Source organism: Lagopus muta, chromosome 8, assembly GCF_023343835.1.
Source record: "Lagopus muta isolate bLagMut1 chromosome 8, bLagMut1 primary, whole genome shotgun sequence".
Taxonomy (NCBI): domain Eukaryota; kingdom Metazoa; phylum Chordata; class Aves; order Galliformes; family Phasianidae; genus Lagopus; species Lagopus muta.
In genome coordinates this window covers 14,026,298-14,097,982 of record NC_064440.1, presented here as the reverse complement: position 1 = coordinate 14,097,982, position 71,685 = coordinate 14,026,298, and the positions used below count along the sequence as shown (strand labels likewise).

At 40.9% G+C, this 71,685-nt stretch overlaps 1 protein-coding gene and 1 long non-coding RNA gene across 9 annotated transcripts; both read left to right on the top strand.

Moving 5' to 3' along the window:
* Positions 1-19,544: 19,544 nt before the first annotated feature.
* Positions 19,545-36,311, top strand: LOC125696985 (torsin-1B-like). 7 transcript variants are annotated; one of them, XM_048953445.1, is made up of 5 exons: positions 19,609-19,626; positions 29,007-29,134; positions 29,221-29,332; positions 33,335-33,366; positions 33,884-36,311. In XM_048953445.1, exons 3-5 carry the CDS (start codon positions 29,280-29,282, stop codon positions 34,408-34,410), a joined length of 612 nt encoding a protein of 203 aa, XP_048809402.1. In that variant the 5' UTR covers positions 19,609-19,626; positions 29,007-29,134; positions 29,221-29,279; the 3' UTR covers positions 34,411-36,311. The 7 variants fall into 7 exon arrangements, with proteins under 7 accessions (XP_048809404.1, XP_048809407.1, XP_048809402.1 ...); XM_048953447.1 differs by lacking the exons at positions 29,007-29,134; positions 29,221-29,332 and having other exon boundaries at positions 19,545-19,626; positions 33,335-33,593; XM_048953450.1 differs by lacking the exons at positions 29,007-29,134; positions 29,221-29,332 and having other exon boundaries at positions 19,574-19,626.
* Positions 36,312-40,796: 4,485 nt separating this feature from the next.
* LOC125696986 (uncharacterized) lies at positions 40,797-70,471 on the top strand. Of its 2 annotated transcripts, none has more exons than XR_007378632.1 (3): positions 40,797-40,836; positions 51,356-51,402; positions 68,526-70,471. It is a non-coding gene; the product is annotated as an uncharacterized LOC125696986 (long non-coding RNA). The 2 variants fall into 2 exon arrangements; XR_007378633.1 differs by lacking the exon at positions 40,797-40,836 and adding an exon at positions 43,739-43,802.
* The last annotated feature ends 1,214 nt before the right edge of the window (positions 70,472-71,685 follow it).

Below are 71,685 nucleotides of genomic sequence, written 5' to 3'. Positions count from 1 at the left end.
TTGGTATCAAAAAGTTCTTAGTTGAAGTGCAGTATTTTTTTATAGGCATCACACTCCAAAAAGAGGACAAAGCCTTTGATGACATCCAGAGGAAAAAGAAAAGACTGATCAATGATCTATACATATAAATTGTTCCTAGGGTCTATGGAGAGCAAGAAGAGAAACTGCAGGCATAGATAGGCAATGTCAACTTTGCACTGGGCAAATAGCAGTGACAGTGAAGAACTTAACTGCCAGTCTGGTAAGCTGAGGTGCTTCTATTGTTGAGGTCTGTGAGGACAAATTTGAACGTGAGGAGTGATACAGGCAAGGAGTGTGCACTGCAACAGTGTTCACACGGGGAGCTGCTGACCACAAGTTACTGCTATGGAATCATTCCCTCCTAGAACCCATTCCTGTAGCTGACACTGTTGTACCATGTAGAGTGGGCTAATGGGCAGTTTTGTTTAAGATGCACTGATACCATTCTTGGTCCTGAAGCCATGAATTTATTAGGAGGTGCCTCCAAGGATTTGTGCAGTGTGGTAACTTGACATCAGGACAAAGAAAGAGCACTGCACACTAGAAGAAAAGCACCATTTTTCTCCCCTCCTTTTGCCAAGTTGGTATTTTCAAACTTAGTAATCTCAGCTTTCTGCCGTGTCAGAGGACTTTTCACAGTATCTGATTAATAAAACACTTTTTCATTTACTTTTTTTCATTTACTCTTGTTTATATGACCTCCCTATTCATGTGATTTGTTGGAGGTGTCAGGGGTGACACATTTAAGCCACCCTCGGTGACAAATGCCTGCATATTTATAGGTCATTTTAAATCAGCTCCTGTCCTTGGGTGCTATATATTCAGCTGCACAACCACTTGCTTTGTGCATTCTGCAACTGTAAATCTCCTGGTGTCTGTGGATAATGTTTTTTTGTTGTTGTTGTTGCTCACATAAGGCCACTAATATCAACAAGTCTAGTTGTAGACACTCTGATGGAAACTACTCAAGGATGGGGACAGGAAGACATGGTAAAGTGTCCAAATTAACTCTCCTCTTCTGCTCAATGCTTACATCTGGAACAAAGTAACTGTAGATGCTCTGTGCATGTACTAGAGAGGTTCTTCCTAAAGGATACAAGGCTAACATAGACCAAACTTCGAAATGCTAATGTCGCTCCACAGTCTAGGACAGGATCCCTATCAGATAACAGTCATAAGGTGGGAAGCAATTAAATGTGATACTTACTTATTCTCTCTGCAAGGAAAGACTTACACATTTCCAATTCTGTTCTTAGTGATAATAGGAATGATCTCTCCAAATTAAAGTCACAGCTTAACTCCAGGATACCCTGTAACAGGCACTGGATGGCTAGATATGACAAAGCACATCTACGTTGTTTTTGAGCGTCCTGGTGTTAAGCTATGACAGTAACGTTCAGTTTGACCACCCAAAAGGAAAGGACATCTCAGGTTCAGAAAGCAAAGCAGTTGTTCAGTCTCCCATCTGCAGGGTTCCTTTAGAGAAAAATGAGTGGTTATATCTTTCAAGAGGCATAATAAAAATGTGTTTTATTTTCTATCCTATGGGATGCCACGGGGAGATAATCATAAAAGTTTGTGGATCATTCAGTTTATGGCTATGATGGAAAACATATTAAAAGTTCCCCTTGAGATGATAACACTCACTGGGGTCTCCAGCCCCCTCTCTTCCCTGCTGTCAGTCTCTGGTGATGAGTTCAGGTGCAGCAGGCATGGCAGAAAAAAATTGTGTGACAGCAGGTTTAATATCAGTTGGGGACTAAGATGGGGCCAAAGCCCCTAGAGGTGATTTAAAGCAGGTGGGGTTGAACCTGTCATGAGTGTTTCATAATGCTGTGTTATTCTTAATGTATGATTACACTAGTCCCTGTGGATCATCCCTGGATTTACAGTGTTTGCATAAATGCTTGGCTGTAAATTAGAAGATGTTTTTGAGTGGTGCTTCACTAGCTGGAAGCCATAGATTTTGAGTCCCTGCTGAGCCATCAACCACCCTAGGGGAGATGAGCCAAGAAGAACTTGACTTCTGGGCTCAGCAGCCGTGGTGAAACATTGCAGGCTTGTCAACATTTCTGTAAGACGTGATGTCTATTTTGCCTGTTAGTTGTGTGCTGTGCTTGGACAGGGAGAAGGAAGGCAGGAGGCATTTAGTTTTCCAGCTACCTGTTTCTGTGGTTAAATGGACAGCCTGACTGAGAGTGGATGGTGTCTGAATTTGTATCTTTGAACCCAGAGTTGAATCTCTTGACAGTTGCAGGAAGCCCATTTCCAGGGAGCACCATTTCAGGTGTGTTGCAGGTCCTGCAGGGTATTGTGGCAGCGGGTACTGGGTGTGATGCTAATTGAATCTGTTTCTCAGGCTACAGAAACTAACACCTATCTGTGCTGCCCTAATCATCTACTGAGCTACAGGCAGACCTTTGAGCTATTTGTTCAGCTGGGGCAAGTTTTCCTTCTTAATCTTTTCAGCTTGGCAGGAGCACTGCTGAGCACACAAGGAAGCTCATCAGCTGCTGGCTGGATGTTTGGACAAGGGGATAACTCCTGCTGAGGCTGGTGAGCTCCAGTCCTGTCTAATTTACATTGTTATTTATTCTGCAAGCATTCCTGTGCTTCCTGAGTACAAGCTGGCTTTTCAGCACGTTTACAGCCACGCTCCCACAGAGAGCTCGGCAGTGACAGACAACTACACACAGAAGCAACAATCCTCTTGCATTCAGGAGGACCAGTGCACGGAGGCCAGCAGGAAAAGGCCACCCCGTTGTCCATTTGCTTCAAGTTCTGGGGCACTACATTTTGTTCAGATTGCAGTAGTTTTCAAAGCCACAGTTTTCCAGCTATGACATGTTTCCCAAACAACCCTGGAGACAAGGAATGGATTTGCTCCTCATCTTCTAGATGCGATTGAGGTGGCTTCGTCAAGGGCCTGTCGATGACAAAAACATGCACAGCATCTGTGTGCAGAGCATGGTGAATTCTCACCAGTTGGCAGGAGGTCATCTGTGGGGACTGACAGCATGGCCCAAGCATATGCTGCTTATAGAGTGGCACGTAGCCAAAGCTTTAGTCTTTGAGCAAGGAAGCCTCATCTTGCTAGAGTTGATCTCACATGTGAGGTTTAATGAAGCTGTAAGGAGCACAAGGATGTTAAACTAACAGCTGCTCCTTGGTGCCAGAGGGAACTATCCCCACCACTGGAAACAGATCTCACAAATATGCAGGAAGAGACAGAAATCCTTCACAGCTTGAGCTGAAGGGACCTGCAGGAATGTTACTTGGGGCTGAAAGAAAGGAGAAAGGAACAGCTGCTCTATTACTCCCAATGGCTCTCCATATATTCTTGGTGCTAGTTTCAGCCAGACCATGCTACTGGGAATTCATACCCATGTGCACTGCAGTTGAGATTGGGCACCTTGGATCAACTCCTAATCTGTATTCCAAATCTCAGTGAGATACCTCTCAGTTTCCCCTGTGCATGGTGAAATGAATATCCTCCACTCAAAGAAGTGTTCTGTACGAAAATCCATTTGCTTTCTCAAAGTACTTGAAACTCTTCAGTGCTGTGTGGTCATCTGAATGCCTCTTTATAGCAAGATATTCTCCTGTAGAAATGAGCAAGAGAAAAACATCACCACAGGTTCCTTCAGCCAGTAAAATACATTCTAGAAAGTGTGGCACTGATTTAAACTTGTGCTTACCTTTACTCACTGCCATTCTCTCCTCTCAGAATGCTGCAAATCAGAGATGTTCCTCAAGGTGATAACAACCCGTTGTCTCTGGGAATAGCAAACAAAACTGTGGGCAGCACAGAATGTCTGCTGGGATAAGGTCAAACCTTAACAGGGGGAAACTACTTTGGTGTCTTCTTTGGCAACCAGCTGGATCTATCTGAAAACATTTCCTGAACCATTAAGAATTGTTAGATGAAATGTCACAGGATGGACACAACCTGCTGTAAAAAAAAAAAGGAAAAGAATGGACCAAAGGCTCTTTCTTGCAACAGCAGCTGCCAGTGTGGGCTTGCTGCTCCATACCGATTGTCTCCTGCACTAGATCTGCTGGACACATAGTGCTCGTGATGGGCTTAAGCCTCAGATCAGGAACTGCTGATCTCCATAGAGTGTCACCTGGGAGGTGATGAGCACAGACAAAGGCACCTCTTTAATTTTTATAGTGCTGCTAAGCCCTCACTTTTGTAGGGTTGGATTTAGCACAGAGCCTATGGCTGCCTGATGACGTGTGAAAGGGATGTCGGAGTCGAACTGACCTTAGAGCTGATGACAAGTTGTACTGGCAAAAGCTGATGTAACTGAGTGAGGGCTGAAGCCTTGTAGCAGAAAAACCAAGGCAGGCTTGGACCAGGGTGCAGAAAGCATGCACAAATATGCAATATGGCGACTACTTACTGATACAAACACATCAGCAAACACCATGACAGAGGGGTGATTAGGGCATGGATGGCTCAGGGAGAGCATCGTCTTAGAAGAAGCAAAACCAAACAAGGTATGGGACTGTGAAAACCAAGCTGAGCTCTCACATGGGCTGTCATTATATTGCACTCCTATTTTAAGATACATTTACAGCAAGAATTGCACTTTTTGCCTTCCTCCCCTTTTTCTTATGGAAGTACTTGTTTTCCTTTACCTGGGAGTAGAGGAACCTACTCCATAAATCTTTATGGCTCTCCTGCTGTTTTATATCACTGTATAACTGCAATGCCCTGATTTGTCCCCGCGTTCCCTAAGGAAAATTCCCCCATTCAGATTTCTTTTCAAAATGACCCAAGCACTTTTGGGAAGCGAGGATAATGATGCTTCTTGTATCATTCTTGTATTCTGGATTTTCATGTCATTTAGAGAATTCATTTGTGTAGTTAGACATACAGCGCATAGGTCCACACAGCCTTTTGCAAGCAGGCAGGACATTCTTTGCCCATACTGCTGTCTGGTCCACCAGCCATGGAAATGCAATCACAAGGTGCTGAGTGACAACTAATATACCCTACTCCTCAAAAGCACTTATTAGCTAGGCTCAGCAATGCACTGAAATGACTGCACTATTTGCCACATGGAGCTGTCTTGTCTGGGGTCAATTCAGAACACAATATTTCATGAGGACAGGCCTGACATTTCATCCCGTAGAGTACTGACTTCTTTTAATGAGGTTTATCAGCTTCAGATATAAAAAACAGAATCACAGGAACAGAAAAATCCCCACAGACCACCAGCCTGGAGATCATAGCTGAAGAACATTTGTGTGAGGACTAGCAAGACCCCAAAATGAAGTGAACGAGACTGATGTTGACAGTTTATTACAGTCTTGGCTGGATTAGTGAACACATATATGCTTTTTTTTAGTTTTTTCTTTTTTTTTTTTTTTTCCTTTGGTAAGGCATTGTATTTTAAGCCAAGATCTGCTGTAATTTATGTATTACTTTAAATCTGAACTAGAGCTCATTGGTGTGTTTTCAAAATAAGGCAGTTTCACAGAAGTGTAGTGTTCTGGAGCCAAAGCATGTCACAGAGACGTGTATGTCTCTGAACTACTACCCTGAGTCAGGGTGAGCTGAGCCAGCATTAGTCTGCAGGGGTAAATCCACCTACCCCATATTTCTCTTATTCCCTCTCCTGCTCTTATAGAAGCTGTGGCATATGTGTGGTCTCATGACGAATGGGGCCAGGAAACTGATCTGGCTGAAAATGAGTGAATGCCTAAAAGCAGTTCAGTTTCATCTGGTTGAGTTTCCCAGTCTTAATTATCCTGCATGCTGGGGCAGGATCAGTAGCACATCTTGCATTGGTTGACTGACATGGAACTAGGCTCAAGTTTTCACTAGGAGTGCTGAATAGATCCATGACGCTGTGGTCACGTGTGGTCACCATGAGAGAGAGATCATGACACAACTCTTTTTGAACCAAAAATAACCTGCTTAATAGCATTTTGTCCCTCAAAGATATTCCAAATTCTCTGTTGTAAATTTTTCCTTGCCATCTCTGAAGGGATATGGTTGGATTTCAAAGGATGGTGAGGGTAAACCATAGCTGATGTGTTTACTGTTGGTTTGGGAAGGAAGCAATCAGCTTTGCTCAACATTCCCATATGAAAAGCCTTTCAACTGTCAGCATTTTTCTCACACATTAGGACATTCTCTCCTGAAACTCCTAAGGTTTCAGAATCAGCATCCTTCTGCCATGACCCAAGCCTTCCATCCAGGCAGACAGGCAGCTGAGCCTTTAGCTGTGTCGCAAGGATTTTGTAGGCCCCGTGAAGCTCCCTAAGACCTTCCTCTGAGTTTCTGGCTGTGCTGAATTGTTCTGCCCTTTCCTAGGGAATCAAAGAATGACTCCTTTAGTAACGGTGAGGCCAAGCCCAAGGTGGCTGTCTGCAGAGCTGGAAGGAGAAAACAGGGCAACTGGAATCTATCTTACCCATTTTCTCAGCGCAGACTGACCTCTTGAATCTCATGATGGAGAGGCTAAGTGCTGCACGGGGGTTCTGCCCTCCTATCCTCACCCCACCTTCATTTTTTCTAATTTTGCCCCCAGCTGCTGCCAAGTCACTCTTTCCTGTGGAAGGGGTTTTATTATTTCTTCTTGTTTGAACAGGATCTGGCTTCATCTCTGAGAAATTCATCAGGGAGTGTAGCTAGCACAAATGCCTGTAGGGCAGCGAATAAGACTAGTGTTCAGAGGTACTGTGGTTTGAGATGTATCTGACACAAGTTGTGCAAGCAAAACTATTTTAAAATAAAGATTCAGAAACCCAATTGATTCAAAGCTTCTGACTTTCCTGAATTCCAATCCTGTCGTATTAGAAGGTGGTAAGGAGAATAAATAGCTCTGAAGTTAAGACACAGTCCATAGGCTTGGGAAACCTCATTATGATTCTTGGTTTTATTAAGAACTTCCTTCCTGGCCTTTTCCAAGTGCTTTCATTCCTCCTGCGGAGCAGTGCTTATTGACAGACTCTCCTCAGTTTTGCTCAGATCCGGGCCTGAAAAGTGGAGAGTGTATGACTTACTTGAGATATCTGTTGGGTAATCTTAGATGACAGTGGTGTTTGGAGTGTGGAAAATGAACAGTAAAAAAGCAATTAATCCCAAAGACATACATCCAGAATGGAAAACCTGAACCCAAACATTCAGCTTTCACAAAATCATCACAACTGAGAGCAGCATGTGTTGTAATAGGACGCACTGGGGAGCCTGGCAAATGGCCAATGAGTAATAAGGTCACTGAATTTTTAGTACATTACCCTGATTTTTGCTGAGGTTTCTCAGTGCTGTTGCTATGCAAATCATCCAAACTACAACACACAATGGACTGAAAAAAGCACACTGGGTGGCTAAAGTAATGTCTTAGTAGTCTCAAGCCACCATATGTGGTCAAATACATACCCAGAACTGCTGCTTGTCTCCCAACACAATTCACATGCAACCTTTTGAAGTTTAGCACCTAATGTAAAATGCTCAAATGGAACATGGACCATCATGCACCCAAGGTGGGCGTTGGAATAGGCTATGCTTCTGGTTCATAGAATCACAAAATGGCTTGGGCTGGAAAGGCCCTCAAAGATCATCCAGTCCCAACCCCCTGCCTGGGCTGGTTGCCACCCACCAGATCAGGCTGCCCTGGACCCCATCCAACCTGGCCTTGAGCACCTCCAGAGATGGGGCATCCATAACTCCTTCCTTTCAGAAAGGAGTTTATTGTGGTGGGCGTCCTGAAGAACAGGTTACACCCACTCTTCACAGAGAAAAGCAAAATATCTCTAAAATAATGCACAGCAGATCTAAGCAATGCCTACCTTCCCCTCCAGAAAAAGAAAAATAACTGAATTTCATCTGAGTGTTCGTACCCACTGTGCTTTGGGGAAACACAGCACCTCTGGCAGCACTGGGATGCTTGCCACACATCCTGTCCAGAATGGCCCTGATCCTGCCACAGGATCCTAACATCATCAGGTCCTATCTGTAACCGTGCACCTTCCCTTCCAGAAGGCTGCTTTGAATAGGCACGCTAGCTTACAGCTGTAAATGTTCCACTGCTTGTTTAGACTGCCGCTGACCAGGAAGCATCTGCAATGATTTTGTATGGAGGAGGCTTGGCAGCAGTAAATTACCATCTGACCCGATGTTGTGGTTGCTTACTTTTTTCCTTCTTTTTTTTTTTTCTTGTTCCTCCAAGGAGATTTGGGATCCAGGACACGTTAAATATTATTTTGCTGACTTTAAATCGTTTTGCAATATTGTAGTCAACTCAAATGCCAGACTTATGCCTGTAAACTCTATTTTTAACCTTGACTTTGTCAGTGATGGATACTGTCATATCAAAGTATTTAAGGGTTTGTGGTAAAACTTCCTCAAACCAATTTTTGCTCAAATGAGAATAGTCTTACTGGAAGCCTATACAGATAGGAGCTATAAAAATTGAGTTTTAAATTGAATCAGGCTGCAGGAAGAAAACAATCCTTTTGTAACGCGGCCGCATAAAAGCAGGCTGTTTTTGGAACAGGAATGGGCTCTGTTAATTGCATGCACATCAAACCAGCTTAACTCTAACCCAATCCCGAAAGGATCCTGTGGTTCAAAGCTCCTGTTCTTCAGTACTTTTGCAAAATGGTGCTTTTTGGCTGTATTACTATAGCATAACAACCAGTTGTCAGCTGAGTTATTTGCCTTCTTAGTCCTTCAGAGAAGGATGCAAACCATGCTTTGAGCACCTTTGTGGCACAGGCCTGGGAATTACAAAAAGGGAGGCTCACTCCAAGCAAGTGGCTGGCTGAGATTGCCTGTGGGCAAAGCCAGCACTGGAGAACCAATGTGGCTCATGTTGCATGGCTGGTCAGCAGCAGGCAGGCTCAGAGCCAGCCACGTGGGACTGCGTGTATAAGCCATGCTGCAGATCCAGGAGCACCTGCTTTTAAATTGAGGCAATTTACTCTTTGTTTCTAGGCATACAGTGTAGTCTGCATGAAGTCATCAAGCTATCATCTTCTGAAACAAGGAAGAAAACTGCCTACCAAGTAAGGAGTCATGGAATGCTCTCATATCTTCAGTATGGCAAGCACTCAGTCCAGTAACTTCTCACAGGAGCTCAGGTCCGCTCTCCAGGAATCAGCTACCAGAAATATGATGCTACATGAAATGCCTGAGCTGTCACTGTAGGAGAGTAAAGATAATAACTGTGGTTTGTGCCGGCTGCAGTTTTAGACACAGGCTAGAAGACTGGAGAGTTGGATGTTATTCACCTCCAGGATATATTGCTGGGAAAGTTGTCTCTAGTGGTTTCTTTTTTTTTTTTGTTTGTTTGCTTGTTGATTTATCTTTTGGCCCTTATAAAATACAAACTGTGGTATTAGAAAGTTGAGGAAGAACAGTTTTTACCTGAGAACCCAAAAGAACAATGTGAAATTTGATGGATACTCTTTGCCTTGCCTGAAAAATAGATCTTTTCAGGGTAGATCTAGATATCTACACAACAACAAAGAATGTAACTGAGTCTCTCATGGTTACTACAAAGCTGGTAGAAGTGTGAGACGTAAAGATGAGAAACTGCATTTGAATGTCACATCAATTTATAACTTACTTAAAGTGCATAAGCCTGCCAGAATATCCTCGCTGGATAAAAGGATACTATGACTAGATCCTTATTGCTGATGCTATAAAATAGAAGGCCAAATAAATAAAAAGGTGCTGAGATCACGAGTAATAGCCTGAAATATCTCTGAAGAGCATGTTCATTTCCTCAGGTTTTCATTCAGATAGGCAGATGATGGGTTGAAGTCTGGTTCAGCTTTTCTTGGTGCTGATGGGACTGCAAATAGTCCATCTTGGTATCATACATAACTTCCCATTCCACATAAGGTGTAGGCAGCTGTCAGTTTTGCATTGCCCTCTCTTCTGTTTTGGTTACATATACACTGCTGCTGAACAGCCAAGGGAGCGACCAGGAAGACAATGTCCTTCATACTTGGCTTACTTATGAGCAGGCTTCATATTGCATCCATTTCTACCTTCCAGCTTTCTAGATTGCTTCATAGACTTAGAAGATTTTCATGTGGAATGATGCACGGTCTAAAATACACTAGGTCTTGTCTTATCTGCTGGAAAGAGGCTCTAGTCCTCCAATGTACACGTTGTTTTAGAATGGGACTCTAGCTGAGAGTTTGTAGGACAGATCTAAAGTCCACTTCCAGAGAAACAAGCCCATTAGAAGAAATAGAGCAATTGAAGGGCTTGCCCTGAAAAATCCCATGTGCTCAAGCAAAGAGTATGCACATCCAACTCAGTATGCCATAGCACACATTTGTGCTTGCAAACTGTGCTTACGCAAGAAAGTGCTTAAAACCTGGCCCAGGTCAAGTCTCAAGTGGAAGGAATTTACTGAAATGATCCATCTGGAGGTGTTCAACCACCAGACTCTACTTCTGGGATATAAGCGTTCTTGGCTTTGGGCACAAATTCCCAGGCAAGCCTAATGGTGCACAGCTGCATCACACCCCCATGAGAAGTCTCATGTCTCACATCTGGATGCCAGTGTGTCAGATATACCACCTTGCAAGCTGGTGGTGGTAGGTACATCTTTCCCGTGTTTTCCCTCACTCTTCAGTGACCTCAGGGCTCTCTCTAATGATGCTATTCTTAAGCTACATATGACACAATAGTGGCATTTTCACATATTTACACAATGACGTGTCCTCTTTCTGACCAACAAGATCCCTTACACCAATCCTTTCTCCTGCTCACACAAGGTCATAGTTTTCTTCATTGGCTTTGGGTTCACCAAGTGCTGCTAAATCAGCTTTTGGGACCATTCACATGTCTGGTTTAGAGTCTGGATTCCCATCAGTAAAACTGGGTCACATCCTGCATGACAGCCATATTTTATTTCTCATACCAGCACCAGATGCCTCATAAACTGGACAGTCTGTGTACATGCTGAACTTCCTCTTTTCTTTAACCTCACCACAATTCCATCAGCACTAAATGGGCTGAAGCATTCCTGTGAAGTGACCAATTAAACCACGTTAATTATTTAAAAATAAAAATAGACAGGGTGTATTTTTTTCCCTTTGTGTCCTCTGAACCAAGTGCCAGAAGGAATCTCCACCCCTCAGATGAAGATTTATTCTTTGAAAAAGCTTAAATTAGAAAAAAAAAAAGTGAATGACAAAAGTAAGCTCTTTTCTTTTTCTTTCCAACTAGTATTGCCTTTGATTACGTTGGAAATCACTCTGTTGTTATAATTTTAGTTGGAGGTGATGATAGTCTGAGAGATAACATTTGTTTGCATGGTCTCTGATTGTAGAATGCAACGGTCTTTATTGTAAATCTCCCTTAGAATCCTGGTTTGAAATACTTTTATTTCTACAGGGATGGGAAAAGCAATCTACAGAGGCACACCTTTAATTGCTCTCACTTAGCAAATAAGGGAGTTTGAGAAGGAGTTCTTTCTTTCTCTTGTTAAACAAATTGCAAAAAATTCTGGTAAGGAAAGGGACCGGTGAACATTGCTGGGGGAACCAGCAATGCACTTGACAGGAATGGATGTTCTCCTCTATAGGACAGTGTACTCATTAGAGCAAATACCTAGGAATACATGGAATCTGGGAATTCAGTCTTTATTCTCTAAATTCAGTGGTGTATTGCGTATCTTGTTACATTCTTTTGGGTCAGTTGAAGAGTGTCAGTAGAATCACATGGATCAATCTGGACGGTGGGTATATTCATTTCTAAACCTCTCAGAGAATGGGATTGTTTAGGCTGTGCAACCAGTGGGACCAAAGAAGCAGACATAAGCAGAGTGCTTGAAATAGCCAATGGAAACATACAAAGATCAAAGAGCAGGAAACTGTTGACTAAATACCCTGTCGTAAGAAAATGTTTCTTTTCCAGTCTTCTTCACCCAAATGGTACCAGTGTCTTTGAGATCTTGAAGTATATGCTATTTATAAGGTATACTCTTCCATGATCTTACATCTCAGCCTTCCTGATATAAATTCACAGAAGTTTGGATCTGATACCGTAAAGCTGTATGCAAAATGCCTTGCGATATAGGCACCCAGGAAGATACATCTGAGCTGTAAGACTTTCAGATGATGAGTTTCAGCTTCCATGGGCCCAGATTGAAGGGAGATAAGATTCATGACTGAGCCTCAAAGGTTGTTCGGAACACCAGGAGTTGGACAGGGAACTGGCAAAACCCATGAGGTATAAACTAAACCTGTGCAATACGTAACACCCAGAAGAAGTCTCATCTGGGCCAGTTAGAAAATTCTAGATGTACTACATTTGTCTTGCAGCTACAAACACTCCTCTTGCTTTCCCTCGCCACCACAATAACTGAATAGAAGGAGGATACATTCTCTTTCCTCCCTGAGCAAGAGCCAATGGAAAACAAAAGAGCTCATTCAGCGCACTTCTCTAGCAGGAAGCATCAAGAGAAAGGAGCAAGTTGCAGACAACAGCAGCCTGTGTCAAACAGAACTGCTCCTGATGAGCAAATGCTGTAAGATTTACTGGAAGACATCAACTGCTTTTATGCACTCGCATTCTCCCTGTACATTTTCTTTCCCTCATCTGGCCACAGAGATCTCATTCCATCATCTTTAATTAATTCCCTTTACTTTTCACCTCTCCCTGAGCTCGGTGCTGGGAATTTGCTACACCAGGCTCATTCTATTAGTCTATTTTTGTTATTCCCAAGCTCTCCCCATGTTAGTGTGGGATGTTCTCTAAGTTATGATGCTTACAGCCAATTGCTACTCTTTTATACAAGTCCCAGAGCTGTCTGCATTCACTCTGAATATGAGTGCTCAAGTTTTATGGGGAAGAGAAGAAAAACTCTGGTTCATTTTTCTTTCTGTCCTTGTTGCAGGACAAATGTTTAGCTGCCTTCCTGTTAGCAGTATTCAGATAACCCTCAGAGAGTAGGTTTTCAGCACAGACAAGGGGGTGAAGATGAGAGTACATATGTAAAGCTCTCCAGATTCCTATTAGCAGAATTGTAAGACTAATTCTCTGTGGTCTTCCCCAAAAGCTTGGTTCTGAATATTTATTTTTCTTAAAAAAAAAAGAAAAAAAAAAAAAAAGGAAAAAAAATCATTATTAATTTGGCTCTTAATTTGCCAGTTCTGTTTCACAAATCTTGACCTGTTCCTTCATGAGTTCTTCAATAGTGTAGGCAGATTGAAATTTTACCCCCCCTGACCTACTTGGGAATTGCAGTCTTGTTTCTATTTGTTTCTATTCCTGCTTCATCATCAAGTTTACCAGAGGTCTTAGAGAATACTGCAAACTGGCCATGGGTACAGAGGAATGCAGTGAATAAGCAATTGCCCCAGCTATCCAAACAAGTTCCCGCATTGTCAACCTGTGCTTGGAGCTTATGGGTATCCCCCAAGTACCGGTGCTCACATGCGCTATTCTAGTTGAGTTGACCTGAAGACTCCTTTTTCAGTGAAAATTCATGGAAAAACACACTTCTGGATGCAGTCATAGGATAATGTAGAAGATGACTGCATGAGGACATGGTGTGATGTGACAAAACGTAAATTGGTTTGCATTCCTGAAGTTACTGGCTGGGTGAACATCTCACCATGGATGTATGTGCTTTTTGGTTAAGCTACATTTGCATAGCTTTCTTGGTCTTCTTTTGAACCAATATTCCTGAAACCTAGGATGCAGAAAAGGCTTTATCCCGAAGTACTAACATATACTATGTGAAGATACACAGTATAGATGTTATTCCTTGGGAAAGCTGCAGCTGGAGTCTGTTAGAGCAACAGCATGGAGGTGCCTCATTAAATCGTTGTTGTTCTGCAAATATTTTATCCTCCTGTAAAAGTTAGAGCTCTGATCAACAGTGTTGGGATGAGTGGGATACATGGTATTTTTACCTTCCTCAAAACAGGCAAAAGTGAGAGCTGATCAAATTTCTGACTGGCTTTCTTTGGCGAGACCGTTTGTATCTCTGTCAATCTAGCCAATCAATCTTCAGATTAACTTTGTTTACTCCATATCAATTAGTCTCTTCTCTTAGGTGTCCTTACTCTTACTACATTCTTCCAGGTCAGTTGAAGAGTGACAGGAGAACCACCAATCCAGATGGTGGGTATATTAATTTCTAAACCTCTCAGAGAGTGGGATTGTTTAGGCTGTGCATCCAAAAGGGACCAAAGAAGCAGATGTAAGTACAGCTCTTGAAATGGCCACATACAAAAGTCACAGAGCAGGAAACTGTTGACTAAATACCTTGTCATAAGAAACCATTGCTCTTCCAACCTTTTTCCTCCACATTTCTTTGAAAGAAAACATCACTGTAAAATACAACAAATCCAGCCATTCAATGACAGCAGATTTCTCAGGTTGATAATGGAATCTCTGATCAAATCTAGATGTTTTCAGTTCACAGAAGCTACTAGTAAAGAGAATATGTGTCTGTAAATGAATGTGACCAGGTCTCAGATTAAGAAAATGAAGTTTTGGGGTCTTACACTTCATTTATAGTTATCAATAGTTGAATCTTCACAGGGGTAATGGCTCCCTCCCCAGCTGATCTCTTTGCTATTTTAGTCAGCTGACTCTTTTCCAAGGAGGAGAGGTTGTTTTTGTTTGTTTGTTCAGGGGAGGGAGGGAAGAGAGAGCAAAAAAACACAAAAATCCGAACTAAATGAACCAAAACCACTACAAAAGGCTTAGTTTATCCTGTGGTGGGACATGCAAAATTTCTGAAGTCTCAGAAAATTTCACAGGATGAGAAAACCATTATCTGCAGAGGTTTATTTGCAAAGAGATGTTCAAGAAGAAAAGGAATCTGAACTAGCTTTTTTTGAACAGATTACTTAACTCAAAATAACTTTGACGAGTCCATTTGTTCCCATGGTTATTAAAATACCGTCTTACAGGCAGTTTTTGTAACATTTAAGTCATCAAGTTCAGTTCCAAAGTGAATTAAGGTAAATCAGATGGAAGCCATATTTATTCCAAATGAGATAGGCTGTCTGATGGTTCAGTGTAGTTTAACAATGAGCTTTAAATTCACTGCCCTGGTAAATTAAGATGAACCAAGCTGCATGTTCCTGTGTAGGCAAAACTGTTCCAGGAGCTTTTGACAGTCTACTAAAGTTCATCCACATGCAATATCATTTCCTGCTTGCTTACACCCTGCAAGGAATGTAGTCTGAAGCCAGCACTAGTAAATTATCAAGTAGTTGGCAAGATCATGTCAGATTCTTGTTTGCAGCCATTGTTCTCCTTTGAGGGTAGATGGTGGCAACCCTTTTTGTATTTATTTCCTTTTTCTGATGATTTCTTGCTGGTTTTCTGGCATGCTGTACAATTTGATGTCAGACTGCATTACCTTTATTCACATTTTCTTAGGGATATAAATAGATAGATAGATAGTGCTGGCTTTATTTAGACTATCTGCAGAACATGAGTCCTTATAGCTCAATAGCATGGAGCCATGGTCGTCAACCAAAGTATTGTGTTCAGGAAGAACTTGAGCATCTGGGATTGAGAAAGGACATTTTGAAAATGAAATACATCCTACAGCTGTGGGATACAAACCATTCTCACTAGTAAAAGTCTCCATAAACTATGGCTTTTGCATTTGAGGCTTCTTGCAATTATCTCAGAGCATCTGCCACTGGTCAGCATGGTCAGACAGACTAGGCCTTAGGATCAAGAGCTTTTTGGTGTGGGTGTGAGTTTCCTTTCAATGCAAGCAGCATAATCAAGTGCATTAACATTCAATGTGTCACATCTTGGAGGTACAGTCCATTCGCAAAAGCACAGTTGAACTTAAATGGTTCCCTACAGGTCTGTATCGCAAATCTTAGATGTAGCTTCCTCCCACTATCAAGTCCAAAGGCAATCAGCTTAGTGCTCTGGCTTGCTAGCATAGAAGAATGTACATCACATTTGTTCTCACAGCCTCTTCTTTAAGTTGTTCCAGCAACATTTCTGCTCCCCACAACTCCTCTCCCCTTCTTGAAAAGCAGATGGCTTTGTCAGATAGTAGCTCTTCTGAACCCACAGTATCAAATCGAAGTTATGTTTAACAGAAATTTGGTACCTGTCTGTATTAGCAGGCTCTGGATAAAGACATGTCTTCCATGTCTTGGTTTCTAATAGTCTTCCAATTCTCATCACATTTCAGTTTTTCCTGGGTACAATGAACTTATTGATGACAGGGTAGAACTCAGGGTCAAAAAATTGGTCTGTTATTGGGATGGTATATGAAATATCCAGGAAAAATGCTGATATCTTTCAGAATTCAGACCTTTGTGTCCTAACCAGACAGTGGTCACAGAATGGACACACAACCTCACCTTCAGCTGTAGAAGGAGAAATATCACATCAGCTGATCCCAGTTGGAGCACTGAGTGCTTTTTTCTTCCTTAAGAATTTTACACTCATGATTTAGGCAGGATTAAACAACAAGGAGATTGCTCTGTAGTAAAGAAGAAAGCTCTTAGATGGAATTGCCTAGCTTGCAAAACTGTATCAGATAATGGAGGAATGGAATTAAAAAAGAGTTCTGTTTCAAAATACAGAACAAAGAGAAGAAATTCTCCTTCTCTGCCTGAGCCTGCAGAGTGTTGCACTGTTTAGACTGTTGATCCCTTGGCTATCAGAGTTAATTCCAGGCATCACAACTACAGCTGAGAAAAAATTCCAAATCTTCATCCTTTGGGAAATTCTGACATTTTAATATTTGCTTTAAGTTCCAAAACAAGTGGTTAAAGAAAAAGGAAAAAAAAAAAAAAAGCTTAATTCCTTTTCTGCATAAAATGGCAAAAGCTTTCTTCTTATTATTATTTGTAAATGTCAAAACACCTTGTTTTGACATTCAAAATGTAAACAGTGAAAGCGATTAATCCCTGAGACAGCCCCCTGATGATCTCTTCCTCTGAGGTAATCACAAGACTCAAATTCACTCTTCAACAATGCTTTCATTGCCTTCTGGGAGTTGTGGTCCAAGCCTTTGCTTTCTTTCTTGGGCCAGTAACCAGACTGACTACACCTCCCATTAAGCTACCCAAACCAGAGTTGCATCATGCTCTGAAACAAAAGAAAAAAAATAGTATTTGCTTGCCTTGTGGAATATGTAGTTTTCTAGGAAATCTGCACCCCTTAAGAGAGAGCATGGGCACCTGATCCTCTGCACTGTACTGTAAAGAAATATATGGTAAAGAAATGTGGATTTCTGTGTTGTTGCACAGATTTAGAGAAAAATCACAATGATATTATGCAAAGGAAGAATATCTACTTGGTCAAGCAAAGGATCATGCATTTGTACTGGAGCTGATTAAACTCAAATCCATTTCAGTGTGATTTCCCCCCTACCTTTAAAATGGCCTTCTTCCACAGGAATTTTTCATGCTTGTGTCGAAGTGGAAAACCCTAGATAAGCTTTCACTGTCTCATTTCAGAGATCATGATGGTAAATACAAGGCTACTGTTTAGCTGCTTCTGGTCATTCACAGCCTAAGTTGGGGAAAAAAAAAAAAAAGAAAAGAAAAAGAAGGAAAAAAAGAAGCAGAAAAGATTTGTTGAGTTCATTCCTTGAGTAAACACTTAAACACTGTGATTTAGATAATACATTTACTCAGTGACTTGAAACACTCCACAAAAAGAAAATGTAGATGTGTCCCTGGGGACATAGTTTGGTGGGGATGCATTGATGGATGAACTTAGTGAATTTGGATGTCTTTTCAAGCCTTGATGATTCTGTGAGTCTGTGAGTGGGTATGGTGATGATGGATTGAAGGTTGGGCTTCATGATCTTGGAGTTCTTTTCCAACCTTAATGACTCTGTGATTCCATGAAATTTCTTTCCATAAATCAGAATCTCTTGAAGTTACATGAAACTTCATTTAAAGAACTTCCCCCTAACATCCAACCAAAAAAAAAAAAAAAAAAAAAAAAAAGTTCTTTACTAGGAGAGTGGTTAGGCCCTGGAACGGGCTGCCCAGGGAGGTTGTGGATGCCCCGTCCTTGGACGTGTTTAAGGCCAGGTTGGACGGGGTCCTGGGCAACCTGATCTAAATGTGTATGTTTGGTGGCCCTGCTAGGCAGGGGGGTTGGAACTACATGATCCTTGGGGTCCCTTCCAACCCGGGTGATTCTGTGATTCTGTGATTCTGTGATTACATGCATATCTATCTGATTGTAGCTTTTGTCGTATTGATAATACTATCTCTTCTGGGTCTTCATTCTCACCCAGGAACCTCAATGCAGTTTATAAAAGGCAGAGAAACCAAGGTCTGAGTGACTTATCCAAGGCTCCATCTCTACCCACAGACAGAAACTTCATCCTCAAAATGTGCCAACATCAAAGTAGCTGAGCACAAAATGTAGTAGGTTGGTGAGGGAAGCAGATCCCTTGAGCAGGGATAGATTCATATGCGCAATCCATCAGTTGTGCCACTAGCAAATGACTTCAGGCAGCCATTAAAAAGGAATGAATTGAACTTGTAACTTGGAGCCGGCCCTTTTCTTAGTCAGGACAGTGCAAATGGGAAGTGGGAGCATCACACTTGTTCACATTGTCTCTCTGGAAGAGGAAGAAGGCTTCCCCTCTTCCCCAAGCAGTGCCTGCAGACTTCTCCAGGCTGACCTGCAGCAGGATGACAGGCCACCAGAGGCCTCAAACACCAATGGCTCTGAGCTGTCTGCCAGCAGAACTAATGGCCCAGGCCTTGCTGGCGAGGGAGCAGAGAGTAGTAAATGTCCCAAAGATGCTGCTGAGTCGCTCCGTTTCCTGCACGCAAGCTGCACATTGTAAAAACTGAGGCTCAGATTCTTTTTCCTGTTTGCACTGGAGCAGACCACAGAAATTGCACAATCCGCCAGACCAGACCCAAGGTGAATCGTGAGACGATGGATTCCAAGGCAATATTTCACACTTGCTGAAAAAGTGATACAGCCCATGGGAGGGGACTGTAATTAAGGAGAGCAGTGGCAGCCCACAAACAAAGTAGTTCCATAAGCAGTGGAAGAAATGAAAGTTCATTTCCAAGGGCTCTCACTTGCATGGATTCTCCAGTGCTCAATAAAAGGTGTGATCCCGAAGCAAGAGAGTCTCTCTCCTTTCTCCACTTGCTTATTTTGATGAAATATGATAGGCACAATATTTTATGCATTCCCCCCCTCCATGATAGGTTACAGAGCTGTTAGCTGGAGATTGTATGGGCTGACACATAAACAACATGATCACATTAAACTCAGTTTCCTGGGGAAACCACTCTAATATTTTGCTTTGGCGGAGGCATCTGCAGGAGTGGTAGGGAGGAGAGTAGCAACTTGCACATAGTAAGGAATCAAAGACAAAATGGTGTTACCTTTTCTGTGATTAGATGCTTTCTAGAAGACCATATATTCAGTGCAGTGGAAATGCTGAGTCATGGCTTGAAGCAGTGATTGAGCACCTGGTGGGAAGGCAGGGCCAACCCAGGGGAGCTCAGGTGCATGAAGTGCATTGAGTGACCAGAAGGGGTTGATCCAGGATCCATCCCTTCCCAGACCTCATTTAAGGGTTGGCTGTGGAGATGAAGGGATCTCACTGGAGATCTCTGGATGTTTGAGGCCTTCTGAAGGTAAGCAGTTTATTTCCTTTGTTTCTGTGTCTATGACTGCTGCATTTGAACACATTCTCACTTGCTGCAGCCTAGGACTTTGCTACCCTGCTAGATAGGAACTAGTTTATAAGCCTCAGAACAGGACATGCGTTGTTGTGGATCATGGTTGTTTGGACATCTTTATTGAAGCATAAAGTGTGCAGCAAGATCAAGTTGGAAATGAACACACATGGGTGGAAACAGGACTGGTCTAGCATTATGCTGGATATTTGTTTTAGGAGTCTTTTGTACCATTCTAGCTCTGAACGGATGGAATTCATAAAACACAGATAGTGGTTGACAGTGGTTTGAATGCAGTTGAAGTTCTAGACAAAAAGTTTTTTGTTGTCATCCTTGCATGCATAAAGAGCAACTAGTGCCATATGTTTCATTCTGAAAAACAATTTTGGCAATAAAAACATCTGAAGTGACTCCTTTCCTCCAGAAAGCAAGAGTAGACTAAAGCAAGGTTTCTTCAAGAAACTGATGGGGGGGGGGAAGAGTCAATCTTATACCAGATTGCTGAAAACTGGGGGATAAAACAACTACCATAGATATCAACAGGTCGACCATTTAAAAATAAAAATGAAAGGATCATGTATGACCAACACAAGAAGCAGTGTTTCCAGTAACAAACTGAAACCTGGAAGGTTCTCTGACAGAGTCAATGAAAACTGTCTCTGTACTTGAAGAGGATGATTGACACTAATACCTTGCACAGCCTCTCCTCTTAAAGGAGAAACCTTTTTGCTAACTAATTCATCACGTATGGCAGATACAATCATAGTCTCTTCCTCACAAAAAAGACAAATTTCTTTGTCTTTAGGTGTCTATGAAGTCTAAATCTTTTTGCACTGAATATTTGCTTTCAAGGGTGCTTTGCTAGAAATAAGTAACAATTTTGTAATAACCAAGCAAATACCCTGGCTCCACATCTCCCTTCCAAGATTCAGTGTGAACGTAAACCAGATGTGATTCCAACAAAGAGGCATCCTCTGATGTACCAGATGGGACTCCTTCATCACTTTCCTATTGACTAAATATAGTTGGAGGGAAACAATAGTGCCAACACAGAGCACTGACATTGAGTGATATGAGGAAGGATTCTTTCCTTCATTCCAGAAGCTAGTAACAGATCTCCACATTGGCAAGAAGTAGGAAAACTAAGAGTGTACTTCCTCTTTTTTGCCCCATGTAATTCTTCCCCCTGGTTGGCAATTATATTGTGCAAAGTATTTCCTAGCTTTGTTTTTTTTTTTGTTTTTTTTTTTTTAAATAGTAATTTTCATCCCTGTTTCAGTGTTAACTGCTATTGTCAGTCATTGCTACTGTTGTGCTATAGACAACAGTAGAAGCAGGAATTTTAAAAATAGAGGAGGAAACTTAACAACTGCAAAAAAATCCTTACCCTAGAGAGCCATTGTTTACCCTTCTTCATGTATGCTAGCAATAATTATACTAAAATCTGGTTAGGAGAAGAGGTCCATTCTACATTAGCAAAGAAAATGTAATTTTTTTTCCCTCCTAAACGGAATACGAAGACTTTTTCATTAAATGTGGCTTTCTGGTTTAAAAAACAAAACAAAAAGCTTACCCATCAAAATTCCTATTTGAAAAAAAATCCTTTTCCATCCAGAAATTCAAGCAGCTGAATACAAACAACGGATGTCTTCCTTAGAAAGGGGGGGAAAAAGTCCGAGATGACCTTAAATTTCTCTCTATTATTATTGAGGGCTGTTGGTTGAGAGACACCCCACAGACATACCGTGTACTGCAACTTCCTGCATGTGTCATCCAAAGCAGGAACACCAGGCTCATCTCTAGTCTACCCTTGCTGATGAAATTACAGGTTTATTGTGTGCATATACCAGCCTTGGTGAGCATGTGCCCAGAAATAACAGCAAAGCAGTGGGAGGTCTGTGGCTGAGGGGAATGATACAGCATTCAAATGGTGACAGCAGCCTCACAGACTCAAATCAGTATTTGCGTACCTCCTCAGGCTAATGCAGATCTTTGCCATTGGGTTGGCCGAACGCTTCTCAGCAGTTCAAACAGAACTTCCAGGCGTGGGTTATTCTCATTTCAGAGGCAAACTTCACCATCTTGTAAGTCACAAGACAGAATTTATCGTTGCTTGAATGCAAGTGAAATCTTTACCCAGCACAACAACCTCTCCTCTAAACTTTAAATGGCTGCCACAGCACCAGAGCAATTAGGTTCTACTTTGGGTAGAATGATTCATGCTTCAATAAATTCAATTTCAACAAGACATAATTATGGTGAGTCACATAATCACAGATTAATCACAGCACCTCCCATTTAGCCATCAAAACAGTGGAGGATTCCGGATGGGATGCATGCAGTGCTGCTTTTGCTTCACTTGATTCCATTTCTGCTACATAGGTTGATCTTGCACAAGTTGAAGAAGGCTTTAGGGGTTGATAGCACAGGTGTCAGATAGCATGGAAAGATAGCTATTGTTTTCCATTTGGTGAATGAACCTGAAAGATAATGAATGTTGCTGTGAGTTCAGCAAGAACACGAGTCTCCTATTTGCTGCTGAGCAACAATGATGCATTGTTAGTAGGGATTGAAGAAACTCAGTGCCTTCTATAATTGAGCACAAATGACTATACAAAGGGGATCTCACTCTGTGAATTCTTCTTTGACTTGGTTCATCAGAGCTGTAGGGGATGGGAAACCTCTTCATATCAACCTCTTAGTATCCAGTTCCTATCTGATTTTACTCAAATCTTGAAAGCATAATATGCTTTCCCTCTAGTAAGTGCTGTCCCTGATCATCTCTGGCTATGCTGGCTTCTGTCTCAGTTGAGATATGGTGCTGTCTCCTTCTCTCTCCATACTCCACTTTTTACTGTCAGTGAATCTGGAGACTGCAGTAGAATAATGTATTTGAGCTTGTGCTCAGCTTGTCTCGTTTGAACATCACTCTTAGCCTCACGTACACTTGCCACAAACCAATGAGGGTGAAATTCCTTCTTTGTGATCAGACAATTTGCGGCTGCCCTTTACCAGACCTCGGGTAGGAATGTATGCAGTGGTTTTTTCCAAATACTGTAACCCAATTTATTCTGTGTGATCAGCTCAGCTTGAATTGCAGTTGGATCATTTTATGGAATTGTTTTGCTTTCAAAGCTTTCATTCTTCAAAGTGGTCAGAAAGGGGTTTATTTTCTTTTCCTTTTTATTGCATTTATTTTTAAGGTGAGAAAGGTGGTGGGGGAGCAGGACAGGGGGGTGTGTTTTTCAACAAGAGTGAGAAGGAAGATTGTTTTTTGACATCTTGTTTTATACTGTCACTGAGTATAAAATTTGACAAGCTGATGTTTACTTCCCTGTACATCTTGAGAGTTTTCCTTAAAATTCAGTTTTGGTTTTAAAAGTTGGCCAAAGAATCTGTGGAGCAAGTGGGGTGTTGATGGAGATGCTGGTAAATGAACATTGTCAGCAAATTAATACGACGTTTTAAAGGAAAAGCTTTCAAGTGCAATTACAAGGTTTCTTTAATCTTCCCTCTCTCATCCTCCTCTTCTCTTTCTTTCCCTTAAAACAAATCTTTTTTTTTTTTCTTCCCTAGAGAAGGTTAGCTTTTTTTTTTCTCTGGACACCAAAGGAAGATAAACACTAGAGCATACAAATTCTGGAGAATTAATATTCTGACAATCAGCAGGTGAAGATGAATTGACAGAGGTTGTGTGCAGAGGAGTAGTGAAGGAACACCAGGTGATGCATATATACAACATTAGTAAGTGCATCTCTGAAAGTTGGTGGTGAATAAAATGGCACAGCCATGTGAAGGGAACAAGATGTGAATGGGGGTCTGCGTAGGCATGGTCAGCCCATTGACCATTCAGCAGGTAGAGCCCCATCTCAGCATATATAATCTGCATCTTTCAGCAGTTTGCCCAGACTCCCTGGTGGGAGTCTCAGTGGTCTGTGGGGTGGTAACAATCGGAGGTAATGTTGAGTACATCCATGCTGGGAATTTCTGAACTGGATGGGAAGAAACCAGAGGAAGTTTCCAACTGACTGTTTATATGATCTAGCCAGGAAGCACAGGGTGGGGTTTTGAGTGGAGGATGTTGCTCAGGACAACTGTAAGCCCAAAAAGCCACATTTATTCCATGGCTAAAGCCTGTATCCACAGTCCCAGGAGATTATATTACTCACAGAAAAGCTTATTAAAATCTCCCATGCATCGTAAGATATGCCACCCAATGGGAAGTGGTGATTCTGTCTCAGTGGCATCTAAGTTGTAGAGATGTCCAGATATGATTGCGTGCTCCTAGCAGGGCCTTCTAATTTCCTAGCTTTTAGATGCTACACCAACAGACGTGGAGGGAGAAGTTGACTTTACAGATGTGGCCTCAGTAACTCCATGATCAGTCTTTTCTCCAAGTTAAGCCTGACCCCATATTAATGCTAAGGTAGTTTTGGAAGCACTGTGCAGCTAAGAGGTCTGATGGCCCTCGAAAGACAGGATGTTTATTTTAAACTAGAGTCGAGATGTCATCCCAGCTAAGCTGCATGAATTCATTGTAAATGATACCATGTGCTTCTTGAGCCCTCTATTGCATTCATTTTATAGATAATTCCCCATGATTTCTTCCCAAGTAATTCCCTGGAATTGCTGCACTCTACAAACCCATTGCATTCTATCTTCAAGACAGCTACTACCTAGCAGGGATAAAGGCAGTGACACAAAGAACCCACTCCTCAATCTGTCTATGGTGTCAGTTCTCCCATTGTTTTGGTTCAGTTTTGTCGGATGGGACTTTTAGCCCGTAAAACATTTTGGGCCTACTTCCAAGTCATGGGTCCTTAAGAAAAGAAACAATTCTCAAAACCCTTGGAAGTTTGAGGAGGGTGGTATACAATCACTGAGCCAACTCCATGGTCCAGTATCAAAAACAAGAGCAGACCTGGAAAAATATTACAAAACTCTTCCACTGGCACCAGTGGGTCAGTGTCATTACAGGCAGTGGTGTTGTTCTCAGATAGTATTTCATTGGCTTCCTTCTCTTTTTTCCTCTCCCTCTTTTAAAGCACATTTTTTTTTTTTTTTTTTTTTTTTTTTCCCCTTGTATTGCACAGTAGGGTTATATCCCTGGAGATTCACAGTGATGAGGAGGAGTAGGCAGAGATCAAAAGCACTTCTAGCTTTGAAAAGATTATTCCTGGCCTAATACCAAGTATGGCAAGCTCCAATCCATCCATCTTGTTCAAACAGTGTTTCAAAACTGGTCACCCAACCCTCCTGGATACTGCTTCCCTTTCAACTTTATACAACACACATAATTCTTTGATTTTTACCTTTTAAAGCATGGCACTGAATTCTTTACTAGCACAACTGACTGCTCTTATTTTTCAAATTTGAGGCTGCAGGCTTCTTTGGTGTTTTCAGTCCTTCTCGGCCTCTTTCAGGGCCAAAATCTCTCAGTGGCTTCTCAAACTAACTGCACTGATTTTTATTTATTTTTTTTTTTAATTTTTTATTTTTTTTTTAACCTTGGCTCATTGACCTTTCTAGAGAAATAAAGCTAAAAACGTTCCATGTATTACTTTGGAAGTGTGGTTCTCCAGCAATCTAAAGTACTAAAACAAAAACAAAAGAGCTGGTGCTAATTGCGAGAAGTTCGCAAAAAAAAAAAAAAAAAAGGATGCAGCCTATTGAGAGGAATCCCAAGACCTACACTGTGTGGATAACTTAATTTTAAGAGCTGAGTGGGGGTAGCAGTGTCAATAGCAGGCAAGGGTTGAGTGCATTTCTTGTGTATATAGAATGTTCTGTAGTTCCAGACGACTTTGACAAGATGTATATCATACAGGAAGGGATCAGCAGGCTTCATCTTGTCCATCTCTGAATCATAGTTCAGACAGTCACGAAAGGAATTGGATGTTCAGGCGTCTGCTGTAAGCTATCAGAGTTTCAAAAATCTCAAATTGTTTTCCTTTTTTATTAAAGCGTTCTTAGTTCCAAACTTCCTGAGGTAACAAGCGCTTAGCAGCCTACCCACTCATTCATGACTGTTAATGCTAGTTAAGGAAAATTGTTTTGGTTAGTTTTATCTGTGTATTATGGTGATAAACAAGTGCAAGTGGAAGACCTGTCTCAGTGTCACGTCTGGTGGATAAAAGAGTAAAACACATCCTGCAAGTTATTCCAGGGTGACGGGTCACAGGCCATGCACTGGTATGTTTGGAAAATGGATGATTATCCAAGCTTATGGAAAGCGGCCAGAAAAAACAAAATTGCTGAAGAAAACAACTCCTTGCTAAAATTCAAAATGTTCTGAATGGTTGAGGAAGGAACAACATTTTTTTTTTTAAACTAGTTTAAGTTTAACTAGTCATTTTATTTTTCCTGTATGCCTTGGAAAGTAAGTAGATAATGAATAATGCCTTGTGGGTTTTAGGGATGAGATGTGAGCATCAGGAACTTTCAGTGAATGTAAAAAGTTTTCAATGGTGAAGTTAAGTGTATTTAAAATGTGACTTATCCGAAGAGAGCAGCATGTTTGGAAAGAGAGGCATCTGCAGAAGGCAAGAAAGCACGGGTAAAGCTCACATGATACTGCAAGAGTAATGAGAAGGCCATTCATTTTCTACAGATTTTCCTACAGGAGATGAATTCAAGACTGTCAGCATATGTAGCCAAAAGATCTTGCTACAAGAAGAAGATAGCCAAATGAATATGGTTTGAATAGATGCCACTGAAATAGACAGTTATTTGCTCTTGGTTTTAATCTGCCCAGTACACACTCATGTACAAAAAAAGGAAAAATGAACAGAACAAAAAGTAATTTCTGATAGATTGGCCTTAATACCAGCAGATGACGATACTATTAACTACTGTCATTAAAGCCTCAGTTTGCATCAAGCAATAACTGCAATCCTGTATATCAGAGCCCTGCTAAGACTCTTTGAGCAGAACCAGCTGAGTTATTTTCACTTCAGACTTTCACCTGGCAGGAAGACCAAAAAGAAACAAGTGTTAGCCATGCTAGATCATTTTATAAATTGTATTGTAGTCTGTTTATCTATCAGTAAGTCAATCAATACCCAGGCAGTTAGACTTTCAATAAATTCCTTTCAAGGAATTTTTTCCAACAGGATTAACGACAATCAGAATGCAAAGGTCAATATAACTTGTTCAGGAGGTTACAGCACTAGTGTGAAATTGGAACATCTCACATAGCCCTGGTCAGCACCAGACTGTTTTTAGTTATAAATTCTCTGAAACTGGGCCGGGTCATCAGGGTTATTTAATTTGACTGCCTATGTACTTCATTAGTACAAGATGCAGGTGTTTGTTTGTTTGTTTTCTTACAGTCGCCATCTAGTACAACCCATTAACATGGCCCAGTGAAAGTGTGCTTTCTAGACAGGTGCTTGGATCATTCTGGAGAAGACAAAGCATGAGAGAGAGTTCATTGCTTCTGAAGTCAGATAACTCCAAAATTGCTGACTCTCTTCCCTTCCCCCTTGCAGTTAAATAACACGCCAACTTTTAATTCAACTCCAAGCTACTGATTCTTGTTCTGCATTTCTCTGCTGAATTAAAGACTTCATTAGCAACTGCGTTTTTTTTTTTTCTTTGGGAAGGTAATTATAGAGTAATCAACCCAGCTCTCATCTCCCTAGTTGCCTTCATGATTAGTTAAACAGATTGATTTCTTTTACTCTCCCACGGTGAGGGGATTTCTCCAGACCCAAAATAATCATGTGGTTTCATTCTGCAAAGTCTTGTGTTTTGTGTCCTCAGCTGCGAATTCAGAACTGGACACAACAAACTGGCATCAGTATATACTATTTGAAGGGGTGATATCATCTGTTACCATATTACTACTTTTTTCATCATAACTTATGCCCTCAGCAGTCCTGTTTAGTTCATTTTCCTAACCAGAGTGAACAGCCTTTTTGCTAAATTGTATTTTAAGCTAAGACATTTGTAGTGATGGATAGCCTTGCTGTAGGCATGATGTACTTACTGCCTTTCTCTTAGGCAGGAACTTTTACTGACTTTTTTTTTTTTTTCCTTAATTTACTTAGTGATTTTTTTTTTTTAACTATAAATCGCTGTTCTATTAATGCTGGTGTCACCCTTCATCAGCAAGAATTTTACAGCTATTACCCAATCAGTAATAAAAGTACATATCTGCAATGAACCTAGATAGCCTAGAGCAGCAATACTAAAAATAGTCACTCACTCTTTTCCCCAGATTGAAATTTTGAGATCTGTCAGTCAGTTTTTCATTAATCCCTGCAGTCTATATCGTTCAGTGCTCACTTGTTTTAAATCAAAATATGGAACTCTAACAATTCAGTAAAATTAACGGCAATAATCCAAGCATATAACATTTCTAATGAGCTCTCTAATGAGCTGTGTTTAATTAACGCTACTAATGCTGCTGGATTTTGATTGCTGTTTTCAAAAAGTAGTACTTAAAAGTTCTGCCAAGATTTTAGGAGATACCTGTATACTTATTGGGGTCTGTTTGCTGAGATGGGAAGTCTTTTGCATCGATACCTGTGGTTTTGGAGAGCCCACTCTCTACCCTCTGTGGACGTTCCTGGTTCTCAGTTGTGTCGTGATGTTCTAACAGAAGATGTGGGACAGCAGTGAAGAGGCCAAGTAGGTGGCAACAGCAATGTTTTTTTGTTGACTTGTCTCATGCCTTAGCATGAGCCTTAAACAGAAAGTTACCCTACAAAATGATACCCTGTTTGTTTGATGATACTGTCATCCACAAAGTGGTTTACTTTTTTGATGTTTCTTTTACAGTTCTTTAATCGAGTAACTTTGATACCAAAAAAGTGGTATGCAATATCAAGTTAGTGGGTTAACATGTCTCTGAGGGCAACCAGAGAGTTTGAGGCAGGTTCTGTTTGTTCATCAAAACTGGGTTCCAATGAAGAGAGCCATCAGGACAGTGCCCAGGCCTGAAAAGATGATGCAATATTCAAATTATTCAAATTGATGAGATGTTACCACATTTCCATTATGATGAAATGTCCACTGTTAAAAAAAGAACAGTGAAACAAATGTTGGTAATAGTGTTAGAAGGCTCTCAGACATTTGCTGTTTAAGATTAAAATGTCATTATAATTAAAATCTGACAGTGGTAGAATGTGAACGTGACTAAAATATTTGTTGGAAATGATTTAGAAAAAAAAAAAGAGCAAACTGCCTTTTGGATTAATGAGTTTGTAAAGTGTCTGTAGTGCTTGAGGAATGAGGACAGTTCAATTTACAAGGTTAAGAACAGAAGGGGGGGGGGGGGGGGGAAAAGGAGAATCCAGATTTCTTGTGGTATTTTTTTCCTCTTCAATTTTTAGACCTGGATATAATGTAATCCGTATCAGCTCAAGAAAATCTGTTCCTTAGGAATTTAATAACAAGAAGATCTGAAACTCCCTCTGGTAGCGAAAGGGAAGACAAAGGCCTCTGCAGATTTGTCATAGTGGTAAGAGATCTCTGCAAAAATAATTCATTCATGTTGTGGGAGTGAAGTTGATGTTGATCAACACTCATTATTCAAACTGTTGAAAGGCCCCAAAGTGAAACAAGACGTTCGGGAGAGTACAACTAGTAATGGCCTCTGGGAAACGATGAGAAAGAGTGTTTTGATTGTCAAGACAGCCAGCCCCACAGAGAGTGGCAGGTGAGCATTTAAAGCTTACTGTGTAGACAAAAGGAGGCACAAGCAGAGCACCGTTCTCGGCTCAGAAATGTGGAAGGCAGCTGTATGTGACCCAAGAACAAATGCTGATGCTGCAAGAATCCCTCCTGTATGTAGCAGAGCTCTTCCCTTGCTGCTGTGGTAGCTACTCATCTCTGCTTCTTGTGCCATTCTCTATGGATAGACCATCAGCTTCAGAGGAGAGGTTGCCATGCAACTAAAGAAGGGCTCTAAGAAAGAAAGGGACAGACTCTTTAGCAGGATCTGTTCTGATAGGACAAAGGGAAATGGTTTAAAACTAAAAGAGGGGAGATTTAGAATGGATATAAGGAAGAAGGTTTGTTGTGTTTTTTTTGTTTGTTTGTTTGTTTGTTTTGTCTTTACAATAATGGTGGTGAGGCACTGGCACAGGTTACCTAGGGGTGGGTGCCCCATCCTTGGAGACACGGTTGGGCTGAAGGGGCTCCGAGCACTTCACTGAGCTATAGGTGTCTCTGTTCATTGCAGGGAAGTTGGCCTAGGTGACCTTTAAAGGTTCTTTCCAACTTGATTCTGTGAACTACAGTCTGTTGTGAGAATGCAAGAATTACTGGTGTATGGAAGGTGCAAAGTATGACTGCTTTGCTCCATTGTGCTCTGTGGAAACAAAGAGCAGCCTTCTTCCAGTTAGTACCTGTGGTGGTTTAAGTGCTTACTGAAGGCCAATGGAGCAGACTTCCCCTAAGTGCCTTACCATCTGTTCAGTGCTTTTGACAATGTGTTTATGTTGTCAGTCACAAAGGAGAAAAAAAATCAAAGTGCTTCATATTTTTTGTTAATATGTTGAGATGACATTAATCATACAGTCCGGGAACCTCTACTCATAAGTGAATGCATGCATTAAATGCTACAGCTGTTAATGGACCCTGTTTCTGATCATGGCTGTCATAAGTGATAACAGGCCTGAGACCAATTAAACTACTTTTCACATTTTTCTTAAGGCAAAGGAGAGCTGGGGAAGGATCCTGGCTCCAGGAGCAGTGCTGAGGTGAAGGGCTGAAAGGCTTAGTGCTGTGGTAAAATAATCTCTCCATGCTTGGTTGCTCCCTTGCTCTCTCATGGTTCCTTTTGAACCATGTTGCCAGTGGGAAAGAGAAGATGCATATGAAGAAGCTTAATAACATGGTCACTTTGCATTTGTAAGACCCTCGTATATAGCGAGCAGTAACAAAAGGCAGACCACTTTTGAATCAACAAGCATTTGATATTTGTGTATTTATATGATTAGTGTGGACTATATTTGGAGCTTGAAAGCCAAGCCCTTCGTTACGTGTCACAGTGCCACTCTTCAAAATATATATATATATACTCAGGCAGCTCTTTACAGGGTCCCATCTTGCAGAACCCAAAGCAAAAGCAAATTGAGAAAATATCCAGCTCAGGTTGGATGTGAGGAAGGACTTTTCTGAAAGAATGGTTGGGTACTGGAATGGGCAGTCCAGGGAAGTTAGAGTTACCATCCCTGGATCTGTCCATGAAATGTGGAGATGTGGCACTGATGGACATGGTTAGTGGGCAGCATTGGTGGTAAATGGGTGTTTGGACTGGATGATCCTAGCAATCTTTTCCAACCTTGATGATTCTATGATTCTATTGGCAGCTCTGTGGATTCAAGCACTTCTTTACAGCCTCCTCTCCTGCCCTCTCCCAAATTACAGATTGTGTCTGCCAAGCAAATCCTGAGTTGAGATGGTAGCTCATTTTCTTGTATGAGGAATGCTGAATTTTTCAGCAAGCTGTGAAAGCCAAAGCCCTCGCCAACTTTCCTTTAGGCTTTTCAGACCCAGTGTTTGCATTTGCTTTCTGTTTCAAGTAGGGAAAGATGTGGCAGCCTAGCTAGGATCTCAGTCCCTTTGAAAGTCCTGCAGCAAAGCAAGGTTATTAAGAAAACACAGGAAAATATTGGGAATCACTTGCTAATATCTAAATCAGTGACTGCATGCCTTACATGTATTTTCAAACTATGACAGCAATATTAACCAAACTTTTTAAATGTATAAAAACCAAGAAAGCCAGAGAGTATCAAACACCCCTCTTCCCTTATGTTCAAAGATCAGGTTTAAAAAAAAAAAAAAAAAAAACAAAACAAAACAAAAAAAAACCTCCTGTTATTTTTATGTAAGACGTATTGTAGGTTTATTCTTATTTTGCCTTCCAGGTTTTGAACCCAAGTTCGTTGTTTGAACTAATATAAACTGTTCCTTTTGTGAAGGTTTTACCCCCAGAGGTCTTCAAAATCTATTGCACATTTGAAGAGTCTATTTAACCTTTTCTGACATTTAAAAGAAAACAGAAAGCAAGCTCCTGCCAGCTGAAAAGTGAGTTAAAGGAACCAGTCCAGTTTCTGTCCAACTGCATGAAGAAAGGATAGTCAAATTCCTTCCATTTTACACATAGTTAGTCATGAAATTGTACAAGAGGAATAAAGAAAAGACAATAAAATAGCCTTATTGTAACAGCTGAAGCGAACCTTGGGTGACTGTCAGCAGTGAAATGTCCAGAGAGCATTTGTACCATTCCATTTCATTAAGCTGAAGGGTGGGATTGTAGACTGTAAAAGATTATAGCAGAGCTCTTCTGAAATTTATGGCTCGCAGTGGAGCACAGGGAAAGTCTCTCCTTCTTGCATACGCAACGGGAGGCTGGGTTTTGTCTCTCCGATGATGATGATGTGTAGAAGAAAGAAGTTGCCAGAAGCGCCAATGGAAAATGAAATGTGCTCTGTGAAAACTTTTTTTTTTTTCTTCCCCATAGCCGACAAAATGCATTTGCACAGTTGGTTTTATTTACTTCCCGAGCTTTTGAATTCACAGGCTGGTTCAGGGCAGGAAGCCTTATGGCTGGCTTTTCAGGCAACGTCAGATCCTTTGGGGGTACAACGCGTAACAGGAACAAGTGCAACAAATGCCTTGGGAGGGGGAACACATACCTGATTTCAAACAGTGCAAGCAGCAGGAGGTACTCTGTTTTCTACCAGCTGAGAATCTGGCCCCAAGAAGCTTAAATTCTGGGTAAAATAGGAATTAGTATCTACTTCAACTGTAGTTGTACACTGGGAAACTAAGTTCTTCTTTCTCAGAAATCTCTTTGGTTTCAATATCTGTTCTCCCTTATGACAATGCATCTCCTGATAATGTGCGGGAGAGCAGTTACTCACCAGTAAAAGAGGTGCAAGGCTGATGGGTAGACAGTGAGAAAGAGAAGTCATTGTAGCTGTGTTCAAACAAAATAACAGCCCTGAATACTGTTGTTCTTGAAGTTTGCCTGTAGCGATTCCCTTGTCTGTTATTTCCCCAGTATTGCTGGGTTTTGTGCTTGTCCTTGTCAGACTGGTAAGATGTAGACAACAGCAGGGATGGTCAGGAGATTTACAGTGGTGCAGGTTTCCAATAGGAATGGCAGTTCCCACCAAGCTGATTTCCAAAAGTGAACAATTGTCAAAATCACAGTGGTGATAATGTAAAGGGAAATGCTGCAATCTGAGTGAAATGCAACCCATGTTCAGAAAAGATTGATTTTCTTTTCTTTTTTTAAATACAAAATATTTTTTGTCTTAATTCATTTGCTACATTAATTTCTTTGTCTCTACATTGTCTTGTAGGACTTTGAATTTGTAACTGTTCTCTTCTATAAACCCGTAGACCTTTGGAGGGCTGCAGCTCCAGAGATACAAATTGCATTCAGCTTGGCCTGTATTACATGCTGTGTTGGGTACTCGTGTGAGTCTAGTGCTGTATGAGAAATGGAATTGGGACAGAAAAGTTTAAGCATTAGGGAAACCTGGGAGTCCTGTCTGCTTAATTGTGATGCCAGAATAGAGAGAATCACAAAAAGTGAAGATTAATATTAACTGAATTTCGGGCAACTAGAGCATGCGTGGCAAACCGTGCAAACAGAAGGGAATGTTTCAATATAGGTAATTATTCATTCTTCTTTCTATTTCAGAACAATGAAAATGCCAATTCCAAGCAGGAATTGTAAGAAATTTCAGTTTTTGTGCAAATTTATTACTTTGGAAGTTTTACTTCAGCTTAGAATAAGTTTTGACACGCTGGAAGTTCCCAAAGAGGAGGAATTCCAACTTTCTCACTGCTGCAAGTCCACATTCATTAATTTTCATGGTTTTTTATGTGCGGGCTCTCCTCTGTGAGTTATAAAGGCTTGAGCAGTAAAGCCAAAATCTTTACTGAGGATTTGTACACGGGTAATTGAAGGATTTAATTCTTAAAGGTGGGATTGTGTTCAGTACAGTTTTGTAATCTTTTTTTTTTCCCAAAATAAATAGTATAGGTTAAAGGAAGTTTTTTTTTTTTTAAGTCATGCTGAAGTTATCTCATGAAAAGCAATGTAAACCAGTGAAACAACCACTGAAGTTTATAACAAAGCAGAGTTTGGATACCTCCAGAACCATTTCTTTTTAGGTTTATGCTGCAAGTGATTAGTGGCACAGGCTTCTTGTGCAAAATTGTGCATTTGTATTCATTTCATGGCTAGGTTTTGGATATGAAAGAACAATGTACATGGACAAAATGCACCAGGGCCTCATTGATGCCATTAAGCCCTTCTTGGATTATTATGAGCAGGTTGACGGGGTGTCCTACAGGAAAGCCATCTTCATCTTCCTCAGTAATGCTGGTGGTGACTTAATTAATAAAGCAGTGCTTGACTTCTGGAGCATTGGAAAGCATAGGGAAGATATTCAGCTGAAAGACCTTGAGCCCATGCTGTCTGTGGGAGTCTTCAGTAACAAGAACAGTGGACTGCGGCACAGCAGCCTCATGGACAGGAACCTCATTGACTACTTTGTTCCCTTGCTCCCCCTGGAGCACAAGCACGTGAAGATGTGTGTGCAGGCTGAGATGATCGCCCACAGGCATGAAGTCGATGAGAAGGTTGTTCAGGCAGTGGCTGATGAAATGACATACTTCCCCAAAGAAGCAAGAATCTACTCCAATAAAGGTTGCAAGACTGTACAGGCCAAGCTGGACATCCATGAAGACATTGCAAAAGCCATGGACTGATTACCCTTCACCTCTCCAAAGCACTTTCAGAGCTTTTGGAAACTTGTCTATTTGCACTTAAGCTTTTGCTTAAGCTGCTGTGGAGCTTCTGTTGTTTGTTTGTTTGTTTGTTTTTTTCTCCAGCCTAGTCTTTTCCCCCAACAGATCTGTTTCCGTATCGCAGAAGTGACTATTTTGATCAACAACAAAAAAAAAACTCAGAAATTTTTAACATCCTCAAGAGCTATCTCCCATCCTGCTTAGTATCAGTCTGAAGTTCCCATGCTGATTTGTTCTATTGTCAGATATGGATTTATGTGAAATAATCTTGATTTCAGATCAGACCTCTGCAGACCTTCACAGAATTAACAATGGACACAAATTTTCTCACTGGATGATTTACCCTTGGGAAATTCCTTTTCTTCAAGTGAACTTAAGGGACTTTTAAAGCCTTAGGAGCTCTTCTGCTTCTGTGTCTCAAATCAGCCATTTAAATTATATAGACAGAATTATACTACTGAGAGATTAGTAAAATATAACTATAAAGATTACCAGTTCTCTCCCAGCACTCTTCATTTGCCTGTCTGGGTTTTGGATGTCATAAGAATCATAGTTTAAAAGAAGCTGAAGACAAAGGAGTGAAGTAATAAACACTTGCTTACAATGGAGGACTCAGACCACTGTCCCTCCAACCCTTTGTTTTATGCACCTTCTAGGAGTTAAAGAACCATTTCTATTAAAGGATTCTTCTTGATGAGAAGCACAAAGACTAAATCTAGAGGAGTACTTGCTATTTTGCAAAAGACAATAACCAAGGCTATCATTTTTTTTTCCTAGCGTGGCCCATGGTTCTCTGAATAAGGATGAAACTCTCCTAGACAGAGAATGCTAAGAATGGTTATTCTTAGTTCCTGATGCAAGTAGAGGATGTACTTCACTAATTTTCATAAGTTCCCTGAATTGAATTTGACTCAAGATGATTCTTCGTGTCTCAGTGGGAGCAAAGCAAAGGAAATACAAGGGAAGACTAACACAACAGAAAACAAACTTTCTTATGAAAAGATGAACTTATATATAATTCTATGAAACCTGGGTGCCTTCTGTGCTTTCATGAGAAAGATATAGGATTCAAAATCCCAATCAGCTGTCCAGTAAGAATCACATTTTTTTCCATTATGAGTAGATCAGCGATCACTTTTTTTTTTTTTTTTTTTTTCCCCCCCATGTCATGGGGCAGATTTGTCCCACAATCATCCAGAGATCAGGCCAGAAAATTCTCATGATAAAGCTCTGCTCCTGCTGGCATCTAAGATTTGCAAAGGACTCAGTGGGGCAGTGAGAACTGGTGGGTGAAGAGCTCTTTGTTGAAGCCTTTCGTGGTGTTTTTTGTTGTTGTTGTTGTTGTTTGTTTGTTTTTTTTCCCTCCCTGCAACAGAAGAGAAAATGGGGGTATTGAGTGTTTGGTGGAAAGCAAAACAAAAACATAACCATGTCTCTACCAGGCCTGAATCCAGCCCTGTGACAGTCTGTTTTCCACTGGCTCTCAAAATTTATGTAAAGAATAAGGAGAAGAATGTAACTGTTCCTTTGCAGCTTCTGCTCTGAGAATGTTCTTAATGAGTTCCCCTTTTTAACTCATCTAATTGTCCATCCTACCCTGGCACTCCCTGTGCCTTTGAGACACCAGAGATCCCAAGCATCTGAAGACATAAAGCCAGAGTTAAATGGCATTTTACATTCCAGGAAGCTCCCAGAGAGCCACCAATTTCCCCTCGCTCCGGGAGGCTTCAGAGAATCCAAAGAACAGCCCCCACTTTTCTGGGGAACCAGATCAAACCACAGCACCAAACAAGCATGAAATTGCCAAATATTTTCTTATTGTCTTGGAAAAAAAAATAAAAATAATAAAGACACTTCTAGTTTTTAGTGATTTTCACATCTGTGATGCCAAGGGGAAGGGATACTTTGCTTCCATTAATAGCAAGGTACTGAGACGTGAAAACTAGTGGAGCATTTCAAATCCCAACAGGAAGGGTGGGACGGAGTCCCTCTATAGAGTGATAGCAATTGTCACACCCAGGATGGGGATAAAGCAAAACAATAAAGTAAAAGGCTAACTCAGTTTATGTATTGGATCACCTCAGTGATTTTTGCTGTTTTCTTTTTCCTCCATTCGTATATTTTGGCGATGTATCAATAACTCCTCTCATCTTTAAACCTCATCTCATCTTGGCCTATTTTTTCTTACTTTTCTTCAGTGGAACTGGATTTAAAATTCATTTGAAATTCATTTAAAATGGGAGAAAATAATACTGAAAGAGTGGGCTTGGATCCATGTCAGACCTGCCTCTGTTGTGGCTCTATCACTGTCCAGTAGGTATAGCCAAGGTCCTGGATTCTGGGAATTAGATGTGGTTCTCCACTTCTCACAAACAGAACACGCTGAATAGATAACCACCCTTTCTTCAATTGCAGCTGACCCTGCAATGATCATCTTGCTGAACTCATCCACTGTCCACAGCTGTCAGCCTCCACAAGCAAAGTATTCGTCCCTTGAGATGCCATATTTTGGTTGCACCTTGGAAAGAGAGTGGGCAGCTGGAGAGGGAGGTGGCTGCTGGCAGAAAGGCTGCTAACTCTAAGCTCAGGCCCTAAGCTCTAAGATCAAAAAGATGCCACTAAAATTTCAGAGGGGTCAGGTTTCACAATGAGATTGTTCCAGCTTCCTACCAATTAAACCATCATGCTTCTGAGTCTTTATCTGAATGGCATATGGGTGCATAAAAGCAATGTTTCCTTATCCTGTCATAAAAAGATACAAGAAACCCTCCTGTTAGAAAAAGGAACAAGTATTAGTTCAGAAAAATGGCTTCATTTAGCAAAAGTACATCTGCATCTGATGACTTCTGGAGCAGATCGGGCTGAACAGGGTCGGTCAAGAGCAGACAGTGTGGCGTGGAGCAGAGTACAAGCACATATTCCTGTTTACAGAAGTGCCCGAAATGCTCACGATGAGCATTGCCAATCATTGTTTTCTTCAGTGAGATGCATCAGTCCCTTCCTAGGAAAATCACCCCGTCCCTCTTTTTCTCACGGACTGTAGCACTGAGGCTCAGCAGCATAGGAGCAACCAGCGTAGTTTTAATTAAGACCCAACAAAAACAGCTCTTACTATGCTATAAATTCTATATTTATCCTGCAACACCAGCCCCATCCTGAGCCTTCCTCCCCCTTCTTTAATTGTTTGCAGAAATTTTTCCATTGTGTTTTTTTTTTTCTCCATTTTTTTAGGACCAGTATTGCAGTATAAATAGTTTTTTTTTTCCCTTTTTTTTTTCCTTTTTTTTTTTTTTTTCTTTCTTTCCCGTTTCTTCTCTTTCTCTATTTTTGCTAATAGTTTGGTTTCTCTACTTGGCTGAATATACATGACTGAGGTTTCGTGATATAATTGCATGATTGCTTCCAAATTTTCCAACCAATGGGGCAGCTAATCAGTTGAAAAATTTCATTATCCACTGATATAAGATGGATGGAAGGCAAAAAAGGTTTCTTCACGTATCATTTCCTTCTCTTTCTACAGTAGGGAGAAAGTTAGCTCAGCTGCAAAAAAATGACTGCAAATCTGGTAGTTCATTGCTTTTTGTTGTGCCATGCTCCTTCATACGGAAATAACCCACCCAAATCAGACATAAGGGCACTCCAGCTAGAAAAAAAATCTGAGTGAGATCTGATGTGTGGTATGCAGACAGATATTACTTTTATTTCCTGTGAATCTCTGGCCTGAAATGTTTGATTTCATCAGGTCTGGTTGATTTATTCAGCCTCACTGTTGCAGCACAAGAAAAAGTAAGGTGTTGGACCTCAAGATGCTGCTACATTGAGAAAACAGGTTCAAACCACTGGTTAAGAAGAGAAGAGATTGAGGGAGGAAAGATCATATTATCCTCTTCCTCCATCCAAATATTTTTCAGCTTTCTTAAGGGGTGTAAGTACACTTGGTGAAATAGGAAAGGAAAACTTCCTTTCTCTGCTTCTCATTGGCACTGAGAGAATAAAGACTGGCTTTGATCCCATAAAGTCATTGCATTCCCCCCACCCCCCTACTCTGAGGACTGTGGATGCTGGAAGAGGCAGAGATACGAAACTGCCATCCTTCCCTCCTTTCCACTAGCTGTGGCCATGCATGGAGCATAGAAACTGCATCTTCCTCAAATGACTACATAAGGGTCAGAATCTGAGCTCAAGTTTTTACCTCATTTGAGCAGACTACCTGAAAAACATAATTCTCACTTCTCAAAGCTTACTTGTAAATACCAGCATTTGTTCTGTCTTGCACATCCTTAACAATTTCAAAGTGTAGAATCTGACTTCCAAAAAAAAAACAAAACAAAAACCCAACAAACTAAAACCAAACAGTCCTCTCCTCCACCTCATTAATTTGTTTTTTAGTTAAAAGCATCTCTTTTAGGTGAAATTTTCCAATAATTGTTTGCTACTTTCACATTAAGAAAACCATTCCAAACATCTTATAGAATAGAACAAAGTGACAATGAGTGTTTCCTGGTCAAAGTTAGGATTAAACTCAAGATCTTACTTTAAGTCATCAGTATGTTTCATTTATGGTTTCTCATTTGTAAAGCATGAACTCACGTGTACTTATCAACCTACAGCACCAAGCCATTCACTGCAGGTCTTTCTGAACAGGACTTTTCTATTTAAATATTCTTTGCAGGCTGCTCTCTGAAGTGCCCTGGATCTCATTAGAAGCGTGGTATTTTCCTCTTTCTCTAAAATTAAATTTAGTTTCCAATTAAAATCTGGCCCCTCTGACAGACACTTTGTTTCACTTTCACGTCCAGATTTCTTACCATGTTGACCCTACTAAATGCCTCCAGTGACTTGTAAAAATAATAAGGATTATGTACAGCTGCACAGATCAAAAATTTCCCCAGCATTCAATTGCTATCATGAGCCTTTTATCAATCTGCTCTAGAGGAAAGAGGGAAACAATTTTCCCACCCCATGAAACCAAGATTTCATAAATGTTCCTTTTCTATGTTATGATGAAAAGATCTTTCAAAGGTTTAGATTTCTTTTGTAAAAACAGACTTCCACACCACAGGAGGGATGCTGACCAAGTGGTTAAGAGATTCTCCTAGGCTATGGAATAGGGTTTCCACCTGCAGTTCTACATGAAAATAGATACTAAATTCGGAAGGCTCATGCTGGACCACCTGATTTCCTGCTGCATTAAGCTGGGACTGTCTCCCCACCTCCCTATTCCTGCATTCCTGATATCCAGATTTCTTGGTCTCCCATTTTCAGGCTGACCTTTGCATATCAAGTTTGAAGACATAAGGCAAAAGTACAGGCAGCTGTCACCTAGCATAAATCTCACCTCCTGAGCATGAGATTGCCAACATCAAAATCATGCTAAGAACAACTCCTGGCTCCTCAGTAAACTCAGCAACTGCTTTAATTCGTATGTAATTGAATGGTGCCAGCTAATTATTAGAAACATAATACCCTGTTACATAATCACAACAGCCTCAATAAATGTGGTTTGAGTTATTATGTAGTACTTCATTAATAGACAATAAACACACTCATAAATCTAAATTAAATCCTCATTTGGTAGGTGCTTCATTTTGAAGGGGCATCAGAACATGTCACTGAAGTCAAATATCAGCATATTTAAAGTCACATGATGAATCGTTGTCCAGATGTTTCTTCAGATCTTGTTGAAGGGACAAGTGGAAGAATGTCCTTGGAGAACAGCTTCATACAGCGCAGTCTCCTCTGTTGCTCACACATTCTTTCTGAAGGTCGCTTCCGAGCAAGATGCTCATGAGGATCTGAAGCAACAGCCTGATGGTGTATGCGCGTGTTAGTATTTCAAGCTGGATGACCATCCACTTCCTCCTGTGAGATCCCATGAATAAAGGAAACAGAAACAGAGAGACTGAAAAAGCCAAGAAATAAATCATTTATAACAACCAATTTAGAAAATGTCTGATTTAGACAGCCAGTTCTACTAGATTAATTTCTCCCAGGTCAGTTCTGAGAGTAGTAAGGAGAAATCGGAAACTATTTGGATGCTTTGTTTTAGTGTTCAATAAAGGAGACAATAAAGATCAGACTAATGGGAGAACACAAAAGAAAGCTTACTTAGATGAAATGAAAGCAGAATAAGAATGTGTGTAAATGCTAGGATACAGCCTAAGCTCAATTCTTAGGTAGTTGGTTGTAGCAGAAATGCTGAGTCATGGCCTGAACCAGTGATTGAGCACCTGGTGGGAAGGCAGGGCCAACCCAATGGAGCTCAGGTGCAAACAATGCATTGAAGGGATGGGACCAGGATCCATCTCTTCCAGACCTCATTTAAGGGTTGGCAGTGGAAGTGAGGGATCTCATGGGAGATCCCTATGTACTTGAGGTCTTCTGAAGGTATGCAGTTTCTTTTCTTTATTTCTTTTGCTATGGGTGTTGTGTTTGGCTATATCCTTGTGTGCTGTAGTCTGGGCCCTTGCTGCTCTGCTGTCATTGCTGTGCTTTTCATTTATGGTAGTGGAAGAAATAGAATACTTGAAGTAATGAGACTCATTAAGTATCACTGACCTACCTACTGAATGCTGGCTTAAACTAGGTCTGCTTAGAAGCTAGAATATAATCAGCATCTTCTAGTAGAATTAATGGATGCCACAGTACTTCCTGAACAGAAGATATGTGTGATTTATTTACTTTTGCTAATACATATAGGATGTTATTGTTTGCAGCAAAAGAAAAACTTCCTCAGCCCTAGGTTTACAGCCACATTGTGTGCCAGGGACTGTCAGCCAGTGCTGGTAACAAGCCCTAAATTTCAGTCCAAAGCTTGCTGTTTAGGAAGGAAGATACTCAGCCTGTAATGCTGGTGTCCTGGTCACTTGGACTACTAGCACTTCCTTTGGGAACTTGTTCAAGCAGTAGATCACATGCAGGCTTGGAAGAGAATTTCTCACATACTTCAAGCTCTGAATGGTCTAGTAGAGATTTTAATAAAATGCAGATTTGCTTGTATTTCTGCGTGCAACTGACATGTTCCTGGCATTGCTGAAATGTGTTTGAGTCAACACTATAGTTCTCATCCCTAAATCCATCACTATCTTTGATCTTTGTCTACCATGGAAACACGTACCTCCCTTCCCTGCTTCTCCAGTACGTAGGATGCTGTTGGTGTGAATGGAACACATTAACAGTGAAACAGGAAACACCTTCAAATGTAGAATGCAGGGATATGCCAAACTCTTCAGCAAATGCAGAAGGCATGGGGATCACAAGAGGGCAGATACAACCTTGTGGAATTAAATCCTTATCTGCATTTAGGGCTTGATCCAAGGTGTTGCTAGAGTTGATGGAAAAAATCTGATTGACTTCAAATAAGGTCTTTATTCCAAAAAGGAGAGAAAGTTTGGGGGGTGGGGAGAGGGAGGAAGAACAAAGCATTAAAAAGCCAAAGCAAGAGAAGAGATAAATAACATTTACCCAAAACAAACCAGATGTTTCACCTCAAATCCACTTTCTGTTTCCATGAGAATAAAGACAAAGAAAATAATGGCTGTTGGGTGTTTCTTTGGGTTAGACAGCAGGGAACCAACCAGTGAAAGACTCTGATACACGTGGCCTTCACAGGCTTCCTGTGTCATAAATGAGTCATGACAGTAGCATACTCATAAATATATTGGAAAGAATAATGTTAGTCTAAATGGTTTAATTCAAGCAGTCAGAGACAATAAAATGCAAGAAACATCTTCAGCTTGTCTGAAACGCCATGTCCTTCATTTTTCGTATAAAAGGAATGTATTTAATACAAATATTTATATAAATATGTTATATACATAAGGAAAGTTCTTAATTCCGTTTTCTGCCTCAATCAGCCATGTGTTTGGTAAGCCACAGGGACACAGGGGTTTGCTGACTTGAGCTATTGAAGTTACAGTCTCTGTGGTGCTTTTAATATTGCTGAGGAAGCAGTCACCATAATTTCCCAAGCAGAGATGACAGGATGGAGCAGAGATGTAAGCTGCATTTGGGAGGGCCGGGGGGGAGGGGGGGTGTGCTCAGTCACACTGCTTTCATGGGACTTGCCAGTGGTCACTGAACCACAGCTGAGCTGGGAATAGGACCTTTGGGTCTTCTTGTCATCCTTCAGTACCTCCCAGGAGCTGAGGATGAATATAAGGCCTTTGTTTTTCCTGCATTTGCAGGCAATAGCAAGATTATCTTCATTTGAGTGTGATGAGGAGCCTTCAGGAAATGGAGGGTCTTCGAGTTCTCAATCCTCTATATGGTTCAATGTCAGGATTTGGGCAAAGGGAAATACATTTGGACACAGTTCCCTAGAAAGCCCCATCAATCCATGCTTTGAAAATTCAGGCAATGCAATAGCATCTAATTTTTTTTTCCCTTGCATAAAAGTCTTTGCTTTACCATTGCTTTTAAAGCTACCACTGAAATGGCTCAACGTGAAATTTTCCATTGCAGAACATCTGCTTCAAAATAGTTTCCTTTGAAGTTTCAGCTAGAACAGTTCAATTCCCAAGTGAAGAAGGCATCTTTTTGCTCAAATGAGGCGGCGGGGGGGGGGGGAAGAAACAAACGTAATCATTCTGAAGAAAAGCCTTGAAAATGCCTTTACTTAGAATAGGAATATAACATTTGACAAAACAACTACTCTGCACTCACAGATAGCACTTGCCCCACCAACGTGAAAACCAAAAACCTGTGTAAATATGGTCAAGTTATAAACTTCAGGAAAAACCCACCAAAAAAAAAAAAACCAAACTGAAATTTACCAGTGTTTGGCAGCTCATATTTTCAGGCGATGAGCACATTCTGTGATCCCACTGCTGCTCTTATATATGCAACTGCTTCTGATTTGCACATCAGCTGAGCTGGTCTTTAGTGTGCAGGGCTGTTAGGGATAACTGTGGTACTGCAGGGCAGGAAGACAGTATCATCTGTGCACCCATTTCTTCTCCTGTTAGCAACTGTGCAGACCACACATTAGGCAAATGCAAGCAAGAGTGTGTGAAGACTGATAAATCATGGAAAAAGAGAAGGGGGGAAAAAAAGCTGAGCAAAGCTCGATAAGGATACCTTTACATCTGGTTTTTCTGAAATTGAGTGCTTCATTTTGCTGCTTTCCTGTAATTTTTCTTTCTCCTGCTTTGGCTGTCACGGGTCCCTGAAACACTGAAGGCTGAAATCTAGATTGAAGATAGGAGGAAAACCTTTTTATCTGTAGCAGGTCCCCAACCCCCACACAAATTATTTTTTGTTTGTTTGTTTTCAGAAAGGAGATGGGAGTATTCAGGGTGTCCCACTGCCAGCATTTTAATGGAGAATTTGTCTTTCTCCCCACCCTTTTCTGGGTAAGATGGGTGAAGTTTCTTTTGCAAGAACAGCCTCTGGCTGCCCTTCTGGTAGCCTAGTTTGTTTGGCTTTGCTCTTGGGTAACTGCCTGCATGCAAGCAAAAGCATGGAAGCAGAAAGCAAGCAGCAAGCTGATGCAATGGACAGAGCCCTTTGGGATCAACTTTACGAGATCTAAGCAAAATCAAATAAAATTGAAACAAGCTCTACCAAGCACAAGCTAGTGGACAGGATTCCCCTCTTTCTGCATCCAATTAGAACTGAACTAAAGGCAGGGCATCTACAGGGCAGAATTTGTGCCCAGGTGATTGTCAGATGCTGCTCTGAACACTGGGTGGCTGGGGAGGGTAACCATGCATATGAAGATAATGAGCTGTCTGCAGAGCTCAAGGTGCAGTACAGAGAGCTGTATTCCTGCTATTCTGGTATCATGGAGGTCGCTGTATTAAGAATTTTAATATACCTAATTCCTGTGCTGCAAATGTACATGAAGTGTGAACCTGTTAGAAGAGCTGGGGCTGATAATGTCAGGTTCCACAGTGTGCCGTGTCAGCTCCCTCCTCCCTCTCTTTTGGGATGTATAGAGAGGAGTTTCTCCAAAGCCAGAGCTTGCTCTTTTTGGCACAGAGTGTAGAACCATTCCCCTAGATTTGGAGCTGATTGAATTACAAACTCCATACCACAAGTAACAAGAGAGTGCCTTAACAACAGTGATGGACAGCAGTTCCTCTCCTTTCACAGCCTCTGTCCCTGTAGACTACTAACAGCCCACTCTAAACTCAAACACTTCCACCTCCAGCTTTTAATTTATTTCTTCAGAGAAGAGTTTTTCACTTTTCAGAGGAAATTCCTGAAGACCCTCTGTATAAAACCCACTACATGCTGCATTCCACAGGTCTCACTAGAATTTGTGCTGCTTTGTTTTGCCTTTGAAAGCCTGCTCTGAGCTTCAAAAAGGAAAGGGAAATGATTGGAGTATTTGTGTCTTGCAGAAGCTGAAGTGAGGTGTGCTTATTTTTAATACAGGATAAGGGATTCTTTTGACAATATCCATTCATTCTACCAATGACTGGATTAAAAAAAAAAGTCTTTATTACCCCTCCAGTGGCTGCTGCACAAATTATTTTCACAGATGGATGAGGGTCTGTTTCAAATTGCAACAGCACTACAAATCAGAGCATTGCTCTGATTTTGGGTTATCTCCTTCCACCAGTAGAGAATGAATCCACCATTTTTTCCTGAATTGTCTACATTTTCCCCTTCTAACCTTGCACACTTGTTACACTTAATGTATAATTACGGCTACTCCTGTTCAAGAATGATGAAGCAGATGCAGGAGACAGCTTACTAAAAGTGGAGTTAAGCTTTTATTTAGTACTAGGCTGAAGTCATTCATCAGGAGGAGAAAAGGGGTATTACAGCTGGAGTGAAATGTTTGCTCAAAAATGTGTAGGGATAAACTTGCTCGTAGTAGAGTGTCAGGTGGAAAATGTGGAGAAAATATTTTAAAGTAACAGGAGTTGTAAATTCTTCTAGCAGAAGAAAGTGTGAGAAATGGTTGCAGTTGGAAGAGTTGGGACTTCCCAGACATGTCTGACACTCTTAACAGAGAGCTACACATGATGGCCTGAGGTCTTTCCTGGTTCTGAATTTAATATTCAGCTGTCTTTCACTGACATCCATTCCAGGTCCAGATCAGGGAGTTGACCTTCTTCAGGGCAGCCCTGTTTAAGTTCTTCTTGAACATTCATGTTCATCTCTCAGTTCCACATCTCTGGAAAGACGTAGATGTGTATTTCCAATATGCTGCCAGTCTACTGGGCAGCAGGCTGCATCCAGGTCTATTGACAAGCATATTCATGGCCAAAATTAAAGTCCCCATCATTTCAAAATCTTTAAATTTGGAGTCCATGGGGGAAGTTTAGCAGGAGATAACTTTTGAATACTGGGCACGTAACAAAAATAAAAAGTTCATTTCTAATCTTATAAATGTTCAAATCAAGAGGAAGGAAACTGCTGAGTGTTTAGACCACTAAATGAAGTACAGAGAGCTGGTGTTCATGAAGGGTATTATATTGCAAGCTAAAGATCTTTATCTTCTCATGATGGAAAAGCTGAGCCTGAAGTCAATAGAAGTTTCATCAGGACCGACCCCTTGTATTTACTGCAAGTGTGCATTCCTGGCAGGAAAGATGCCCCTATCATAAAAGAGTGGAATTCCTTTTAAAGCTCCTCTGGCATTGGAGCACGCATCCTATTTTCCAATATTTTTAAGCAGTTTTCTGTCTCACCTTCATTACTGGGAAGATTTTGAGTGATCTTGTGTCTCCCTTTCCTTATCTGAGAAGGTGCTTAAACCTGTACTGTGGTCCAGTGTTGTGTTGCTACCTCAATGCCTCAGGAAGTCCTAAGGGGGTGGGGGGGAGGAAGACTTGCAGGAAGATGAGATAATTTTTTAGAAACTTTAATTCAGAAAAAAAAAAATAATTTGAGAAACGCAAGCATTTGGACTACAAACCAGGTGAATCTTCATGTTATTGCTTATGTAAGCACAGAACTGTATGGGCTCTGTGCCTTACTCAGTATAGAACTAACACTCAAGCTATGCTGATCAATTTACCCACTATCCAAATGCTCTGGATATCCAAAATCCACAGCTATCATTTACTGTATTGGATAAAGTGAAAAGCTTTCAAAAAACTGATTGTAGAGGCTTTTAAATTTAAATCAGTGTAGTTCACATCTGCCAACTCTGCCCCTGCAGACCTTACGTAGGGGAGCCTCACCCCAGAACATTAAAGGAAAACTATTTCAGCCAATCAAATCTATTTGTGCATACATTTATAAACTGACATGATTTTTGAGCTACTAAATTTAGGTTTAGATCAAGCCTCCAACTTGGAAGTCACTAGGACTTGGTACAACGTGATCTGAAATATGCAGGGACAAACATTTTTTTATCTTAACCCTTACATCCAAAGGAAGTGTCAGTTCAGTGGTCACATTATCCATCTGTTTCTCTTCCCCTGCCAATTTCAGCCAGTTTCAACATTGCTTGATAGAAATACAATTTTACTTGTATTGGAAAGCTGTTGTGATCAGAGAGACACCTGGCTTGCACTCATGTTGGTAAGTCAACCTTAAGAAAATCAAGCTATCCACACAGAAGAATGGATTTTTAATTTATTTTTATTTTGTGAGGTCTCCCATTCTGAGTCACTTGTTTTCTTAATGAACAGTGAAAACCAGAAGTACAGCACGAACTCTTTAGAAAGGAGGAGAGGTAAGGAGCTACTGCATGAGCATAGCAACACAGGATCATCTTGCTTAAAAAACATTTCACTGTTTTGAAATAGCACACAAAGTCATAAAAAAAAAAAAGCAATGGGCTGTGCCAAAAAGCATCCAGAAGAGAAGAGGCAAGGAAAGAACAGAGAAGGAACAGTGGAAATAAATCTTTCTAAACAAAGTGACAAGTCCAAAAATAATGAGAACTAAAGTTCAAAGAAGAAATCTAAACTGAAGTAAAGAGAGAACAACCATACACAGCCGTGGGAGGGGTGCACACATGCTGGTCAGGGGGCGCATAGCAAACATCCTCAGCTAGCATGACGGATTCAAACTGGGATATTAGCACTTGTTAGAGGCTTTTTTAGAAGTCCACGTTTATTTACCCTGCTACCAGGTCTGGCCTTCAAAATTTTCAGATCCCATCAAACACCATCTGGATTGTTTTCTCCCTGTGTACTCGATTGAGTTTCCAAAGCTTTTCTAGCCTGTGCAGTGACAGCATCCCATACTTAACATTTTGATGCCCTCTGAGTTGGTGGCAACTGGGTGGTCGGCTGATCCATTGTGTTTTCTCTCCCTTAGCCGCACTTCCCAACAGCTTCCCCTCTCACCTTTTATTCTTTCCACAATCAGGATGGAAAGAAACAAAAAGCTGTACGAACTGCACACACATCACACAGAGGATGTGGTTAAAGGCAGAGCATTTAACCATAGCTTCTGAAAGGACCACAGGGTCGCAGGTAGTGGGTTAGCTTCTTAGGAAGGCACTACATTCCTTTGTTGTTTTTTTTTTTTTCCCCAGCAGAATAAATACAACACAGGTGACTGTAGTACAAGTGTCTTCCCCACAGGATTTAATACCCTTAGAGGAAGCTCATTTAGCAGCGTGAACTGTATACAGAGCTTGCAGTTCTTTGCAAGGACAGATTAGAAATTAAAGAAAGGGGTGCTGAGTCACTGAGCCTTACTTTGGGTGCCTCTCTGTTCCAAAAAAGAAAAAGTTATTTCCTTTTCCAGTTATTTCCTTTGGAGCACTCAGGGCAGGCAAATAGCTTTCATGCATACCAAGCTGGGCTACATTCGTTGTTACAGGCAACCTAACCTTCCCACTTGCTGCAAGGAGAGGTTCCTTTAGTAGCACCTCATATGGGTTTAAAACTTTGTAACTCCTTCACTTTGGATGCTTTGCTCTTCACCCTTTGATTCAAAACGTAGACACTAAAGCAGCAAGAGGTAGACAGATTTTAAAAAGTTTTTTTTTTTTTTTTTTTTGAGATAAAATTTGTTAGAGAAGAAATAAGAGCTAGCCTGAAGCACTATTCTCAGTAGTAAATTAGCAGCCTCTTACTGATAACTTGTTCCTTTTCTGCCTCCCTTCAGATTCATGCAGCATAGACACTGAGTGGCTATAGCTAGTAACAAAGCTTGCCTACAAAGAAAGTGGTATCACTATGACACATGCTGATTTTCCTCCATTCTCTTAAAGAGAGGTCTCATTTTGTTGCAGCAGACCAGTAGCAATAGCTCTGCTATTGCAGAAATAGCAGGAGAAACTGTTTTTTAAAACTTCTCCTCCAAGTTAAGCACTTTCTTTTCCTCTTTACATTCCTCCCCCTCCTACTACCAAGCTCTTTCTTTAGTAAGGCGTCCTGTAAGCTCCAAGTTGGTCTGTGCTGAGGGTTAATATAACAGCAATAAGCTGCAGACACTGAAGATAACATTAATGATCTACAGATGTTGCCAGGCCCAGCTTTGATTTAATAGCAATGAGGCAGGGGGAAGGGACCTTTCATAGGAAGAGTAGGTTTGGGAAGAAGGAAAAAAAAAGGGGGGGGGGGCGGCTCCAGAAACTTTGTGGTACTGGATAAAGAATTGTGTTTCAGTTATTTTTTTTAACCCTCAGGAACTTTTTCTATGCTATGGAGTCCAGCTTTGCATGGCGCATGTCTAACTGTATATATGGTCCTTCTCTTATAAAACTGATTAGATATAGAATAGCCAGGCTATTTTTCTGGAGTTTAGATCTAAAGTAGATTGAGGGTAAATGGGGTGTCTAAGCTAATCTTTCTTTGTTGTGCCTTGAAAAGGTTAAATCTGCAAGAGCCCTGGGCTAAATCACAGCACAACTGGTAGAACAGCTATCTTAGTGACAAGGGCTAGATGGCTCAAATGCTTAGAAATCTAGGCATGAAATGCAATTTATTAAGGCCTGAACTTCTGCTTTTCTGTTACCCTGGACGAAAGGGTAGTTCTTCTAAATAATGTGTGCTGGTTTTCCTGATGAAACAGGAGACTAAGCTATCTGAGTTACTAAATCAGTTGTGGAGAAACAACAGAAATGTCTTTATTTTTGCTTTGTAGTGGCAGAAGAAAGAGACATATGTTGGTTGACTTTTTTCTGCATTGATTGCTTACAGTCCTTGTTATAAAGACTGGCAGTTTTATTATTGCATCTCCTCAAAATAACAGTGCTCTACATAAGAGAGAAGGGAAGAAAGACTTCTGACTTTGAATATTATCTGTATTAAAGTAATTCCCACAGGCACTGACAAAATCCAGGACTCTTTATGCTGAGTGAGGTAGGAATGCAGGATAAGAGATAGCTCTCTTGTAATGTTAATATTTGCTTATGCTGTAATGAGACGAGTCATGGGGATGGGAGGGGGATTGGAGCTGAGGATCATGTGGGAGAGGCTGAAGTGCAAGTGGACTAAGTGATGTGCCAGATGTCACATGAGAATTTTGAGGCAGAATCAGGAGATTAACTTGAACCTCTTAAGTCCAACTTTGTGTACTTCATCAAATCTCTATTCCTTTTTTTTTTCCCTTTAAAGGGCTCTAATAGTGCCTAAACACTGTCTCAGCTCACTAAAGCTAGTAGCTGCAAGTAATTCAATAACACAAATGTTCTGACAAAGTCATTTTTAGCTTGTTAATTATTCCCAATCACACATTCTTTCCCCTTTAAGTGGAGCTAGATGACATCAAAGCTGTTTGAGGGATGGAGGAACACTTGAAGTATTAGCAAGAACAATGGAACAGTCTACTCAATTTTATTCCAATTTATTTAAAGGGGAAAAAGCTGGATTTTGGCCAACCTTTATCTTAAGAACTGATAATAGGAAATTATTGGAGTTCTGCTCTTAGTCTTGCTGTGTTTGTGCAAGCCATTCTTGTGGAAGTCTTAGGTTATCAGTCTCTGCTTTTTTATATTGATAGGCTTGAAAGGGACATTTGGGGCTGAAAAACATTGCTTGGAGGTGACAGTGGTCTCAAACTCACTGGGTCCCAATAAAGGTTCTATTGCACTTGACTGACAGGCTGGTATAGAGCTGAGGAGGATGCAGTTATGGAGTCAAATATGGAAAGAAGGATCCCCCTGGGAATTAAAGGCTGCATTGCTCGAAGCTGTCTATAAAGACAGAACCCAGAAGCAGGAAGGGGAGCAGTAGGATAGAGAACCAGTATCTAGAGCATCCAACTAGGATGAAGAATGCTGCTGGGGGTTCTGTTCATAAGCTTCAGGACTTTACAGCATTCCACTTCCAGCTGAGCCCCACAATTCACTGGTGGAGTTGCCTTTTTGGTCCTGACTTTCTGAAGCCTACTAAGAAGTCATGGACTGTGTAAAATAGCGCCTGGACTGACTCTGCTAGAAAATTGCTGTGTTAGGACTGAATCCTATCTTGAATTCGTTTCAGCTACACAGGTGTTTTAGAACTGGATTGAGCTGTGTTAACCCCTTAATGAGGACTTAGGCACACTCAGTAAAGAGGAGCATAGTGAAGTATGTTACTGCCCTCTCCTTCACCTTTCTACCAGCGCTGATTTGGTAGAAGAGGGCAAGAAAGTATTCACTGGAGAAGTAGAGATTTCTCTCTTTTTCAGTGTTTCTTTGATGCAGGCATATGAAGAACATCTGGCTGAGTCATGCAAGGCCTAAATGCAAGTTTAGTGAATCACCTTACTGCAGGTCTAGGTAGAAGCTGAAGAAAAATTGGACAAAGTGAGATGCAACAGATCATGTTTTTGTTTGCAAAGAGGCATTTGTGGAGCTGCTTGTATTATCATCCTAACCAAGCAACTCAATCTTTGGGCTATGTTTTTTAGCAGGGGAAATCCATAAGTAGATTTTTTTCTTAACATTATTGACAAGAAACATGCATGGAGAATATTACACGTATAGATATCAGCGCCACTGAAATGAAAATAAGACTGTAAAGTACATTCGAGTGACTGAATGCATTTTATTTCTTTTCAGATCAAAACTGCATGAAACGTCAACAGCAGAGCAGTTGAATTTCGTAGGTGAGTGGCATCATTTTATACCAATTTCTGCATTTCTGGTTACTGGCTCAGCTGTCACAGTAACGTGATCAAATCACAGCTCTGCTTCTTTTTCAATTTCATGATTTGCTGTTCAGATCAGAAGCTCTTGAGCTCCTGTTTTGATTTAAAAAAAAAAAAAAAAAAGGACTCAAGATTAGGTTAATTTTCTGAATGAACAGTCTTAAATCTGATGTCTACAAAAAAGGCAACCTTAAAGTGATAAAGGTATTTGGTCAATGTACTCCAATACTATGTAACAATAGGGATCTTTGAAATATAACTCATTAGGTAACCAGTGATGAGAGCTTGTGGATATGGAGACTGCTGCAGAATTCTGGCTTTAGTAAATAGAGCTTTGTTCAGCAATGTTAAAAAATCATTGGGTTTCACAAGTGATATTTTATTCCAACTCTCCTGTAGGTTGTCACTGCAATAGAGGTCAAATCCAGCCTTAAAGCTCAGTATAATCACTTCAGGTGGGAATGTGGATATAAGGCTATAGTGGAAATGCTAAGTCACAGCTTGAAGCAATGACTGAGCACCTTGGTGGGAAGACAGGGCCAACCCAGGGCAGCTCAGGTGCCTGCAGTGCATTGAGTGACCAGAAGGGGTGGAGCCAGGATCTAACCCTTCCCAGACCCTATTTAAGGGTAAGCAGTGGAGGTGAGGGGGTCTCTCTTGAGATCCCTGCCTACCTGAAGCCTTCCAGAGGTGAACTGCTTCTTTCCTTTGTATTTGTGTCCACAGCTGTCATGTTTGAGCTTATCCTCACTTGCTGCAGTCTGGGGCTTTGCTACTACACTGCCACTGTTGTTCTTTCCGTCACGTCATAGTGTTATAAAGGCTTATCACTCTTCCAGAATTTATTGAGTTTTGCAAAACCCAGAATGAATTTCGCAGATTGAGATAGCATGCTTTGGAAAACAAACAAACAAACAAAAAAAAAAAACAAAAAACAAACCCACATACAAAACAGAACTAGGAGATTGGTAACAAACCAATTCAGACAGAAATCGTCCTCTAGAAAGCAGTCCTACCAAAGTGGAGACTATAACACAGCTGTACAGAAAACAGTGCTAAGAGTCTGAAGTTTTAGTAGGGCACAATGCGGGTAGCTTGAACTTGAAGCAAATGCAGAAATCAGACAGGAATAAAATAGCTTAATTCTGCTCTTATGAGCACTAGTGTAAGCCTGGGCCTATTGCAAGAAAGCCCTAGTTTAAAAGAGACTCTATGACTACGCCAGGATCTCAGGATGATGCATCTCCAAGGTACCTTTTTGCATACCAGGGTAGCACCCTAACACTGACATAAATTAGGAGGGCCCAGGAATGCTGTGAGCTAAATGACAGCTGTGGCCTTGGCTAGTCTTCCATGGTGAAGGTGTAGACTTTATTGATTGAGCACTAAGGCTTCACACCCATACCAACAAAAAGGAGACAGGAGAAGAGGACTGTGCTGCTGAAGAACCACTAGCTGGATCTAGGCAATGCACAAAGATGTTTTTAGACATGAGCATGGGCTCTTTGGAAGTGGATCTGAGCAAGTAGAAGAAAGAGGCAAAGTGCCTGCCGCACCCTGAACTGAAGGTATGACACCTAGCAGTAGGGAATAAAAGCATCTGGAAACTGCTTGGAAAATGGCTTTGTGTTTGGTTCTGGATCCATCTGTGATTTGTTTCACCAGAACCAGTTTTTGATATATGAAATCATGACCTATACGTTTGTCTGTATCTGAGAGGGAACAATAACATTGCAGCAGACCTGAAAGAGGATTAATCTTGTTCCTAGTGGCATTTTCTCATCCAATAATTCTTTTGTCCTTAGAGTTAAAAAAGAATAATATTATCTTGCACCTTCTTCCTTCCCATGGTGATGGGATTTTGTTCCAGTAGGAATCTCCTGCAGAGGGCCACCAGAATATAGTTTAAAAAAAAAAAAAAAAAAAAAAAAAAAAGTTATTTTAAAAAGATCAAAACATCCAGAAGGAATTATCTTGGCTGCCCTTTAAAAATCTTCCTTTCTCATCTTCTTCCTTTCTTATTTTTTCTCATTCCCCTCCCATAAAATGAAGCTTTCTTGGCAGAAATGGTTGCAGATCTGAAATGTATGAGCTTAAGGCAATTTGATGATGTGTAGTTTATAACTCCTGTAGCCTTTCCAAGCTGAGATTTTGCCTAAAAGATAAGAATTTTCTTAATATATCGAGTAAATTTAGGACATCAGAACAAACAGAAGGGGGAAGTGGGAAGAAATGCAAAAGATGTTGGATTTCAAGCATGGCCCTGGAGTTTCTTCTGAATTCAGCATCTAGTTGAGGTCGACCCAGTCTTCCGTGTCTATGAAGTTTTAGTCTGTGACTGTAGGAGAAAACATTCTCTCCAGCACTGCTGGTCTCTGGCATAGTGTTCAGGATCAGATAGAGGCTTTAGATATGCTTATGGTGGCTTAATGTAGGCATAGGTGGATGTAATGGCATCCAGATATGGAAATGTTGAAAATAGATTGTCCTCACCAAGGAATTTGTCCTAAGGGAAGAGCAAATTGTTTGTTTAGTTATGTTGCTGTAACATGGCAAGAGGTCACTGCCTGTTAGTTGTGAGTGGATACCATGGGACCCCAGCTGCTCTCTCCATTCTTTTATTGCTAAAAACAATTGGAAAGACAGTCTGGCTACCTAGTTCTTATTTGGTGGTGTTGTTGGGAAAGATAGAAATATTTTGATTCCTACTTTCTGAGACAGATTCTATTTTGTCAGATTTTCATTGTGGTGGAAAAAATGCATCAGGTAGAGACTGAACAGCTAGGATTTCTCTGTAGTTCCATAGCTGTCTGGATAGCCAGCCACAGGTGAATGGATTGAGACTTCAGTTTTGCTGTCTCTACAATGGCAAACTGAAATCATCTGCTTTTATAACTAGCAGGGTGATGAGGACTATCTGATAATAATCTTTCAATTATTATTAATTGCTCTTCTACTTTATTTGCTTTTAAAGTATCTATAGTCTTGTCACTTTTTTTTTCTCTCTTCAATGGGGCTCTGTGTGAAGTGATTGTACTGGGACTAATCCAAAGTGCAAGTCTTCCTCCTGCCTTATCATAGTGAAGTGATTTTGTAACAAGTTATCAGCTCAGCAAGGCATGGTTGATTTTGAGTCCTTGGAAATAAGGGACGCAGGGGGAAGATGGAGGAGTGGGAGTAAGTGCCTTCTTTCTCCATGCAGTGACTTGGCAGTGCAGTGTGTTAAGTTCCACACGAAGCAGGATGCCCCAGACTGAGAAACCCCTCATCTAGGAGACTGCGTTTGCCTCCAACTACTACGCAGTGATTCTGCAAGAATGCCTGGACCCAGGGGAGTTTGAGCTCTCTCATATCTCCTGATGTCTGTGGTTAGCATCTTCTGTTCACTCAGGGAGGTGCCTCCTTAGGACCCAGCTGAGAAATGCTGTTGTTGCCTCATTCAGCAATGACTTGCGTTGCATATACCTCCCTGAGGCAGGTCAGGCCTGATGGGATACTGCTTTTATCCCATGGTTTGAACTCTCTCTGGTGGAAAAGGCATTATGTGTCGTCTCCAGTCCTGTGCTAGTGCAGAATTTCCAGTGGTAATCCATTAGAGGAACCTCCTCCTGCTTGCTTTTGTGTCCTGCCCCATATCTATATTTTCCAGAAAATATAAGGGTGAATTTTACTTAAATTAGGAAATAGTTCTTGAAACACCTAGATTTGACTTTTTGAGGCATAAACTATTCCTCAGTGGTATCTTTTTTTTCTCAAAAGCCCAGCTTTGCTCCTCACATAATGTTCCTCACTTACATAATGGATCCATCCTGAATTGCATCCAGCTGAAAGTCAGCCTTTGAAAGATTGGAGGCACATTAGCATTCAGAGATTCTCAAGGTGCAGAAATTTGGCAGCCTCAGTGCATGTCTTCACACTCCATAGTCCTCCCTTGAAAGGTGAAGGCCTGCCAGTTACTGAGTATTATTATACAATTAACCTTGTTGGGAGAAGTGTCCACACAATCGTGGATTATAACTGTAAAGCTTGTAACAAATCACAACGTAATCAACCCCACCAGTGCTGGAAACCTTTCTGGGGCACTTAAAATATCATTTGCTATGCACATTTTTCCCCTTATTTGCTTTATTATTAATAATAATACAATAATAATGAAAAGATCTTTGAGGAAGCCTCAGGAAAGGAATTTTATAAACATTAAGATGGAATTAAATAAGCACATTCCTTTTTATCAGGACATTTTCCATTATAAATGGCCAGCTTTCTCATCACCCTGCCAACAGCTTTGCCTGCCATCTGTTCACTGATGTCATGCTATGAAGTTCACTCACAAAACTGCTTGTTGGGAAGCCCAGGGTTGTGCTAGAAAAGTTTTGTTTAGGAATAAATATGCTGGCATCTCACATGGGCTTTTTTTTTTGTTTGTTTTTTTTTTTTTTTTTTTTTTTTTTTGTTTTAAGAATGACTTTTTTGTGTATTTGAAAGTTCATGTTGCTATCTTCACTATGCAAAGATAATGACCAACATTTTCTGAAGTTACTGAAGCTTTTGGCTCTTTCTGCTGTGGAAATATAAGTGTAGGACATCTTGAGACAAGAGAACCAGTTTTCAAGAGATGCTATATACTTCTCTTCTGGAAAAGAGACTCAATTCAGGTCAGCTTAGTTGGGCATCTGGAATTCTTACCAAAGCCTCAGAAAATACAGTTCAAACAGAGCTGGGTGGGGAAAGAGAAAGAAAGGAAAAAGAAATCCACTTTTTGAGGATGAAGGAAAAAAATTTAAAGAGAAGAAATGAATGTAGTAATCAATCAAGCAGTCAGATCTCTCATCTCTCTAGTTTCTAGGAAAACCCAGAGAAATTTCTGGTGGAAAATTAAAATATTATGTATTTAACTCTTTCTTTCTCCCAAGGAAAGAGAATTGTATTTGGAAATGATAATGGGCACGTAATGGAAATGATGTTAGTGTGTTTCTATAGCCAAGCTGAGCTTTGGCTGGATTGTGCTTTCCATCATTCTGTATCGGATTTATGCGACAAGGTTTTGGTGATGGGAGGGCTGCAAGGCTGATCATTTTGAATCCAGAAGCTGCCCCATGTTAGACAAGAGCCAGCTCCAGCTATTCCAGAAGGGACCCGCTGCTGGCCAAAGTGAGCCAATGAGCTGCACTGGTTGCACTTCTGTGAGAGCAAATTTAAGAAAGGGAAAAACTCCTGTGCTGGAGCAGCTCCTGTAGAATGGGCCCCATGGTATGTGCACCATGTTGGAGCAGCCCTTGAGGAGCTGCAGACCGTGGGAAGCCCATGTAGGATCACTTTGGGAAAGACAGCATCATGTGGGAGAGTCCCCATGCTGGAGCAGGAGCAGAGTGTGAGCGTGAAGGAGTGGCGAAAACATTATGGACTGATCACAGCCCCCATTCCTTGTTCCCCTGCTGCTCAGGTGGAAGAGGTAAAAGGGAGAAGGGGTTTTCTTAGTTTACTTGTATTTTCTCACTGATCTAGTCTCTTTCAGTAGGCAGTAAATTAATTTTTTTATCTTCCTATGCTGAATATGTTTTGACTCCAATGATAATTGGAGAGTGATATCCCTGTCCTTATCTCAAACCTTATCATATTTTCTCCCCTTGTTCCTTTGAGAAGGGGGAGTGAGTGTGATGTGGTGGAGCTTAGTTTGCCATCAGTGTAAAAACACCACAGGCCATCACCACCATTTTCCAGGTTTCTGAACTCAGAGAAGTAGATACTTTTTCCTCTTCACCATAGTTACAGCAGCACCCAGAAGCACTGATCTTGTTACCTCTGCTCTGTCCAACCTACTGCTTGCTAAATGCTTTCAGTGAACCCTCCTGAGAGATGGAGGTTTGTACTGTCCAAAAATCAGGCTGGATAGCGTGAGAAGCTTTTGTCATCTCCATTTAATGAGACAGCAGCCTTGCACCTGTCCTGTACGCATCTGTAGAGGGTCTGCCATGGGATTTCCTTACTTGAGGAGTTATCTTGCTGTTAACATGAAAGGATGAGACAGGGATTCCTGAGTGGTCTGCATCATGGAGGCTTGAAAGAGGCATGGACGAACATGCTGAGAGCTGACAATCTCAGAATACTGTTCTTTTGTGTAGAAACATGAAAAATACTTCTGGCATAGCCAGGAGGAGTCTTTTGTGTTTTTGCCCTCCAGAACTCTGTTCATCCTCACACCAAATCCTGTTAACTCTGTGTTTATGCTATTGCCTGTGTACTTGTAGCCAGAACTTTCTGCTTTATGATTAGACTTGCAGCCTATTTCTGTACACATTAGGCACTGAGGTTAGCACAGAAATGAAAAAGTAGGTCCCTAGAAGAAAAATGGAATAGAAGACCCTGTTTCATAAGAGGAAGGAGGGAACTTTGCTTGTTTTTTTTCTAGGAAAACAGAGATCAAGAAAGAATGGCATAACTTTTCATGACTATTGTAGGATCATTGAATCATTAAGGTTGGAAAAGTCCTCTAAGATCATCTAGTCCAGCTGTCAATGCTGAGGTTGGAAAGAGTAAGATGCCAGAAAAGGGGAAAGAGCTATTTGTTTGAAAAGTTTCATACTGGAACACACAAAGATAAACGTGGCCAGGAACAAACTAAAACTGGAGAGGGTTTCAGTTCACTTGTGAAGTTTTCTGACCTCCCATAAAGAAGAGTAGGGGTAAGTATGCAAGCCTGCCCTCAAGTGGAACTTTCCTCTATATGTGAAGAGAACAAGCTTGTTAGCAGAAGCCATGCTGGCCCACGAGTGTTGCAGTTCAGTCTGTTTGGGCTAAAGGGGTATAATGAACCCATACTTTCTTTTCTACTGCTTCACAAAACCAAAGTGTTAGGCCTTGATTTCTGAATCATCTCCCTGCTAAATCCAGCATTGCTGCCTATCTAAATTGGAACACCACATTTGTAATTAAGTCTCAGGCAAGATCTTTATTCAGAAAGTGGTCCTAAAAAGCATTTTTTTTTCTTTTTTTTTCTCCTGTACTTGGCCAGATCCCAGATCATTGAGGAAAGCAGCACAGAAGCTAAAAATGATTCAGTTTAGTAGAAAATGGAAAATGTTCCTCCATCAAGTGTGCATCTGTGTCTCTCTGTATATCCTAGTCTAAATATAGGTGCTCTGAGGGTTTTATACAGATAACTGGAGAAAGGAAGGTGAAAAGAAAGAAATCACTTAATTTCCTCTTGTCCTTTCTCCATTCTACATAGTGTTTTCAAATGCCTGGGCTATTCCAGTTTAACCTCTTGAAGGCTTTGCACAGTGAAGCCACGAAAATGAGAGGACTGGAGGAAACCCCACCTGCAAAGTAGCGTGCCAAGGAGAGGCCTTTCAGTTTTAATCACCCCACTTAATCCTGCCATTCCTAAACACTCTCAAAGGTTGGAGTTGGTCATTTGTTTTCTTAAATTAACATAAATTGGAATTTATGGGCCAGGTGATTCTCTTTGAAAAGGGTCCTTGTGTGCTAGGGAGGTGGGGGGTGGGACTGACCTGTCAGCAGGGAGCTTTTGGGCTACTCCGAAAGCAATTCTTTGTTGTTCTCTCTTCCCATCAATGCTACCCAAAGAAAAATAAATAAATAACAGTGCTCAGCCTTCTTTTAACAGCTGCTCACAAAGATTCCTTTCTTAATGCTTTTTTTTCCCCCTCCTTCTCTTGGGCCTTCTGATACCTTGGCACAGCAAAGGGGGAAGAGAACTCTAGAGACAGTGGGATCTTCTTGGGAAAACTTTGTTTTCAGTGTTTGCTTTCTGTCTGCTTAATATAAGCTGGTCTGGGGACAACTAGGTATTGTTTCTTTCCCCAAGGAAGATCGTATAGGATAAATCAAGGAAGCCTTGGGACTTGCAGTTTACCCCTATTAAATCTGACCTTGTATATCCTCTTTGCTGAGGAGGAGAAGCACATTGTTTTCTGTTCCCAACATCAGAATAGCTTTCCATGGGATAAAAACTCAGAGCAACTATCTACACTGCATACTGTACACTTTTAGTGAAGTATATTCTGATGTGTTTTACCTTGTGCTGCCTGGGGCTAAGAAAGGGAATAAACTGTCTTCTGGCTCTTCTATAAATTCTGTAAGAAGCAAAGGGATTAAACTGAGAGAGTCAGATTAGACATTAGGAAACACTTTTTCACAATCACAATAGTTAAATACTGGAATACATTGCCTAGGGAAGGGGTGTAATCTGTGTTATTAGAGATTTTTAAGGAGAAGTTAGAAAAGTATTTGGCAGGAATGCTTCAATAGAGCTTAATCCTGCCTTAGGACAGGGGATCAGACTCAACTGGTTCCTCAGCCCCTATTTACCCTCTCTCAGTTCTTCCAAGGATGACTTCACCTTTCTGATCTGGGAGGAATCATAGTCCATCTAGTACAGTGTTTCTACAGTAGATTGCACTTCCAACTGAACCGTTGTCATCCCTTTCCCCAGCTTCCTTACTCAGTCCCACATGTGGAAATGAGTATATATGCTGGCAAGTTGTGATGTTTCTGGGCTACTGCCTGATGCATGCCAGACTGTGGGCCACAAGCTGAAGAATGCTGGCTGTAGTGACCTCCTGAGGTTCATGTGAGCCATAATTTCTCTGATCCTAGCAGCGCTCATATGGTCCATCATCACGGCTCTATTAAAACACGGTAATATGAGCTTTGATAATAATTATGCCCCTAAGTCCCAGGAGAAAAACAGACAGCTCATGGGTGAGATTGACAGTCTGGACATATGACAAATAACATAAAATCCCAACCTTTTGGTAAACCTGCTGTTGTAATGCTTGCAAGTCTTTCAGGTGCAAATCTTCAGGTGTATTCTTAGAGGCTGACACACACTGAGGTTAGACAGCCTTGCCTTTCCAACCTCAGAATGCAAATGCTGTTCCTGCTCAAGGACGAAGGAGAATATCTAAGACACTGTATGCCACCTGCAATGAATTGAGGAATCATTCACTGAAAATAGGAATAGATGTAGATAAAAATGATGTAATTATCAGTTATACTTTCTTATGCACATATATAGCCAGATTCTTCAAGTTTTTAAAAGTTTGAAGTAGCACATCTGATTATTAAGAACATCCAGGTGAATACAGATCAGAATATTGTGTACCATTAAAACTCTTATAGCCTCTTCTATAGAGACCTATCAAAGCTCTTAAGAAATGTTTGGCCTTCTTTATGTTTTTGGGACTTAATTCTGTAAGGACAAGTTTATTTTACCTGAGTTTTTTGAAAACAAAATCTGAAGTATACACATGATATGAACCCGTCCTGTTCTTTCAAGCATCTCCCACCTATATGGCTGAGACAGAAAAGTAGTTAAGAGTGAGGATGAAGTTAGGCAGTGAAAAAGTCATGTAGAAACAGGATACTTCTTACGTGTTTCCACACCTATAGAGAAAGAAGTCCACTTTCACCCTCTAATCATGAGAGACTTCTCCATTTGCTCTAGCTTAATGGTTGTCATCATCCAAGAGTTATGTTTGAGACTGGGTAGGTGTGTAGATATCCAGAGAGGTGATATAGCTCATGTAGCCCTTCAACAGAGACAGATTTTTTTTTTTTTTTTTTTTTTTTTTTTTCTGCCTGTTTCCATCATCTACCCTGCGGGAATCTGATGTATTCAAATAAATATTCTATGAATCATGGTTATCCATTCAAAGCCCAAGCCCTGAGGGCTCTCACTTCTCCTGTGCTCCAGTTCACCTGCCCACACCTGTTCAGCTCTTCGTTTGCCCTTGTGTTGTGCCCCTCTTTCATCTAGCTCTAATAGTTTCTAGATGCTCCGTGTGAGACAGGAACGATACAGAAAAACAGATCTATGCCCAGGAGTATGAATCAAACACAAGAAGTCAAGCCAGATCCTCATATACTGGAAATGAGTTAGTTCCTCTGAGTGACACAAAGATCTGCTTTTTATTCTAAAAGCATAAATGCTTCTTTTTTTTTTTTTTTTTTTTTTTTTTTCCTTCCCTGCCCAGGCTTAAGGACACTTAAGTTACAGGATGTGCACTGTCTGGGATATGTTTGTGAACGTTTCTTCCTTTCTTCGCACATCAAATCCCTCTGCTTTAATGCCATGATTCCTGGCTCAGAGATTTGTGTGCCTTCCAGTAATCTCTGGAAGAGCCACATGCTTGAGGTTCTCCTAACACAAGGTGACAAGAGGTGTAATTCCCTCTGCATGTTCCTGGAAGCCAGGGGCCTTTGAGGTCTTTGCATCCTGAAAAGAGTGCACAGGATGGTACATCATTTCTCCTTTGCTTTTGGGCTGTGCTTTCCTTTTGCTCTGCGGGGAAAACCTGGATGTTTCCCAAAGATAGAAGGAATCATGTATAGGTGAATGTCTGCAGGCTGGAGAGTGAACAGTACCCTAACAGGGAAGAGAGATAACATATCTGTGAGAGAATGACTGGGGCTGATGCAAGCACTGAATCTTAGTGTTTGAACTGGAATCAAGATTATAATTTTTAATAAACTTTTTTTTCTTTTTTCTGATGGTTGCTGGGCAATGCAAAGGCTAATGGAATATACCATCATTTCTGGAGCACAGGAAAGGGATTTGCTGACCTTCATAGAGGAAGAATGACTTTATAGGGCAGGCATTTGGATAGGACTCCTGGGACTCCTAGTTTTGCCACAGATGCAGGCAAGTCACTTAGGCCAAGTCTTTCAGAAGCATTTAATGAAGAAAGATGGAGAGTAGCTCAAAATGGCAGTCTCCACCCATTTAAAGAGGGAACTGGCTTGCTTTGGGGACAGCTGATGAAAAGGATTTGCAAAGTAGAAGCCCAACGACAACAAGATCAGACTTTCTAAACAAAGGAAGAAGCTTGACACCTTTGCAAGGGAAGCAGGATAGACTGATGTGACTGAAGGCCTGAAGTCACCTCAGTGACCTTTATAAGAGAGAAGATCCTTTGATGAATCTCCAGCAAGGCTTATTTTTTAATACTTTTTATCTGATGCTTGTTTTCCCCTAAGAACTAAGCAGTGACATGCTGCCAACCTCCCTTATTAGATACTAGGAAACATGCATGGTGAAGAAGTCATGACTCATGATATAATCTCTTTTGCAAAGTTGAATGCTGTGCAAGTAGTTTTTCTGGTGCCCAATACAGCGTAACGCTTACATTTTTTAGCATTGACTAAGTAACTCTTTTCTAATGGGTCATCTATTTGTATTCAATTTAAAGCATTTTGAGACCTCTGCTTATGAGTTTTAGCTTTTTCATGTCTCTAGTAACTGACCAAAGGGGACAAAAATTAATCAAGTAAGCATTGTTTCCTTAGCTAAACTAGGCAAAAATTTATATGTATGGTGTATGAAAATGTATGATTGGTTTTAGTCTTTAGGATCTGAAAAAAGGCAGGAGGTCCACCAAAACCTGCAGAGGGATGAAGTCAGTGACTAGGGAACATCAAATTCAGAGCTCCTGTTTATATGTGGCAGAGCCTGAAAGTGCAACCTATGTGCCATCAAAACACAGAGAGAGGAAGCGTTGTTTATAAGAATGGCCTTTTTAATTTGTGTCTTTTAACATTACCTGTCCTGATATAAGGAGTGTGAAGACTGCTGCATGGTTAAGAGGTTACCTCCACAGCCCAGGCTCTGGTCTCATCTGTAGGCACTCAAAAGTACCAGGTGCCCTAACAGTCACCCTTCTGTGACATGGTAGATACAAGGTTCTTGGTACCTCCTCTGAATTTATTCATTTGGGATGTGGCTCTCCAGGGCCAAAAGCACATATACCTTCAGCCTCCTCATCTGCAAAACATGTTCCTTCCTTTTGTGCAAGATGTCCTGGTGGGTAGGATACACTCTGCTGGGAAGAGACAGGGATTACACAAGCAAGAAACTATCCTTCAAACTTAATTTGTATGACAATGCTGGCCTGGTTACCCAGGGAGTTTTCAAATGTGACCTCAGCAGGGTTTTATTAATGGATTTCTCATTTTGTTTTACTTCTTTTTTTCCTTTCCTCTAGAGCACCTTGGTTTACATGTATCTGTTTTATTCCTTTCACATTTTATACTAATGACAGACTTCCTGGGGAGCAAGGTGTCTTCATTATCTGATACCTTCAGATCTCTTCTGTTGGCCACGGGCTATTCAAGCTCTTTCATATGAAAGGGAATGGGAGACTGGGTCATGACATATCTCTGTCGTCATCACCACTGCAGCTGCATTAAGTTCCACATGCTGACCAACTCCAAATCATGAGAAATACTTCAAGGTAATATCCTCAGGTGTCCTGAGCTGGTGTCTAGATCAGAGGCTTAACTAGTGAGTCCTCAAATCAATACATTTGCTTATAGCTTCTGAGAGTAAGTGACTGATTAAATCCTCCAGTGCTTGTCAGTGTTTCAGCAGAAATATACTGCTTAAGGAAGGAGAGGATAGGGAGGGGAAGGAGCTCTGAATCTTTGGGGAAAGAGAATATGTTGTAAATAAAGCTACATTCCATTAATTAACTTTGCAATTACAAGGCAATTAGGCTTTGGTAATCATTTTATCTTGAGCTCAGACCAAAAACCTTAATGGGAAAAATCTGTCATATCCAGTTTTTGTCCAGATGCTTAATTCCACCATCAAACTAATCCTAACGGTTGTCAGCTTCATTCCATTAGTGATTGAAAAGTAAAAAGTGCTCAAAACTTCTCTGCTTCCCTCCCCTGCTTGTCCCAGCCAATGGGGAGAAAGAATGGAGGAGGAGAGGTAAAATACGGAGGCGACCATATTACTAACTGGCCTTGTTAGTAGTTGTGTAAGAACTGTTTGGCAATATTTTGGAAGGAGATCGTAAGTAGAGGATTTTAGGGATTGATGTTATCCTCAGGTAAAGAGCTGGCATGAAGCAAACAGATCGCTTCTGTATTTCTAAAGCCTTTGCACAAATTCGGATCTGGCAGCCTGGAAAATAAGAATGGAATTAAGCTTCAGTTAGGCTTCCTGAGAAAGTGTCATTTTTTTGTTGTTGTTCCTATGTCTTGTGTCTTGACTTTAAATTATCACTTATGTCTTGATTTGACCACTATGGAAATGACAAAGATGTGGTAGAAGAGAAAAAGAAATTATCTGTAGGCCACATGAAGAATGGGTGATATTTGGGTATTTGAGCATTCCTCCACATCCTCAGCCACAAGCTACTAGTTAACTCAATTATTTGCATAAATTTACATTGTATATAACTGCTGAGGTCACTGAATACTTGAATAATTGAACAAATTGGTTGGTTGATTGAACAAATATATTAACTGAAAATGAAAGAAGATCTTGGCTGAAGTGAGCTAACACTCATAACTTAAACTGTCAGTCATACTGGTTGTGTCTTGATATGAGACAAGATAATTTTGTAAAAGATTTTCCCACTCTTTCCAGATTTTTATCTTAGCTTGTAAAAAATTACTGCATGTCAGCTCTGTATAGATTAGTCTATATATTGCCTTGCTATTTTTTGAGAAAGAGAAATTGCAAAATGAGGTCCTCTGTTGAAGGTGGAGTTCTTGATCCAGAGAGGAATTTGAATGTTGGCAGCTTCTGTTTCATTTAGGAGCTGCACCCTGTTTCTTTTTAATTCCTCATAAGCATTTGTGAAGAGGTCATATATACTGATGAATACATTCAGGTCCCTGCAGTTAATTATGGCTTTAACAGTGAACCAGCCTTCAAGAACCTGAAACAAATCACTGCTTTCTTGAAAAACAACATCTACTTCAACTTCGAATGCATTAACACTATTCTCCTAAAGTGAATTCTACTCACCTTCTCCCTTGTCATCTGCTTTTATTTTATTTTAGGGAATCCAAGCTAAGCAAACTACTGTTTTCTTCCAAAGAGGGATGCACTGAAATTCAGTTTGTTCTCTCCCATACAAGTTCATAGATCTAATTGTCTGAATTCACATGCACCTCCTTTGTATGTTGTAAGAAATAAGGCTTTCTGCACTGGGGAAGGACTTAGAGTCCCATGAACTGCATTTCAAAGTAGCCCTGAGGACCTGGACTGAACAACAGTCTGTGGCTCTGCCTTCCCCAGCCAGCCAAAAGCAACGAATGGGAGAGCTGTGCTTATGGAGGGAACGCTGGTAAATGCTCAGTGTGAGCTAGAGAAGCACTAGTCATGGTGTCAGCCTCTGCAGTGTGTGAACCTGAAGAAGGAGAAGCATCCTCCATGCTGGAGAATAGAAAGTTACACTGCAAAGTGATCCACAGAGTATGGACTTAGTGAGCAAGAAGCTGACTTTTTCTTCTATTAATTTGTCAACAGAGGTCAGCATTAGCTTCCTCTTCATCACTTTTTCTGCACAAAGTTTCATTAGCCCTTCAGGGTGACAAGGCTGAAGAGGCTGGGAAGATGCATGTGTTTGGATGAGCTGTTTTATATGCCAGAGGCCTTGTTGTTGCTCTGGTTGTCCAATATTAGTGCTGCTAAGGTGGAAACAGGCTGTCCAGGTCATTAGGTGCTATGCTGTAGGAATCCAGAGCATCACAGTGAAGTGCTTAGTTGTATATAGAGTGTGAAAATCCTCATGTTATCTAAGTGACCCCACCCCATCTCTCAAGGCCTTGATATCACAGCTGAGGCCTGATAATAGCTAGGCTATATGGATCAGCCCCATATTGCATTTAATACTGCCCCTCTCTGATGTTTAATAACCTTTTCTAGGAAGCTGATGACCCAATATGAAAATCTCTCTCCTCTCCTTACACACAACACAGAGGTGATCATTGGAGACTTTAGAGGGTATTTATTTAACAAGGGAAACAAACCTAAACACAAAAAGGGATGGTTAAAAAAAGAATTTTTAAACAAACTCCAAGAACAGCAGCTGATCCTTCTCTTTTGTAAACAAGACCTTACTGTAATCTTTTTAACTCTCACCACAAGCCAGATTTATCTTTGGACATCCTGCCCAGAAATCGTTGCACTTCTCTGCAGCAGAATAAACACTGGAGGGAACCGGCCACATGGACACACACACACAGCGGAGGGGAGAGGGATCAGGGCAAAAATGTTTTATTGCAATGGCTAAAAGAAAAAAAAAAAAAAGAAAAAAGCCGTGAAATCAAATTGCATGTGGGTGGATAGCTCACTTCCTTCACGCAGTTCTTATCCACTGATCCTGTATGCAGCATGCGAGTACTCTAGCTCCTGCGCCTTCTCATCATTTGACTCCTTAAATCACTGCAAATATATACAGGGGAAAAAAAAAAAGGAAACATGTCTTGCACAGCAGAGTTGTGGTGATGTGACAATCTCTTGACCCCCATCCAGAGAGCTGACGTGGCTGAGACCTGGAACTGCTGGGCGGTGGCCATTGGGTGCAGGCAGTGTATTCAGGGGGCTGAGGGGATGCAGATGTGTGCACTGCTGCTTGGATGTGGCCTTGGAATCTCTCCTTTGTGCTTCTGGCCATCCTGGTAACACCAGGAATCACCCAGAACTCTTCTTTCTTTGCTTTTGCTTTAAGGGCAAACTTCTGGGCAAGTGCCCAGACAATCATTGCTAGGAGCAGGAACAGTGACCAATTAAAGTTCCTTTGTGTACAGTAATGCTGAGATCTCCTCTATCTTTAGTAGAGAGAAGCTCACAGCTTTTCAAAAAGTTTGTATTAGGTGCTGTAATGGTTTTCCTAGTAAATCCCAACATAATGAACCTTAATATAGAAGCTGGCGGTAGGAGCAGAGTTATATGCTGGTGATTGCATTCAATTGATCTGAACATCAAAAATATTTCCAAATCATGCCACAGGTGGCCAAGAAAACCAGTGGCATTCTGTCTGTATCAGAAATAGTGCGGTCAGCAGGACCAGGCAGGTGACTGTCCCCCTGTGCTTGGCACTGGAAGTTTTGGGCTTCTTACTACAAGAAAGACAATGAGGCCCTCGAGAATGTCCAGAGAAGGACAATGAAGCTGGTCTGGAGTTTAAGTCTTATGAGGAGTGGCTGAGCGAACTGGGATCGTCTGGGGCTGAAGAAGAGGAGGCTCAGGGGAGACCTCATCACTCTCTACAGCTACATGAAAGGAGGTTGTAGCGATGTGGGGGTCAGCCACTTCTCCTGAGTAACAGCAATAGAACAAGAGGGAATAGTCTTAAGTTGCATCAGGGGAGGTTCAAGTTGGATATTAGGAAATTTTTTTTCTCAGAAAGAGTGGTGAGACATTGGAACAGGCTGCCCAGGGAGGTTATGGAGTCACCATCCCTAGAGAGTTCAAGAAAAGAGTACATGTGGTACCATGGTCTAGAGAGTTCACAGGCATGAGTTGATAGTTGGACTGGATGACCTTACTGGTATTTGCAACCACAATGATTCTATGATAATCTCTTTTTACTACATTATGTGGATAGGTAAGCAGGAGCCTAGAGACAAAATTTTTTTCAACTTTCTGACACTGTGAAACAGTGAATGTGTAGCAGGCTTTTGTCCTCTTACATGTTGGAGGGGAATAGAACTGAACAAGACTGATCAGGGAGACAGGTGGCAACATGGAACTGATTAGGAAAGAGATAAAGTGAATCAAATGCAAGTAGTCTGGGCACAAGTTCTTGCACTCTTGAAGCATGCACTGCAAACGTGTCATTAATTACTGATGAAATTCACTTGATGTTGCACTTGTTCCTGTTGCCAACCTGTGGTCAACAGTGACATCATTTTTTCTGTGATCAACATCAAAGGAAGGGAAGAGAAGCCTAGGAACCCATGTAAATCCAAAGGGAAGCAAGCAAAAATGTGTCATTAACTCTGTGGATGGCATGATGAGGAAAAACCTTCTATTGCCACTTGTTTTGGGAGGATCTTTGCAGCTTTGCTCATGGCTCTGCATGAGTAATGTGGTTGTCCTGTGTCTCCGACAGTGGAAAAACAATAATTATACTGCACTGTCACATTATTTCCTTCCTCTTCAGTGAGTGAGCTGAAAAGCAACACAAATTTATCCAACTCCAACTGTATTTTTGTCATTCTTTCATTGCGGAGCTGCTGTTTGCATCAGCTTCCTGTTTCATGACAGGCCATTGATGGGGGCATTCTCTGTTTTTCATTCTTTTTGTTCCTTACAGATGCAAAACTTGGGGAGTCTTCACAAGCAATCTGGAGGAATGAGTCTGCGGTAGAGAGGACAGTGCCTGTGAAATTATTACTTAAAACAGAGTCCAGAGTCTCAGGATGTTATCCTTGAATGACCTGGGAAGGAGTGAACTTCTTACTAGCTGAAGAGCATGTGATGTTGACTGTTGTCAGGAAACCTGCAGCTGCAGGAGAATGGCCTGAAACTTTTTAACGGGGAATCTTCTTTTCTGTTGGCATACTTCTTTACTTTTAACTCGAAGATCTCTGTGATATTCTTCTTTTTTAGCACTTTGGCTTTCTGATTTCATACTGCAAAACAGATAATTTGTAACTCTCAAGATCTTACCAGTGCTTCCAAAGGATGCATGTTGCCTCACAGACTTTTTTTTCCCCTCTTTTATTTCTTTTTTTTTTTCCCAGCACATAAAGCTATAAACAAGCAATGAAGAAATCCATCCTTTAAAAATAGCTGGTGACGATCAGAGCACATGTTTTGCTACTCATGCAGAAAAGGCAAGCATCTGCTTTGAAGAGAAGGCTTCAATGGCTCCAGCAGCAATTTATAGTCATGAAGCTGTCAGCTTGCACCTGCACTGCAAGCAGCAAAGGAGAAGGGGAAGAGGATTCTCTTATTTAAAATTCAGAGTTATTCAATAGAAATCATTCTTTTTGCCCCCCATAATCTTAAAAGGCCAATTTTAAAACTGTGGTAACAATGCTGAGATACAGTAGGTAAAATATGCTCTTCTGACACTATCTTGGACTGATCTTGAGAGTGGCTGGGGTGTAGGATAGGAATACAATTTACTAGTAATGATTAAGTTTTCTGTGGTGCCCTAGTCCTTCTAACCTCAAAAACTGTGGCTCAAATCTGTAGGAGAGAGGAAGCAAACTATCTTCTTGTTTCCCCCAAACTCCTTTTGCACCTTTCTTCTGCAGGTCCCCATATTTGTACCTGTATCCAAGCCGCAGTGTCTGTGCCAACAGGGAGAGGATGTGAAGGTGGATTTCAATCTCCAATAACTTTCAGTTGGATAGGTTTCCTGCCAAAGAGGAAAATGAGCCCAAAGTTTCAAATTATGGGAGAAAAGCCCTAGCAGCATAGCAGTGACTGAGAGCAGATTTTTGCTTCTGAGAAGAACTAAGCTGAAGAGCTTTTCAGCAATGACATTGAATAAAAGACCAAACTGAGGTCTGCTGCAGGAGCAATCCTTTGGTTTAGCATCAATCTTGAGCTGAATGTTAATGGTAAGGAATAATAATTCCTGCAAGAAATAATTTCATGTTCTGTCAGAAATTCAGAGAGGATTCAAATAGATTATCTTAGATTGACACACATAATTAAAAACTCATTTAATACTTAGAATGAAACCACTGCAAGATATTGACTCTGAAATACCAAAATGACTATGTCAGTGGGATTCAACATTTTGTTATAGTCTGAACAACAAACTATACATTCTGTATAAAGACATAAATGTCTTAAGAAGTAGTTTTAGCAGTATCTAGAATGCTTTAACTTGTATGAAAATAATTCAAATCAATGACAAGCTCAATGAAATGGTCCAAGGTAGTCCAAATACAAGTCTAGTTTCAGGATGATTTACTCTTGCTGAGAAGATATTCCAGCAAAGCAAGTCTATTCTGTCAAGATGGCATTTGCAAATAAAAAAATACTCATATTCCTTTCCACTTCATCTTTTCTGATCATTGACCTGTTCATTTTTTCTTATAAAATTGCAGATTCCTCTGTAAGGAGACTATTTTTCCCTCCAATTCATTGGAAACAAGTAAGTTGCATTTCAGTTTCTCTAGTAAAAAGCTTGAGCTAGTCTCTTTAATCATGCATCTCAGAAAATGTGACTGTTGTCAGAAGAGATTTCAAGCAAGATATTGCCCATGGGAGAAAATGTAGTTGTGTGCCAGGAACACAGAGATAGATTCCCAAAGGGGAAAAAAAATAGTGAAAGACAGAACCAGTCTCGCAGAAGCACCGTTATGCTTTGGTCTGGGAAGTGAAACACCCAACATACTATTTCCTCTGTTAACTAAGAGGGGCAAGGATTAACCAGCCCTTGAAAAGGTAATAATTTAAGCAAGTGGAATGCCAGCAATGCTCACTTTCAGGGGAAAGTTTATAGTGCTTATATCCTGTCTGCTTTACTTTAATAAAATGTAAAATACTTTCAAATAAACTAATGGACTAGGGATACATATCCTCTGGCACTTTTCCCCCTGTGTTCACATCCTGATTGCTGTATAATTCAGTATTTTTCAAGTGTAAGTTCAGTGTTTGCTCTGTCATATTTGGCTGTTGGGGGCTGGACTTAGCACTCAATCAGGGGAGAAGCATTGGTTCTTCAGAAAGAAATGATGGTGAGATTGGGAAGGTTCAGACTGTATCCCACAAGCTTGTTTTGCTATAGCTATATTTCTTCACAAAGTTCTTGTTTCATCAGAGAACACTAAGGCACATACACAACAATTCAACACAAAAGCAACATGTTCACTGTTGTGTCCTTTGTCAAAGATAATAACAGAAGTTATGCCTGGTCAACCCTACAGTAACTAACTGTTAGTCACGATTCAGCCCTTAAGATTGTTTATTTACTGATCTTATTTATTATGTTTGTGCACAAAAGATACCAAGGTGCCTTTCTGATAGCTCTTGGAAAGGCCTTCAACAAGAACAGGATTCTGCAGAAATGGAAAGCAGCACCGGTGACAATAATTATTAATGAGGGCTACCTATCCTTGGTGAAAAGAACTTTAAGAAAGCCTCTGCATTGTCAGATTTAGAACAGCTTTCAGTGGTTTGGGAGAAAACAAATATGTACTGCAGGTTGGAGAGAGTCTTCAAAAGGCCGTTGTGGGTCATCAGCTACTCACAGGAAGCCTCAGTAACTGCCTCAACTTTACTTCAGAGTCAGTTTAGTTTTAAAACCATAGAAACCTGAAGTCCAGAGTTGGAACCTAATCACTGAAGCATTTTGCTATTGTGTAGTGGGGAAATGTTGATGTTTTTTTCTTCTTCTCTTTTTATTTTACATAACTTTGTTAAAATGCTGCTCTAAACCATGTGAAACAGCATTGAAGAGGAGAGAATGACTTTGACTTTCATGAGGTCCAGGCTTATCTTTTGGCTGCTGA

Bases quoted from the DNA above. Each gene is read 5' to 3' on its own strand.
- LOC125696985 (XM_048953445.1), top strand. From the start codon at position 29,280: ATGAGAAAGAGTGTTTTGATTGTCAAGACAGCCAGCCCCACAGAGAGT. The intron at 29,333-33,334 runs GTGAGCATTTAA...TTTCTATTTCAG, and splicing joins AGCCCCACAGAGAGTGGCAG to AACAATGAAAATGCCAATTC. The intron at 33,367-33,883 runs GTAAGAAATTTC...TTTCATGGCTAG, and splicing joins GCCAATTCCAAGCAGGAATT to GTTTTGGATATGAAAGAACA.